The sequence below is a fragment of the Pinus tabuliformis genome, chromosome 1_1 (assembly GCF_031772625.1).
Source record: "Pinus tabuliformis cultivar Carrire ecotype Pingquan chromosome 1_1, CPIR1, whole genome shotgun sequence".
Classification (NCBI taxonomy): domain Eukaryota; kingdom Viridiplantae; phylum Streptophyta; class Pinopsida; order Pinales; family Pinaceae; genus Pinus; species Pinus tabuliformis.
In genome coordinates, this window is record NC_142297.1 from 269599269 (window position 1) to 269671357 (window position 72089).

At 36.6% G+C, this 72089-nt stretch overlaps 1 protein-coding gene across 1 annotated transcript; it reads left to right on the forward strand.

Annotated features, from left to right (window-relative positions):
• Positions 1–11628: 11628 nt before the first annotated feature.
• Positions 11629–21719, forward strand: LOC149212581 (disease resistance protein Roq1-like). Its single transcript, XM_089388731.1, is given in 6 exon segments — positions 11629–12218; positions 12326–13409; positions 13549–13824; positions 13965–14207; positions 15279–15284; positions 20901–21719. Coding segments are annotated over 6 exon segments (3018 nt in total).
• The last annotated feature ends 50370 nt before the right edge of the window (positions 21720–72089 follow it).

Below are 72089 nucleotides of genomic sequence, written 5' to 3' on the forward strand. Positions count from 1 at the left end.
TAAAAATATGAAAGAACTTGAGAAGACTATTGACCTGGACTATGTGCTCCAGGTACCTTTCAGATTGCCTCAATCAGTGGGAGGAGGGACCTCAGTTACCAGGACAGCGCCGCAGACACTCTCTACACCAGCACCAGGCTTAGATAAAGGAAAAGGAAAAATGGATGCAGAGGATGAAGCAAAAAAGGAACAGTCAGAACAACAATCACAGCAAAAAGATCAACAAACAGAGCAGCAACAAGGACAAACTGTTATGCCACAAACTGGGCTGCCAGAAACCCCCCTAATGCAAACACCGCCACCTCAAATTGAGCCACTAACTACCTCAGTTTTGCAGACCCCAGCACATGAAGAGAGGGGTACTAAAAGGCAAAGAGAAGAGTCCACTCCCCTCAGTGGATCCTCCCACCAGCCAGAGGCCAAAAGGCAAAGGGCAGATTCCCCAGAGGTGGAAGACATCACTGAAGATGTCTTGAACGATACAGCAAAGGACAGGGAAGGCAGCCAACATACAGGGACAAGCTCCTTTCAGCAGGAGCAGAATTTACAGCTTGGTTTGGAGGTGTCATCCTCTTCTCAGCAAAGCCAGAAGCTTAAAAGTGCTAAGGCTACCTTCAAAGAAATCAAGGCAGCAAATGAGTTATTGAGGGCTGAGGTTTACAAACAGTTTATAGATGCCACTCCAGCCCAGCAGGAAAGGTTGATGTCAGTCTACGACTTCAAAGAGGAAAAAATGATATTCAGCCATTTCAAACCCAAGGGGCCGCACCCAATGACAACTGCAGATTTCATCAAAACAAGGGTGGAGGTCCTGGCCAAAGACATACATCCTATGGACCAAATTGAGCTCCACAAGCAGACCGGGGAGATGGTCTATGCCACCTTGGTAGAGAAGGCCACATTAGCTCATGAGCTGAAAGAATCTTTGAAGAACACAAACACTCAACTAGACTTTGAGAGGTTGTCCTCTAAGGCCAAGGACAATAGGATAAAATCTCTTGAGGAGATTATTGTTGATCTAGGACATGACCCTAGTGATCCAACCGGGGTAAAAGCCCTCATAAAGAAAAAGGATGATGATCTAAATGCCATGAAGAAGAGGTTGAAGCTGTTACCTACAGAACACCCTCAGACAGCTGAATTGCAAAAGGAAAAGCAAGTTAATGAACAACTTGACCTCTTATTACAGCAAGATCAAAGGATCCAAGAACTAGAGAAAGAGCTGGAAGGAGCATTGCAAGACAAACAGGGAAGATCTACACTCCAAGTTCCTCCAACAGATTCCACAACAGCAACAACTTCTGGGGCAGCAGTGGCCCCCACAACAGAAGCAGCAGGTACAACAGCAGCTACAGATGCCCACCCCAGTGTAGAAGAATTAACCAAAGCTGTCAAGGCAATGGAGCTACAGGCGGATGAAATAAGGAAAGCAAAAGAAAAACTGGCAGAGATAGATGCCAAATATGACCAATCAAAGATAACGGTAGCAGAACAGGGCAGACAGATTAAGGCTCAAAAAGATAAAATAAAGGCCCTGGAGAAGGAGCTCAATCTGGAAAATACTATGGCAGAAATTAAAAGAATCCTGTGGAATAAAATTACCCAAGCTATTATCAAACAGTGGAAATCCATTAAAACAATGCATGAGCATATGGATTTAATTGTACAAGCCCAGACAGATGTCCAGAGAGCCAAGACAGTGTTAGGAAACAGACCTGAGCAAGCTAGCCAATTGATAGAATTTTTGAACAGGCAAGACAAAGAGGAGCTGGCAGCCGTTGGAATCACCAACAGAACAGAGGCCATCCTCATGGCTAAAAAGGTGCTAACTCTCAGAGGTTATGTACAGACGGCAGAAAGAAAAAGTTATGAGATACAGACTGAAGTTGAAGATTATAAACTCAGAATGGGAATGCTACAAGCAAGAGGACTGCCTAGCCTGTTGAGCAGCACAGGGAAATTGATCAGCAGAGATCAATTTACAAACAGGGTGGCCGCTTACATTGAAAATCAAATCACTGCATCCAGCAGTACTTCTGAGGAAACAGTTCCTCCAACAGGACAGAGCTTGTACACTAAGCTCGAAGGCTCATTTTTTGTTGAAAATGAGGTAAATCATTTATTTGAAGCTCCTCCTAGTTTTTTCAGATATACAGAGCTTGATGAGACTCTAATTAAAATTCGGAGGCATCAAATGCCTAAGGAGGACTGGTGGCAGGCCATGCTCCAAATTTTGCCACGGTAGTTTCAAGACATTCGGCCACTGCCAGCTCAGGTCACCAGAAGACAAGTGTAAAAGGATTAATGTTTGAAAAGCATCCATAAAGTGATTCATCACTAACGATGACAGCTTGCCACATTTTGAACAGCACATCCCCAACCGACTCAGCAGCTCCCAAAGGCCAAAGTATCTTCTGACAAAACATCAAGATGCCTTTATTTTGTATTCAATGCTGTAATAAATTTCTGATAAAAATATCTCAAAAGTTGGTGAGAATATTAAGTCTGAGATAACTTAGAACTCAGATATTTTTGTAAAAATCAAAGTATATATTCACCCCGCACATAAGCTGAAGGGGTTGTTGTTATTTTCATTTCGGAGATCTCACTTGCTGTAAATTTCTCAGAGAAATAATACAAAGGGTGAATGGAACTTCCAAAGCTTGGCGTACCTTGATGCATTGTGATGAATGGTGAATGTTGCAGGATTCCAGAGTGTTTCATAAAACAATAAGTCTTTCTTAAATCTCTGTGTTACATGTTTTCGAGTCTTTTGTTCTCTTTTATTGTTTAAATGTTTTACACTTAATAGCAAAGTAGAAGAATAGTTCCAGGATTTAATCACTGATTACCCTGAACTCAATCTGAGCTATTATCCATGTTTTCTTCAGATACAGTGAATGAAGCGTAATTCTTAACCGCTGCACTTTAAAACTATATCTTTTACAGTGATAGACATTCCCAGGAATTCAAGTTTGCTCCTGAGACATCTATCTGTTTCTCATATCTAGTTTGGTGGAAATACTTAAATACTTTAGTGAAAATTCTTAATTGCTTTCACTGGTTTTTTCACCTGTTTGTGTTATAAATCAAAAATTTTGTTGTATGAAGTATCCAAATGGCCCTGTAAGTTTCACCAATTCACCTCAAGGTTTCTAGACACCTACAGCTATAGACTCCATTGCCCAATGATATCTGACTCTTTGAACATTATATCACAAGACCTGAAAGAAAATCTTCAACCAAAACATAAACAAAACCTGTGCATAATACCTAGCCTAAAAACTATCATAACAGATACAAATCATAAAGAGAGAGCCCTCTCTGATCACAATTTGGCTAGAAACGGTGATCAAAAGATTGGTTAGTGGTTACCCCGGCCGTATTCCCTTGGGAGTCATAGGGAACAACCTGGGTGTTAACATTACCCACCACATTTGCATCATCTTTCTGATTTAATTGTCTTGGATTTACGTGCATGATTTGTTAGAGTAGCTAATTCTAACAAAATCACTCCATTGAGTTAGCTAAGCTCAATGATTATAATTCCAAAACATTTATAAATACCACATTTTACTGTTGCAGTGGCAGCGTATTACCAAAGAAATTCGAACCCAACTGTTATGGCTTGTCCATCACCATGCTAACCGGCCCTCATTTCAAACTGATGGCCTCCATAGCACCTTGCCAAGTAAAAGAAATCCTCCGCCCAGGCTTTCTCTGCCTCCAGGGAAGTCTCCGGTTTTCTTTTCACTACTGTTCGAAACTACTAATCTACACACGTGATGATCTGATGATCTCACAATGATGGAAACTCTTCCACCTCAACCAGCTGTAAATACTCCTCAACCAATACTATGTATTTAATCTACTCCACTTTCCGGTGCTTCGATCTCGTGGATTGAAACTCACACAGGTCGGCCTCTGGCTCGACCTCCACACCACAGCTTGGCAGCGGCTACACCGATCTCAACGGCCACTGTGAGCACGTACCTTCGGCCCCTTCGTTCCAGATCCACGCTTCCTTTGCAGCAGATCGCGTCTCCACACTCACCGCACCAGATCCGAGCAGGATTCACACATCGACACGGGTGATCTAGCAGCAGAAGATTCGCCAACGATCTCCATGGTTCACGCAGCACACCAGCAGATCCGACCCCCATGCAGCACATCGAGCTGTCTTGCTAGAGATTCAGTCAAACTCCACGTGGACAACGCTGTCACACGTGCGATGCCTCTCTTCTGACTGAGTTTGAGCAGACAATCTCGCACCAATCACCGGGATCTATTCCCTCAAATATCTGAGGAAATTGAACATAGCAGATAAAATAACAGATACGATCCCCTCCACGATCCATCATAAAGCGGATTGCCTCCCTCGGCGCCCAGATTTAAACCAGAAAAATCATCGCCTGCGTGAATGGGACACACCCCCATCGGGTTCGCAGACCACCACAGTATTGGATCCCCGAAGGCCGAGAAGATTGTTGCCGCTGTTTGGTTGACCACCTGGCAGTTGAAGCAGAAGGGACACGTCGACAGCTTTGTCTGGTAATCGACGTGGGCGTAGGGGTTTAGGATGACGCGGCAGGACCGTCTGTCCATTACGGCGTTCATGTGAAGAGCTTCCTGATGAAAAGGAGAATTTTCTCCTACAAATATCAAAGTTCTACACCGTAGCTTCTTCAATCCCTCAGAAAGGTCATGTCTCTTGTCAATAGCTTGTAAAAACCGCATAACATTTTTGCTCTGCCTCTCATCCAGCAACCTTGTATAGAACCATTCAGTCCAGGAAGGCTCTCTACATAAGGGGGACACAAGAATAAGTCCAGCAACTCGCTCCCTTCAACTCGAACACAAAGTTTCTCTCCTCCTTGAACAAATAATGCAGTTGCCTTCCTCAGCAACACATACCCCTGCCTCTCCATCTTGCTCACCAGCATGATGCGCACATTAACCAGCACAACCGGCCACTCTCCAGTGCAAAGTCGGTGTATTTCTTTCTGGGTTGGTGAAGGAACTCGTCGTAGTCCCTTCTGCCTTCATCAGTCTTGTGAAGTTGAAGGACAAGTGGCCGTCTATTAGAAATACCTGATCCACACGGTAAAAAATCCCTTCCAACGATGCTCTCCAACACAGAGTATTTCTGGAAACTCTGTCCTCCCACGACGACTATGGAGGGAAGGGCATCCCAAAGAGTCGGCAAAGTGTTCTCTTCTCCATCGCCACTGGGCACGGTGCGGGCCCTCTGTATCCCAAGATGGCCTCCTCGCCAAAACCTTGAGTTGATCAAGTAAATCAAATGACCCAATCACACTTCAGATCGAGGGCACTCCATTAAAGAGGGACAGGTTTCAATGAGCCCGAAAGCAAGAGAAATCAGTCAACCTTTCTGCCAGAAGCAGCGGGCTTCCTCTCTCTTCTCAGGGGACTGCGGAGTCCCACTCCAAAGCCTGTGGATCCTTCGTATATTGTTTTTCAGGCTCTCTTCCAAGTCGATCTCAGAGAAAGTGTTAACCCGAGGAGGGAAGTCGTCACCACTGGTCTCAACGGGAATGTCTTTGTAGCATCAAAATTGATCCCCATATTCTCGTGATCAAAAGACCTCAGTAGTATTTGCATTCGCAAAACCAACCACCGGATCTGTTATTATTGATGCTGGCGTTATTTCCCATCGACTGCTGCCATGGGACTAGCCACCAGCACCGCCCCCTCCACCGACTAGTGCCCCTTGATTCCATACCGCTCAAGATAAAATTGCAGACTCGTGAGCCCGTGGAAGAAATCTGCCGGTATGGAATCAAACGCATTGCTGCGAAGAAACACCGATTGCAGATTCGACAATCCGCTGAAACTGGGCAACGACCCTGACAACAAATTCCTCTCCATGCTAATCGAATTCAGGGCGCTCAGCTTGTTGAGATCCGCAGGCAGTGTCCCTTTCAAATTCATCGCCTGAATGTTGATAAGCCCGTCGCCATTCTTGTCGAAGGTCGAGAAAACCCTCCTCAGTTCGTTTCTGCCCACGGCTTTCTCCGACACCCCCTCGGCTTGCTGTCTCGATATCCGCTGAAAATTTCACAAAGAATTCTTTGATTCCTTCGATTGAATCTGGATCCGCTGCTACTCACCCACAGGATTACGCGGGTTCTCACACAGCCACACATCCAGGGATGTGTATCCGAGATCTCCCGCAATCACATCAGATTCACCACAATAGTCTGACCATTGAAGTCTAGCATCAAGTTTTTTCCTTTTCTTTCCAGCGGAAAAAAAAAATGCTTATGTTTTCCTACGGACCTTAGGCCACTCCAAGCAGCTCCTTCTTCAGCGATCAAACTTTGGCAGTCTACCGCCCCATCATTCGACTCGAGTCATTTCAACCGGAAACAAATTCTCTCCTCCTGCAGCTCGTATCTATTCCACTATACTGCCACAGATCACCTCCGCTTCTCTGCACTTCCATGATCGGCTCCCGCAGAGATCAGACGAGGGCAACGGAGACTGCGGGATCCGTTCGTGGAGCTGCTGCATCCTCCTACGAGATGCATCACTCAACCTGTGTAGATGGCTCATCAAGGCAACCGAGATTTGACAACAACACGATGCTCCCAGCAGCCACACCAGGTGTTTTCTCCAACTCGGGGCATCTCTCCTTCTACATGGCAGGACTAAAAAATGGACAAACAAATCTTAAATCCTATGCCCAGGAAGGGCCAAGCCCAGGAGGGGCCAGGCCCTCACGGGCTCTGATACCAAGATAAAATTGCAGTCACTCAAAATATATTCTATTAATTGTTGAATGAGGAAATTACACACATATTTATACAATCAATAGTCTCAAGATAGGAATGCTATCTTAGACGTACAGTAGTGTGGTTGAGAGATTCTCTCAACCACACACTAAACTAGGAGAAACTATATTCTAGCTTATTCCTATTATGTAGGAACAAACTCCTCAATTAGAAAATTACAACCATAGACAAGTAGGAATTAATTATTTCCAACTGATGGAACATAGTTTTTGCACGAGATTTCAAACATTTACGTTATTTAACATATAAATATTTTTAATTTGAAATTATTATTATCCAAACTAATTTGATTCTTCAATCTTTATTTGCCCTGACCGTAGCTAAACGGATTTTGATTTTCATTTTATGATGTCAATGTTCAAGTCAAAAATCAAATGGAAAAGTTTACTCCCTATAATAGATAAGGTCAATTGAATATCTATTGACAATTATGAGATTAACATAGACAGTATTGGGTTTTCGAGAGATGAAGTATAATTGACCGAGATTTTATTGTCACTAAAATTCAACGAAAATTGGAATTGGAGTTGATTCTAAGGTTGGCATGTAGAGAGAAGCATCTTCATCTCAGGACATGTCAAATTTTTGGTATTCTTGTTTTAAGAGGATAGCATATTAGCAAAGCAACATTTTCTCTAAATAGCCCCTCAAAATATTAATGAGAAAAATTCTTTACACTGATTTTATAAAAATTAAAATGATAACCTTTTTCCCAAAGGAAATTGATTTTCCTCTAAATAAAAAAAAATCAAAGCAATTCACGTCAAAGCTCAACGATGAAATTAAATTATAGATTCCAATGCTTTGAATCATTTATTTCTGAAAATTTACTTCAAATACTGTAGAAATTTTCGCTCATAAATGTTGATGGCTTCCCAAAAGAAATCGATAAATCATTTAGATCGAATTTTTCTATATTAAAATGTCTATAGGCCCTAAGAGTTGAACCTAAGCTCTGATACCATATGTAATAGCGCTGAAATAACAACACATAATTAATTAGATTAATCAAGTGATTTATAATCAACAAGCACTTTATCAATTAGTTAACATTAAATTACAAAAATATGGGTGAAGAGAGACCACTTAACTGTGGAACGCTAGTTGAATGCTAGTTGAATTTTACTACCTACAACAAAGTCTTGGAGATGACTCTCCACCCAACCTTAAGCTCAGTTGCACAAAATCTTGCTACAACTGGCCACCCCCGAGCCCTCAATCAACGTACTACTGCCATGGAATCCTTTGTCTCACAACACTATTCTCCCAAGAGAATGGATGGTGGAATGATGGAATACCTCTCATCTTTCTCACCATCTATTAAATAGAGCAAATATTGGAAGGGGAACCACATGCACACACTCCATGTGTCCACATGCAACTTTAATGCTTTCTTGTTTTATTCTTTTTGTTTTTATTTTTTGATAGCTTCACTGATTTTTACTACTTTCTTGTTTTATTTTCTTTTTTTTACTATTTTTCTGTTTATTTATATTTATATTTATTTAAAGCTTTAGTATTGTTGTTTATTATTTTATTATTATTTATTATTTATTTACTATTACTATTTTTTTATTTATTGTTTATTATTTATTTTCTTGTATTTTAATATTATATTATTATTATTACTATTATTATTAATATTATTATTATTTATTAAGGGACATTATACCTTTATGGTGTAAATGGTTCTTCTTTTTATGATCGTGTTTGTATTGATAATGTGTATATGTGATGTACCTCCTTTTTTATTAATAGAAAGCTTCTCTTTGTAGTAAAAGAAAGAAATGAGATATTTTAAGTATGATGAAGAAACTTAAACATTAAAAATTTGAAACTAATATAATTTTTTTGAAAATATGGTTTTTAACTTAATTATTTAAGATGAATAATATTGATGAACGATGAACAAGTGTGTTTACTTTAATTTAGTCGTAAGAATCCATTTACATGTTAGTGATTTAATATTTAATTGAAATTTAATAATATAATTACAAGAGTAGAAACATTACTTTATCTTTCAAATATAATAGCTAAAATATAATGGATAGTAAAAATAATTATTAAGAAAAACTATACCACTTAAAATAATTTTTTTAGTGATTTATAAAAAATTCTTTTTTACTTTTATTAAATACGTTTACATATTTGCTTATAAACATATTTTTATACATCAAAAAATTATTTAAAAAAATAAATAATGAATTTAACATTAAAAAACAAAAAATTATTTATTAAAAAAATTATATTTTAAATTAAGTAAATACAAACAAACACTTACACATGCCAAAATAAATAAAATTAATATGTATATATTTTTTTTTCCAATTTCAGATTGAAGTTTTACCACTTAAAAATGCAAAAACATTAAGTCTCATCCTACAAATAAGTGTTCCATAAAAATACTTATTAAAATAGTTGTTTTCAACTTTATGTCAATCCATAGGAGTTGTTCTCCCTAATATGAGAAAAAAGTGTTTCGAAAACCAAAAGAATCCAAATTTTGAAATATGTGGTGTCTACTCAATCCAGGGGTCCACTAAACGTGGTCGGTGCACTAAAGACAAAGCCTAAGTGAGAATGCTTAATGCACTACGTCTTCATTGAAACGAAATTCCAACCACTTCCCTGGTCGTTTTCCTTTCCACTTTCTCAAAACAATCAAGATTAAGAAAATAAATATTTTGAGAGACAAAGATGGAAAAGAAAACGAGTTCAACCTGGGCCGAGTGAACTTGTTTTCCTTTCCATCTATGGTGCAAACAATTGTTCGATGGGAATGAATTTATTTGAATTCTTCAATTCTAGAGCATCCACAAAAATTGGAATAAAATAATAGAGTTTCCATGGTTTAAAATAATAGAGTTACCATGTTCTGAATTTTTATTAAATAAATATTTTATTTATTTTATTATTATTTTATTTTAAATAGATAATGTGGTGCATATTCTCTTTAATTTTCATTATTGTTTCTTATGCATCTTCAATTTCTATTTGTAATAAACAATTATAAAATTAACCTTTAAAGGATCTGTAAAATCAATGGTATTTTTTAACATCTACCCATGATCCTCGAATTGAATGTTTTCCTCACATTTTACAAAATTCTATTGGGTGTTTTTTATTTCCAATCTTTCTATAGAGGGGACTTCTTTTCTTTTCTTTTCCTTTTTAAATACAACTAGTTTTCCTCATATTTGACAAATTCGATTGGGCCTTTTTATTTCCAATCTTTCTTAAGAGTGTTTTTATTTTTTTCTAAATACAACTAATCATCATTAAAATAAACCTTACAAATAAAAAAAAATAATATACATTTTACTTCCCTGTAATTTGCAATATAGATAATCATTTTAGTAGAAACACTTTTATTCAAATTAACCTAAATACATATCACAATTTTAGTGAAAAGAATTTCACAATTCACCTTCTTTGCTTCTTGCAAAACAACTCACATTTTCTATGCATCTATTGTTATCACTTGACATCTATCCTTGGCCAAACAACCATACCATGACAATAAGGGATTCGCATAACATAAGTTGTAAAGTTAAATAAATATATTTATGCTCGTCTATCCATTCAATTTAAGCTTTGATTATTTTTTTCAAAACTCATTGAATTAATCTTGAAAAGCTTAACTATGCATAATATCTTGTATGACATATGCAATCACTCTTTTCTATTTTTAGTATTTGTATTGTTAACTATTTTGTTAATGTGATTAATATTTTGGAATTTTATTGTATTCTTTGTTTATGGTATTATAAGATGTTTTTTTATTAAACAAGTAAACATATCATTCTAACTAAACAAACTAAACCCTATATTCATAATATTCATTTATGCTAAAAACAGTAACATGCTATCCTTCGTTTAAAAAATAAAATATCTTAGATAAAATAATTAAACATTAAAAACTTGAAACTAATATGATTTTAACCTAATCATTAAAAAATGCATTATTCATAAGTAAGTTTACCTTAAAAAATGCATTATTCATAAGTAAGTTTACCTTAATTTAGTTGTAAATATCCGTGACGGATCCACTAAACGTGATTGGTGGTGAGATGTTTAAGTCTCATCCGACAAATAAGTGTCATCTTGGTGGTGAGATGTTTAAAATATGTCAATCGTCTCCACCGTAGGAGAAAAAAGAATCCACTTTTGAAATGTGTGATCTCCACTCAATCCGCGACGGATCCACTAAACGTGATTGGTGGTTGGTGGTGAGATGTTTAATGCATTAAGTTTTCATTAAAATAATACTTTCCTTTACATTTTCCTTCCACTTTCTGACAAAATAATACTTGAGAAAAGACCGTAATCGACTTATCACACTCGGAATAGAATTTCTCACGAAGAACGCTGTGTCAAAAGTTAAAGCCATGCCGGTTGTCATGGGTCCTCTTGACTACAAGAAGAAAAAAGTTGTCGTGGGTTCTCAACGCGGAAATTGCTGCGCCCATGTCACTTTCATCGTTCTATAATAAATTAAAAAAACTAAAAGAAAGAGGTCATAAGGTCATAAATTTCGTTCAATATAAACGGAGGTCCCTATTTGCTGAGCCTACCAGGTTTCAGAGCGCTTTTGTTCTCAACTTATTGCAAGCGCTTTTGTTCTCAACTTATTGCAAGTATTCAGAGACACAGAACGCAAGAAAAGCCGAGTAAACTAGTCGTAACTTGGGGTCATCCGCTGCGAGTTACAGCGCAAGAAAGACCGAGTCTACGAGTGGTCATCTTCTGGTAGACATTTTGCAGTTGTTCTGAGAGAAACCAGACAATCGTATAATTCTAATCTTGTGATAATATGGCATCCACCTCGTACGCCAACACCGACTCCTATGTGTATGACGTGTTTATCAACCACAGAGGTCCTGACTGCAAGAAAACATTGGCCACCTATCTCTACGATCGCCTCACCAAGCACGGATTGCGAGTGTTCCTGGACAATCAAGAATTGCAACAGGGAGATGGCTTAACTCCTCAAATCGAAGGTGCTATCCGAAGAGCCTCTGCGCACATAGCTATTTTCTCTCCTAAATATGCCGAATCCAGTTGGTGTTTGAAGGAGCTTGTCTTGATGTTCGAATCGAGGGCACCTATCATTCCGGTCTTCTACTGTGTCCGGCCATCAGAACTTCGGTGGACGCAGGAGGAAACTGGACTCTATCATAAAGTCCTGCGCCTGCTCCCGTGGCTTCCCTGCATGCTCTGCTGCACAAGAGGCGAAAATGGAGTGTATGCCCGATCCCTGCGCAAGCTCGAAGAGAAGAAAGAAATCGACCATCAAACTGGTCAAAAGAAGCCGCGATATGACTCCCTCATTATGAAAGAGTGGAAGGACGCTCTTTTTAAAGTTGCAGACATAAGCGGTTTTGACCTGGAAGCTTATAATGGGTGAGAACTGCACTCTAATTCTCTGTCCGTCTTAACTTTAATTTGCTGGTCTTTAGATTTAATTTATTGGATCACGTAGATGGCATTTCTGACTCGCGATTGTTTAGGGACGAGCAACAGCTCCTAGAAAAGGTCGTGGAAGGAGTGTTGAAAAAAGTTCCAAGAAAGCTCCATGTGTCCAAATATCCAATCGCTTTGGAACAGAAAATAGAAGATTTTGAAAGGGAAATGCGTTTGCAGGAGCAAAGCGACCAGACTAGAATTATAGGAATTGTGGGATTTGGTGGCGTTGGAAAAACAACCCTCGCAAAAGAAATCTTTAACAGTCAGATGTTACAATACAATAGATCTTGTTTTTTATTTGATGTTAGAGACAAACCTTTAATTTCTTTGCAGAGTCAGCTTCTTAAGGACTTGGCTCAATGGAATGGGCAGATAAACAGCATCGATGAAGGTATAGAGATGCTGAGTAGGTATCTCGCAGCTTCTAAAGCTATCATCATTTTAGATGATGTAGATGATATTAAGCAAATGAATGCATTACTTTCACCAGCTAAGGATGTCCTGCCATCCGGTAGCTTGATTTTAGTTACCTCTCGTAATATGGATGTTCTTATAAGAGGGGGAATTGTAGAGTCGTGCATATACAAGCTCACAGGACTGGATCCGCAACAGTCGAAAGAGCTCTTCTGTTCTCACGCCTTTGACAAATCTTATCCAGATGTGGATTTTGAAGAAGTAGTTAATCTGTTTTTGGAAGCCTGTAATGGATTGCCGCTATCTCTCACAGTGCTTGGGGCGCATCTGCATGGTGAAAAACATTTGAAGTATTGGCATGCCCAATACCGCAAAATCTCCAAAGCACTTCCCACGGATATCCAAAGCAGACTCAGAATTAGCTATGACGGTCTGGAGGAAGAGGAGAAGCACATATTCTTAGACATTGCTTGTTTCTTTCTACACAAAGACAGAAACACAGCGATAAGAATATGGGACGGATCTGGCTGGGAAGGAGAGCTGGGTTTTCGGAATCTACAAAACAGGTGTCTTGTGGAAGTAGACGAAGAAAATCGAATAAGAATGCACGACCACCTTAGGGATATGGGGAGAGACCTGGCGGAGAAAGAGCCTCCAGACTCTTGGCGTCGTTTTTGGCGTCCAACTGACAACCTTCTTTATCAGCACTCTCCTGTACGTATTTTGAAGCTTCAGAGTGACACTGAAAATAATGTTCTGATATCAAATTTTGAAATGCCGTTATGGTGTGAATTATCTATAAATTTTGAGTTTTTCATCTAATTTGCATAAATATCGATCAATCGTGTTTTAGGTGCGTGGAGTTAGCGTTGTTCCGAGTGATGGCCCGGAATGGTCTCCACAACATTTCAAAAGCCTTGTGGAACCAACGGGCAGGTTGCAGCTTCTTGCGGCAGAAGGTGATTGTGTGGAAAGCATATTGAATGTTGCTCAGCCACCAGAGCTAATATGGCTCCGCTGGATTAACTGTCCGTACTCCTCCCTGCCTTCATGGATTTTAATGAAAAATTTAAGAGTTTTACAAATAAAGGGGAAGGAGTTTGAAACAATCTGGGCAGATGAATGCCAGGTAATTATGTGATTTTGTTTTCTTGTCTACAGTTTTGCATTTTTCAATTGACCTTTATTATAAAAATTTACTTGCTCTAGCACAATTTACAGAAATTGTGCCATCCAGTGTCAAGCCCAATTTAAAATATGAAATTGCAGGCACCTGTGCAGATTAGGGAGTTGGAAATTGATGGTCGTGTTCTCAATATTCCAGAGTCCATTGGGAGGTTGAATTATCTCGAAAAATTTATCTTGCACAACAACAACAATGAACCGGTGGGTCTGACCATCTTGCCAGATGAATTTTGTCGTCTGCAGTCCTTGAATTACCTGAAGTTACGGTGTTGTTCAGATATTAAGTCGCTGCCAGCTTCCTTTGGCAATTTAAAGAACCTCCAAACTGTCGACTTGTCCGGCTGCTCCCAGCTGCAGAGCTTACCAGAATCACTTGGCGGGTTGACTAGCCTCGAAACTCTCTACTGTTGGGTATTTTTAATGCAAAATACCAAAAACAAACAATATGTTTACCACAGAGCCAATGCTCTGTTTACTCTGTCCAGGATCTTTTGACAGAAAACCTCTTAGAAACAAAATGACTCAGATCAAACCATTAAACTGACACAAAACATTTCTATTCACAAATATATTTCCTCATACATATTCATCCTCTGTTACTGAGAGGGATTCACCACAAGAAAAACATTCAACAACAAAAAACATTCACTGTGTTTTCACCTGAGAATTCACTGAGCTGGGTTTACTGCTGTAAATCCCATTTTACATTCACTGCTGTAACAAAACTTTACTGCTGTAATATAAAGACTTACATAAGATTACTGCTGTGAAAAACAAAATTACACAGGCTTACAAAAATTCACGCTCCACCATTTCCTTTATCCACTACTTGTCCAAAACCACACATGGTTTTCCTTCACCTCTGTTTTTCAATTCCCACAAAAAACATTACAACATATTTGTGCACTGCTGTGCATACACCCTCTGTTTTACAAAATCAACACCACCACCATTACAACCCACGAGCATATTTCTACTTGGCTGGTTCATCTGTGTTTTTTTTAACTCGTGTCTCTGATCTTTTTACATACCATTACCCAAATATGGTCAACGCATAAAAAATATAAAAAAAATTACGTACCCATATCCCTTACAATACTTAGTTAATGAGCACATGCGCCCATACCTCCGATTAAAAACATTTACGTGCAATATATGAAAACTTCAATATACTACCTACCACTATGACATTGCATTAATTAACCGTATGGTCAACAAAACTTTGATTTACTCCACGCTATGAATTTAATGTTTGCCGTATGCAGGTTTGGCAATCAACGGTTGAAAGGAGTGGAGCACATCCGACGGTGGAGGGCAATATCGGAAGACCAACAAGTGCTGAAAGTTAACCTCCGAGATTCTTACGTTGCGTTACGTCAGGGGTCAACCACGTGTCAGCTCCACATTTTCTCGGGCCCTTGTGTACGAAAACCATTCTCTGCAGGTAGGCGGTCCGAGAAATCTTTAAACCGGTTTGTGGTTTTTGCTGGCGGTTTTGGGGAGCGTACGACTGCGTTGAAATTAGATTTCAACACTCCCCTTTAATTTCAACAGCTGGGCATTCGGTCATACCGAGACACTTTCTCAAAAATTCAAAGCTCTTCTGATCAAGTGGCTTTGTCAAGATGTCTGCTACCTGTTCTTGAGTCCTGCAATGTTCTAGGACAATTTCTCCATTGTTCACCAATTCTCTGATGTAGTGAAACCTGGTATCAATGTGTTTCGTTCTCTTATGAAACACTGAATTCTTTGACAATGCAATAGCTGAGCTATTGTCACAAAAGATCACTGTCGGTTTTGCCTGCTCTTGACCTAAGCTTCTCAACATTCTTCTCATCCACACTGCTTGACATGCTGCTGCTGTAGCTGCCACATATTCAGCCTCTGCTGTAGACAATGCTACAATGGACTGCTTCTTAGAAGCCCATGAAATGGCTCCTGAACCCATATTAAAAACATAACCGGAAGTGCTCTTCCGATCATCTACACTTCCAGCCCAATCGCTGTCTGTGTATCCAACCAAATCTGAATGTTCTGAGGCATGATATAAAATTCCAAACATTTTGGTGCCTTTGACATACCTCAAAATTCTCTTTGCTGCCTGCCAATGTGCCTCCTTTGGCCTCTCCATGAACCTGGAAATTAGACTAACAGCATACATTAAATCAGGCCTAGTTGCTGTTAAATACATAAGGCTGCCCACAATACTTTTATACAAGCTAGGATCAAAATCCTTGCTGCTGTCCTCTCTGCTGAGCTTTAATCCCATTACTGTGGGAGTGATGGCTGCCTTGCATTCTTGCATGTTAAATCTGTCCAAAACTTGATTTACATATCTTGCTTGAGATATAAAAATTCCTTTTTCATTTTGATCTACTTCTATGCCTAAGAAGTATCTCAAGAAACCCATGTCAGTCATTTCAAATTCATCCTTCATGACTGATTTAAAATTTTTAATGAGCTGATCATCATTACCTGTGAAAATCACATCATCAACATATAAAACAACAATTAAAATCTTACCATCCTTTTCCTTGATGTAGACTGTGGGTTCTCCTTCACACTTGTCAAATTCATTATCCAATAGATATGAATCTATCCTGCTGTACCATGCTCTTGGCGCTTGCTTCAGCCCATAAAGAGCTTTCTTCAATTTGCACACTTTGTGCTCTTCACCTTTCTTCTCATATCCGAGAGGCTGTTCCACATAGACCTCTTCCATTAACACTCCATTTAGGAATGCTGATTTCACATCCATTTGGTAGACTTTCCATTTGTTTTGTGCTGCTATGGACAGCACTGCTCTCACGGTTTCCATTCTTGCAACCGGTGCAAAAGTCTCCTCATAATCTCTCCCATACTGCTGCTTGTAGCCCTTGACAACCAGCCTTGCCTTGTGCCTTTCAATCTTGCCTTCAGCATTGCTCTTGGTCTTGTAGACCCATTTCACACCAATGACTTCTTTGCCTTTTGGTAACTCAACCAAATCCCATGTTTTGTTTCTCTCTATGGCATTCATCTCCTCATCCATAGCTTCTATCCATTTCCTATCTTTGATTGCATCTTCGAAATGAATAGGATCATCAACATGACAAAATAAGGCAAATAAGGAATTCATTCCTTCTTCATAAATGTCACTTAGATTTCTAAATTTCTTACCTCTTTCACTTGGTGTGCAAGTGCTTGAAGATGCACTTGAATTTCCTCCTTGTGGTGTGCTTGGAGAAGCACTCTCATTGATCCTCAATGGTGTCCCTTGCTGTCCTTGTGTTGGTGCTGCTGTTTGGGGATTCATTTCAGCCACCTCCTCTTCATCTTCATCGTGAGACAAACAGTTTTTGACATTCACTGTTTTCTCTATGCTTCCATCCCAAGCTTCCTCTTCAATGAATTGAACATCCCTGCTGACAAAGAACTTCTTGGTAGATGGAATGTACAGCCTGTAGGCTTTGGATTCATCACTGTATCCAATGAAGATGCATTTCTCCCCTTTGCTGTCCAACTTCCTCCTTAGCTGATCCGGAATGTGTGCATAGGCCACACACCCAAAAACTCTCATGTGGGTGACTCCTTGCTTTCTCCCACTCCATGCCTCTTCTGGCACTTTGTTCATGACTGCTTTTGTAGGACACCTGTTCAATATATAAACTGCACAATGTACAGCTTCAGCCCAATACTCATTTGGCAAATGCTTTGCCTTCAACATGCTCCTTGCCATATCCATAATGGTCCTGTTTTTCCTTTCAGCAACTCCATTTTGCTGTGGGGTGTACCGAGTTGTAAACTGTTTGTGAATTCCATTTTCTCTACAGAATCTTAGGAATTCCTTGGAGATATACTCACCTCCTCTATCAGTTCTCAATACTTTTATGTGCAGCCCACTTTGGTTCTCCACAAGTGCTTTGAAGTTTTGGAATTTCTCAAAGACTTCACTTTTGTTTTTAAGGAAATATATCCAAGTCTTTCTTGTAAAATCATCAATGAATGTCAAGAAATATAGGCTGCCTGCTAATGATGGAGCTTGCATTGGTCCACACAAATCTGAGTGGATAATCTCTAAGGGTGTCTTTGCCCTTATGCTCTTCCCTGATGGAAAACTTTCTCTGTGTTGTTTTCCCAAAATGCAGCCTTCACATAGGCTGTCCGGTTTCTCTATCAATGGTAATCCTCTTACCATTCCTTTCCTACTCAACAAGTTTAGACCTCCAAAATTGAGATGACCAAATCTCAAGTGCCACAACCAATTTTCATCCTTTGGCACGCTTTGGAAGGCCTCTTGGGTAACTGCTGCAATTTCATTTTTGATTTTCAAATCTGCCCTGATCCTCAAGGGGAACATCCTGTTCCTTGTCATCTTCACTTCAGCAATGCATCTTTTGCTGGGTGGTATATCCATGATAGTGCATACATCATTTTTAAAGAAAACATTGTACCCCTTATGGACAAGCTGTCCAACACTCAAGAGGTTACATCTCATGCCAGGGACATAGTATACATCTGCTATGGTTTTCTTTTCTCCTTGCTTTGAAAGTATTTTTATTTCTCCTTTTCCCATAACAGACACTTTACTATCAGTTCCTAGTGTGACTTCTGATTTCACATTTTTATCTAGGGCAGAAAAGAAGGCTATGTTTCCGGTCATATGGTTGCTGCAACCTGAGTCTAAAAACCATATGTCCTCACTATGTGTTTCAGCCATGTTACAAGCTAACAGGACATTTTCTTGACTGTTGTTTTCTCTTGTAACATTTGCATTTTGTCTGCTGTTCATATCATGCTGTTTCTTTCTACAATCACTAGCATAATGTCCATACTTTTTGCAATAATAGCATTGAACATTAGATTTATCATACCTTTGTCCTTGAGCATGATGTTGTCCTCCTTGTTGGCTGCTGCCTTGGCCTTGGTTCTGATTTGGATTGTTGCCTCTTCCTTGTGCATTTGATGAGTTGTTCCTTCCACCTCTATTCTGGCTTCTGCCTCTTCCTCTTTTGTTTCCTCTGCCTTGACCTCTGCCTCTTCCAAAGGACATCTGGGTCTTGAAGGCTTGCTCAAGAGATGAGTTTTCATTCCTACTCAACCTCTGCTCATGTGTTATCAGTGATGCATGTAGCTCATCAACTGAATAGCTTGAGAGATCCTTTGTCTCTTCAATGGTGGTGACTATGGCATCAAACCTTGAGGGTAAGACCCTCAATATTTTCTCCACAATTCTTCTGTCTTCAATGGTTTCTCCATGAGTTCTCATTTGTGTGATTACACCAATCACATGAGTGAAGAATGAGTCAATGTTATCTGACTCCTTCATGTTCAAGTTCTCAAAATCCTTTCTCAGCAATTGTAGCTTTGCTGTCTTCACTCTCTCCATGCCTTGATAGGCTGTCTTGAGGGTTTGCCATGCTTCATTGGCTGTCTTAGCTGCTGCTAACCTTGGAAACATACTCTGGTCTACTGCTAGATACAACAACACACGGGCTTTTGAATCTTTCTTCCTATTGTTCTTCAGCAGATCCTTCTCTCCCTGAGTTAATGCATTGAACTCAGTTTCATCTGCTGGTTCTTCAAAACCTTCTTCAACTATTTCCCATAAATCTTGGGAAGCAAGCAGAGCTGTCATAGTTATTGACCAGTAGTCATAGTTCTTCCCATTAAACTGTGGGAGCTGGGTGTTAAACAAACCCATACCAGTGCTTGTGCTGGCCATTCCTTGACTGTGTATTTAAAACACTGACTGTCTCTTCAATAACAAACAAGATAGCTATGAAGAATACCTGAATCCTTTGTTGTCTGAGTCTTCTGTCTGCCTGAGAAGTTTTGCTGCAGCAACAACCTTCTCCCTTCAGCTTCTTTGTCTCCTTCAAAGAGCCTAAGCCTGCTCTGATACCACTGTTGGGTATTTTTAATGCAAAATACCAAAAACAAACAATATGTTTACCACAGAGCCAATGCTCTGTTTACTCTGTCCAGGATCTTTTGACAGAAAACCTCTTAGAAACAAAATGACTCAGATCAAACCATTAAACTGACACAAAACATTTCTATTCACAAATATATTTCCTCATACATATTCATCCTCTGTTACTGAGAGGGATTCACCACAAGAAAAACATTCAACAAAAAAAACATTCACTGTGTTTTCACCTGAGAATTCACTGAGCTGGGTTTACTGCTGTAAATCCCATTTTACATTCACTGCTGTAACAAAACTTTACTGCTGTAATATAAAGACTTACATAAGATTACTGCTGTGAAAAACAAAATTACACAGGCTTACAAAAATTCACGCTCCACCATTTCCTTTATCCACTACTTGTCCAAAACCACACATGGTTTTCCTTCACCTCTGTTTTTCAATTCCCACAAAAAACATTACAACATATTTGTGCACTGCTGTGCATACACCCTCTGTTTTACAAAATCAACACCACCACCATTACAACCCACGAGCATATTTCTACTTGGCTGGTTCATCTGTGTTTTTTTTAACTCGTGTCTCTGATCTTTTTACATACCATTACCCAAATATGGTCAACGCATAAAAAATATAAAAAAAATTACGTACCCATATCCCTTACAATACTTAGTTAATGAGCACATGCGCCCATACCTCCGATTAAAAACATTTACGTGCAATATATGAAAACTTCAATATACTACCTACCACTATGACATTGCATTAATTAACCGTATGGTCAACAAAACTTTGATTTACTCCACGCTATGAATTTAATGTTTGCCGTATGCAGGTTTGGCAATCAACGGTTGAAAGGAGTGGAGCACATCCGACGGTGGAGGGCAATATCGGAAGACCAACAAGTGCTGAAAGTTAACCTCCGAGATTCTTACGTTGCGTTACGTCAGGGGTCAACCACGTGTCAGCTCCACATTTTCTCGGGCCCTTGTGTACGAAAACCATTCTCTGCAGGTAGGCGGTCCGAGAAATCTTTAAACCGGTTTGTGGTTTTTGCTGGCGGTTTTGGGGAGCGTACGACTGCGTTGAAATTAGATTTCAACATCTACTTGGACGACTGCTCCCAGCTGCAGAGCCTACCAGAATCACTTGGCGGGTTGACGAGCCTCCAAACTCTCCGCATGATCAGCTGCTCCCAGCTGCAGAGCCTACCAGAATCACTTGGCGGGTTGACGAGCCTCGAAACTCTCTACTTGGACGACTGCTCCCAGCTGCAGAGCCTACCAGAATCGCTTGGCGGGTTGACGAGCCTCGAAACTCTCCGCATGCACCGCTGCTCCCAGCTGCAGAGCCTACCAGAATCCCTTGGCGGGTTGACGAGCCTCCAAACTCTCGGCATGAACCGCTGCTCCCAGCTGCAGAGCCTACCAGAATCACTTGGCGGGTTGACGAGCCTCCAAACTCTCCGCATGTACGGCTGCTCCCAGCTGCAGAGCCTACCAGAATCACTCGGCGGGTTGACGAGCCTCGAAACTCTCGACTTGGACAGCTGCTCCCAGCTGCAGAGCCTACCAGAATCACTTGGCGGGTTGACGAGCCTCCAAACTCTAGACTTGGACGGCTGCTTCGAGCTGCAGAGCCTACCAGAATCACTTGGCGGGTTGACGAGCCTCCAAACTCTCCGCATGTACCGCTGCTCCCAGCTGCAGAGCCTACCAGAATCACTTGGCGGGTTGACGAGCCTCCAAACTCTCCGCATGATCAGCTGCTCCCAGCTGCAGAGCCTACCAGAATCACTTGGCTTAGACGACTGATCACAACTGCAGAGCCTACCATAATCACTTGGCGGGTTGACGAGCCTCGAAACTCTCAGCATGGACGGCTGCTCTCAGCTAAATTTTGGCCGTTGTTCTGAGAGAGCTGTATGAGTTGGCAATTCTAAATTTTGGTTCAATTGTTTTAAATCCCGTTTGAATCCCAAAGAGTTTTCTGTGTATCATTTATTGAGTTCTAATGATATGAAGATTCACATTTATTCAGTTGTAACGGCTACCAGGTAGAATTGTAATTTTTGTGAATTTTATATACACGTCTAAAGTTCAAATTCAAAATAAAATTAAATAAACATGTTAAGAATTTAAATTATTAATTAAAAATATTTTAACGTAGATACCCAATACATTTTAACGCAAATACACGAAAGAGTTAAAGCAAATACCGAAGCTTTAAAATGACATTTTAATTTAATTTTTGAACAAATTAATCCAATTGCAAATACGAGAAAAATACCTCACAATCTGGTAGTCAAGATTTTAACGAGTGTATATACTTTCAGCTAATTGTTCAATCTTTTAGTTTGCTTCATTAACTATATTTAAATGGTTCGTGATATATATTTTATTTTAAAATAAATAAATTAATTAATTTTTTAATTAATATTTAGATATTTATTTTTAAATTTTATCATATTTTAAATTTATTTTTAAATGATTATAATTTTATATTACATGGTCTTTTAGAAATTAAATTTTATAAAATAATTGATTTTTTATATTTTTAAATAATTTAATATTAATATTTTTATTTTTATTTTTAAAAAATATATTATTATGATAATAGGTAATCAATATTTTATATCTTAAAATAGATTTATAATTGGATGTTTGAAAATACTTTTTGTTCTAGTATTATATATTATTTTACTTTTTAATACTTAAATAATATATAAATAAATTTAATAGATTTTTTTTATATTGATAATATTGTTTTTTGGTAAGTTAGATTTTTTTATGATTTGGGCTCCAAAATAGATGACTCTAAATATAGACAAAACTAAATTTATGATAATTAAAGCTCAAAATAATCACTTATGATACTTTTATTTATGAAAATAATTTTTTGGAGAATATTCTTTTATACAAATATTTGGGAATTGACATCCATCATAACCTCAATTAGAATTATGGCATTTAGAAAATGATAAATGGAGGTCGAGAAGCTTACTATGGGCTTCGAAATAACTGCAAGTGCCTAGGTCTTTAGATCTATGATAAAAAGAATCTCATCTTTGAGATGTCACTCACGTTATTTTATATGAATGTAGAATTTGGGGTTGCACTATATCCAAAGAGTTGTGAAGGAAGATTCAACAAATCAAAATGGAGAGTATAAGCTACAACCTCAAGATTAAAGGGAATGCTCCCTTCCCTATCCTCCTAATTGAAGCAAGCCTTTACCCCATTGGAAATATGGCTATGATTAGATATCATATGTATAAGAAGTTGTACAACATTGGATGTCAAGAGGCTTCTAAAAATTGCTTCTAACTCTAGAAAAAACCTCCACTTTCAACTCAAGGGAGGGTGGCTTAAGGATGCCCAGTCTTTGCCAGAACATTAGGGAATAAAGGAGGAGATCATCTTACAAAATTCAAATAATATTAAAAATATTATTACTTTCTAATTGGAGGACTTGTAGGAAAATAAAGAGCTATAGGGAAAAATGAAATTAGTGTATTATAAGGAGGCGATAAACCCAAATCTCCAAAACCAAATTTATCTCTATGTTAGTGTCAAGAAGAAAATGAACTACCAAGGTTAGAGCTAATTCTCATGAGTTTCATAGTGAAATTGGGTTTGGTCAATTCCCAAAACAACATGGGACGAAAGAGTTTGTCACCTATGTGTTCCTAGGAGGATTGAAGTTGGAAAATATTTTCTCTTAAATTGCATTGAAGATACAAAACACTTCCTCTTAAATTGTCCATCTTATACTCACATTAGATCTAATTTTCAAAATATTTGTTAAACTACCAACCTTCATGACCTTTTAACTCATTAAGTCTATGGTGATCTCGGAGGGCTTCTTTCACTTCTATTTTAGCATAGAAATAATATATTAAAGAATTTTAATTAATTTCTTACTTTCTTAAGGTCCTATATACCATAGAAATATTAGTTGAAGTTAATCATGCTCATCATCATTATATATCCTATTTTATATCTTATTGGGTTGGGGGCATTCTACAACCTAGTATGACCCCAATGTGTAAGTATGTATGTGCTCAAAGCTAAATTTTAGCTAATGTCGGCCAACATAAAAATAAAAAATTAGAAATCTAAATATGTTTATGTCCGTGCGTTGAATAAATAATAACAAAAATAGAAAAAATTAATGTCCGCCCTAAACAAAAATGAAATAATCATATCGGAAAAAAAACTAAATTACAATTATCTCATGCACTTAATAATTCGTTCTTTATCATATACATTGAATTTGAATCAATCATAAATTTACCTTCAACAATTTTTTTTTACCATATTAAAATTTCAAATTAAGTAAAATTTTAAACATCTTTATTGTTTACTAAAGTCACTACCATTTCTTAAATCAAAGTAAAAAAGGTTAATTCAACACAAATAATCCAAAATCTTTTAATATTTATTTTCATTAATTATTTATAAAATAAATATTTAAAAGGAAAATCATATCCTATGGATATATTAAAATCTCTATAAACATAAATATTTAGTAATATTAAAATATTCATTTGATGTAGTTTTATTATAAATTTTGTTATCATGCCATGTAAAAAACATCATTAAATCTAATATTAATATTGAAATATTAATATTCATATTAATATTATTATTAAATCTAATATTAATATTAATATATTATAATATAAATATTATTACACTTAATAGCTTTTAATTAATACAGTATTAAATTTGTTATATTATAATATATCATGATATATATTTCCTATAGATATATATGGGAGGGAAGAACAAAGACATAGAGTGATATAGGTGGAGAGATAGAGGGATTGAGAGAAAGGGAGAGAGAGGAAAGGCGAGAGAGAAGATTTGAGAGAGAGGAGGAGAAAGAGAGGGATAGAGAGATGGAGTTGGAAGGAGAGAGAAGTAGGGAAGGAGAAAGACAAAGAGAGAGAAAAGTGGGGAGAGAGAGAGGAAGTGACAAGGGAGAGATGGAGAGAGAGTGTATATGTTTTGGAGTGAGATAGAGAGACAAAGATGGAGAGAGAGAGAGAGAGAGAAAGAGAGAGAGAGATGAGGGGGAGAGACCGAGGGAGGTGAGAGAGAAAGGGAGAGAGAGGAAGGAAGAGAGTGGGGACGTGAGAGAGAGAAGGAGAGAGGAAGGGAGAGAGAGAGGGATAAATAAGGGAGATGGAGAGAGATGGAGAGAGGAGATTAGGAGGGAAGAGAGATAGAAAGGGTGAGAGAGGGAGAGAAGGGGAAGAGCGAGAGAGAGGGAGAGGAAGAGGGAGGAAGAGATAGATATATATGGAGAAATATGGTGTATGTTTTTGGGATGATATAGAAATACAAAAGAGATAGAGGAAGATAGAGATACAAATAGAAGGTGAAGAGAGGGAAGAAGAGAGAGATAAAGGGAGGGAGATATAGACTGATATGGAGAGAGAGAGAGAGAGAATGTGCATTTTGGAGGGGTGAGCTAGAGAGACAAAGAAGGAGCGATGGAGGGAGATATAGATATAGATGGAGGGGGGGAGGAAAGAATATTTCTTACATTAGATGCATTGATTCTGGTAATCCTATTTCGTTTCTTACATTGGAGGAGATAAACTAAATTAGAAGGGAGATGAGGAATGAATAGAGAGAGAAGGAGAGGAATGAGAGAGGGAGATAAGACTAAGAGAGAGAGAGACGGAGACACAAATATGGAGGAGGGAGAGAAAGAAGGAGAGAGGGAGGGAGAAAGTGATAGGGTTGGAGGGCAAAGAGAGAGAGAGAAAGAGAGAGATATGGGAGGGGAGAGAGGGAGGTGGGAGAGAAAGGGACAAAGAGGAAGGGAAAGAGAGAGGAGGAGAGAGGGTGAGATAAAGGGATGGAGTTGGAAGGGGAGAGATGGAGGGAAGAAGAAAGACATGGAGAAAGAAAAGTGGAGAGAGAGGGAGGGAGTGACAAGGGAGAGATGGAGAGAGAGTGTATGTTTAGGGGTGAGATAGAGAGACAGAGATGGAGGGAGATATAGATATAGATGGAGGGGGGAGAGAGAGAAGAATATTTTTTTCAATGCATTAATTTCAGTGTACATAGTGATTTCTAATCCTATTTGATTGCTTGCACTAGATGCATTGATTTCAGTGTAGATGTTGATTTCTTGCACTAGATGCATTGATTTCAGTGTAGATGTTGATTTATAATCCTATTTGATTTATTGCATTAGATGCATTGATTTCAGCGTAGATGTTTTTTAATTCTATTTGATTACTTGCACTAGATGCATTGATTTAAGAGTAGATGGTTATTTATAATCCTATTTGATTGCTTTCACTAGATGCATTGATTTCATTATAGATGGATATTTATAATCCTATTTGATTGCTTGCACTAGATGCAATGTAGATGTTGATTTTTAATGATATTTGATGGTTTTCACTAGATGCATTGATTTCAGTGTAGATGTTGATTTCTAATCCTATTTGATTGTTTGCACTAGATGCAATGATTTCAGTGTAGATGTATTCTAATTCTATTTGATTGCTTGCACTAGATGCATTGATTTCAATATAGATGTTGATTTCTAATTCTATTTGATTGCTTGCACTAGAGGTATTGATTTTAGAGTATATGTTGATTTCTAATTATATTTGACTGCCTGCACTAGATGGCTTAATTTCAGTTTATATGTTGATTTCTAATCTTATTTGATTGCTTTCATTAGATGCATTGATTTCAGTGTAGATGTTGTTTTCTAGTTCTATTTGATTGCTTGCATTAGATACATTGACTTTAGTGTAGATGTTTTTATCAAATCCTATTTGATTGCTTGAAATAGATGCATTGATTTTAGTGTAGATATTGATTTCTGATTTGATGTAACTCTATGTATGATGGTACATTAATTTTAAAATGATTGGATTAATAGTGTGATTGATTTTAATGTAAGCACAAAAAAATTATTTACAATGTGCATTCATTTTTTTGTAATAGTAATTCAACCTATTAATATTGGAGAAAAAGAGAGAGAAGGTAAGATATTTACTACAATAGTTTGGGTTAAAGATTTGAATGGTTTACAATTTCAACTGCCATTTTCATATAATCAGTATAAAATTATGGAAAAACTAACAAGGGTGACAAGAAGAATAGTAAAAGAAAATAGTTTGAGATTAATCACAATGAAGGCTATTTGTAATTGGCTACATTTTTATTATTGACATTTTTTTGTCATTCAACACTACTGCATTGTCACATTGGATTCAAAATTTTTATTTCATCAATTCTCATCATTAAAGTTATTAACAATATCTATCATCTCAATACACTGAGGTAACTGAAAAAATTTAAAATTAAAACTACTATTCAAGATATATTTAGTAATACTTGGAGGGACACTATTAAGAATTAATTAGTTGTCAAAAGTTGTGATACCTAAAATTAAATGAAATAATTGTGCAGTATCAATCCTCCAACAAACTATTGACACGATTGTCTCCTTTCTTCATCACCAACTAATTACTAATAGACAATTACATACACATACAGAAAATAACAAAACAAATGTAACATTCACAAACATTACCATACAAATCCAAACACTAAATGAAACAGGAGGTTGACGAAAATGAGGTGGTAGTCTTTAATTCGACTACTAGTTAACTTTGTCACCAATCAACTACGCACAACAAATTTTGTATGTGGATTTTCCCCCTGAGGGTCCCGCTTGTTTGACAAATCACTATCAGTCCCTTGTTGACTTCTCCTTTTATCAAGTGCTTCAATCCGCGCTATTGATCTCACTTCTCCAGATCCAATGGATATCGTGTCGTCCGCTCACCAACTAACCCAGACGATCTCCACCATTGATGTGACCTGTCCAATCGAACGGCTATCGCGCAATCTCGCGTGAAATCTTGCACGACCGATATCAGGTCGAGAGCGCGCGAGAAAAGTGGTTTTCCCATGCTACGTGTCACCTGCTAAGGTTAATCGCGTGAATTTTAGGAATACCATTTACAGCCTTTAGGGCGCGCGAGATACCGCTTCCCACTTATCAATACCACCCACGTGCTTAATTCATACTTTTAATAAAGGCACTTAAGGAAAGGTTTAGCGCTTAAACTCAGTATTAATGCTTAACACTAATTGACTGTGATTTATAAATAAAATGTATAAACAGAGAAAAATACCCTATTAGGGTCCAGAACGTTGATACACAGTCATAAGAGAATTTCTACACCAGAATAGTGCGTCCACACCACACTTCAATCAATTATTCAACAAAATGGAAATTACAAAGTCATGGCCCTATCGGCTCGATTACAACAGTTTGTTTGACATCTATTTCAATATCAAACCCTATCTTTGTCACACCTCTTGCTTACTCACTCTATTATCGATCATCTCATCTCTCTGTCATTACATTATTTTTCCTTTTATGAATCGAATCCTATCCTAACTGCATTGACAATTCAATATCTATTTTTATCAGTCTAAAAATTAAATCCCTATTCTCAAGCTCTGATACACGCCTATATTAACAACTTATCTCTTAGTCTAAAAATAATACAGTGATCTAAGTATTACAATAATTAAAGCAAAGATAAATTTGAGAGATCCAACCCTCTCTACTAAAACTGATTTTGACCACTCAGGTCAACGAAACTCATCTCTTGTCAGCCACAACATGTGAACAGAAAATCACGTTGTTGGCTAAGTCTGGATGCTCCTGCAATAGACTCCCAGAGAAGAAAATAATTCTTCATCGAACTTTCAGGATTTACTCCATACTTCTGTAATTTTGTTGTTGTTATCCACCTAGCATCCTCCACTGGTTGTCCCTTCCATTTGACTAGATACTGAAAATAAACTCGTCCTCTAGTTCTTTTGGATACTCTTTTCTCCAAAACAGCATCCACCTCTTTCTTGATTGTCTTTGGCATCTGTTCTTCCGAGTTTAAATTTTGAACTTCATCTTCTGTAGGTTCCTTCTATAGCTTTGTCTCTGTCTCTTTGTATGGATACAAATCTACCACATTGAAGATAGGTGATATTCCAATCCCTTCTGGAAATTCAATTTCATAAGCATTAGTTGAAAACTTCCTCACAATTCTGCATGGCCCTATCTTTCTTATCTTTAGTTTATTCTAAGTCCCAACAAGTAATCTTTCTTTTCTAAGGTATACCATCACTAGATCTCCCACTTCAAATTATTTTTCTCTCCTCCTCATATCATCTCTATGTTTGTATTTTCCACTGCTTTCCTACAATTTGTATTTGACATCTTCTTGTAGTCTCTGCATCTAATCTGCAAACTCTTCATCTTTTGCACTTCTTGTCTCCTGTTTACCCAAATTTCTAAGCTCATACACACCTCTTGGATTCATTCGAAAAACAATCTGAAATGGACTCATTTCAGTACTTCGGTTTGGAGTGTCATTATAAGAAAACTTAGCTTGAGCAAGTGCTAAATCCCATTGCTTAGGATTTTGATACACTAAACTTCTCAATATGTTTCCTAAGCTTTTGTTTACCACTTCGGTCTATCCATCTGTTTGAGGGTGATATGCTGAACTAAAACTAAGGTTAGCACCTAGTTTCTTCCAAAGAGTTCTCCAGAAATGCCCAAAAAACTTTGTATCCCTATCAGACACAATACTTATAGGCAATCCATGTAACCTTACAACCTCTGAAAAAACATATTAGCAATATGTGTTGCATCACTAGTCTTTTTACATGCAATGAAATGTGCCATTTTAGAAAATCTATCTACCACAACTTAAATGGAATCATTTCCTCTTTGATTTCTACATAACCTTCTTGTAGTATCCATTGTTATTTAAGTTTTATTTTCAGTTTTATCACAAAATGAAAGAAAAATAAAAAATATGAAAGAAGAACCAAATATGAAAGTGATAAACCCACAAGAAGATATGGATCGTCCGAACAACAGGCCACAGATCCAATGGAAATCACGTAGTTAACTAGAATGGGGTTTATTTCGGAGATCGGATACGATGGTGTATCAAATACAGTTTAATTCGCTGAAGTTCAGGCCAATCTTAGCCATCCATCGAAAGAGACGGGATCCGACGAATATCGGGTCGGATATCAAGTCGAAAAGTAATCAGGTTCTATCTTTGAAATCGAACACGATAAATCATTAAGTGGCAGTTTTATTTCCTATCAGGTCCGTATGATGCCGACGGATATCGAGTCGGCAAGTACTCAGGTTTTATCTTTAAGATCGGACCCGATAAATCATTAATTGGCAGTTTTTATTTCCTATTGGGTCTGTATGGGGGTCAAAGGGGCATTGAAAAGGCGGACATGATAGGTTTATGAACTAGATTTTTGATTCTTTGAGTTCCCCAGTAACCGAAGGTTTGCCATATGCTAAAGGTCATGCAGGTTCAATAGGCGCGATCAAGTGATATCTTGATAAGTACGTTGATGTATGCTGCGGGGAAACAATGAGCATAAAGATTAATTAAAGCTCAACCTCCGCAATTGACCATGACGTTAGCATGGTTGACTTCAATGTGTGGCCATAAATTACTGCGGGGGTTCAACCTCGTTGAAGCTCCCATACATTCTTTACCCCCGCGGTGAGCTCCCAAAGCTTTCTGCCCCACATCGCTCATTCCACATATTCCACTGCTTTCATATGTTAATTGCCCATGTCACCCACCAGATGCCATGACTAAGAAAGTAAGTTCTTCCTCAATCATTCATACCCCATTTAAGGACAATAGAGCAACATGGAGATACATCAGCATAATCGCAGGTTCAAGCTACGAATTCGAACAACGAATAGCCATCACCTTCTAATTTTTATTACTTCCTGTTATTTTATTTTCTTGAGAATGAGGTGTCTTTTACCCTCTATGTAATATTCTGTAATAATTTTTACTTCAAAGCAGTTAGAGGATAGTTAGGTAGTTTGACAGTTTTGGGTGGTTATTAACTATCCTATGATGTATAAAGAGGCAAGATTATAGAAAAAAGGGGTTTGAACTTTGGAGAACCTAGAGACTAGACCACTGTATTCCTGATACAACAGTTGATTAATGAAGAATCAGAAGTTTTCCATACATTGTTGGGTATGATTTTGTGACTTCTCTGTTATATGTCATCGAATGTTTCTTCCTTTAAGTATGGTAATGAAGTTTCAAGTCTTTATTTGCTTATGTAAATGAAGTTAAAATACCTTAAAATATTTCTCCTATACTTGAAGTTCCCATCTTTGTAATTCTCCTAAAGTTACATATAGTAGTTTCTATGTAAGACATCATATTATATTTAACTTCTCAAAGTGTCATAGATAGTAGATTCTGTGTAAAACAACATATTCTTTATGAATTCTTCAAGCTTTCTTCATTCATCATTTATATTCAGCAATCAAGTGGCTTTCTGAGATTTTCATGTCACCTAAGTATTGAGGGTTTGAAAGCAAGTCTTTCAGGTCTTTCATTTGAGAATACAACATACAATTAAGTGAGAAACAAGTGAAAATAATTATAAACATTAATGTCTTAAGCATAATTTCTACACAACCATGAAATTGGTTTCTTAAGGTGCAACATTAATTGGCGATGTTGCCGGGGAGAGAAGACACGAACACTTTTCCCTGGGTTTTCAATATTTTCCTCTTGTTGTTCAGTGAGGAGGAAATATTTGGTTGTTTTGAACAAAATAAATAACTTTGGCTCCAAAGAGACCCCATACAAGGTCAAATACCTCACAGTAGAAAGTTCAAGCCCATTCAGATCCTGAGAGGATAGTTTCCAAGAGGGTTAGAAGGCCTAAAACTCCACTTACACCAAGTCCTACACTATCTACACCAGGCAACAGTTCATCACATCTTTTACATTCATCTTTTATTGACCAAGAGTCACCTTCTACATCCAATTTATTCCAAGAACCCAACTGTCAGGAATAGTCTTTAGAGTCTGTTTCTTTTTCAGTATCTACTATAGTTATTCAGTCCAAACCTATAACTACATTACCATCTTTGCACACTCCATTTACTCCTCAGTCAGGTTCCACATTTTCTAGTAATCAAGGTTCAGTAAATTTAGGAGAAAATATGGTAGCACCTGCATTTTTTATGAATAGGTATGCACCTATTCAATTTCCACAATAGTTGAATCAAATGCCATAAGAATACTTGAATATTCTTCCTCGTTTCACAGGGGAGGATGAACAAACAACAGAGAATCATATATCAGTGTTTTGTAATTTTGTAGAAAACCTAAATGTTGAACATCTAGATGTTGTTCTAAGACTTTTTGTTCAATCCTTGGATGGAGAAGCAAGAAAATGGTTTAAAGGGATTCCTAATAATTCTATTCTTTCTTGGGAAGAGATGGAATGCCTATTCACCCAGAGATGGGGAGAAAAAAGAGACCATGGATATTCACTCACAAAGTTTAATGCTATAAAGAAGAAATCTGATGAAACTATAGTTGAATTCATCAGAAGGTTCAATAAATTGTATAATAGTCTTCCAATGGAGATTAATCCCCCTCTTGTTGGTGCAAAAATAAATTTTGCAAGGGCTTTTGAGTCAAATTTTGGATTCACATTGAGGGAGAGGAAATCCCCAACCCTTAATCAGATCCAAACAGATGCATTAGAGATAGAAGAAAATCTAGTGGCTGCAGGAAAAAAACCAGATGCACAACCTATCTAAGATAAGGGAAAGACTAAAGTAGAATCCTCTCAAGATCAAACATTAGAGGATATGAATAATGTAATTAGAAATTTGTCTAATAAATTGATTAAATTGGAATTAGAGAGTAAGAATTCTCAGAGACAAGTACAGCAAAATAGAAATTTTAATCCTCAATATAGAAGACAACCTCTGAAAATTTTACAGGGGAAGAGAAAAGATCAAGATCAGATCCAAGCACCACTGTATATAGAGGTAGATCCTGATGGAGTACCAGAGCATTCCAAGGATCATGATGACCATATTTTCACATTGTATGTAGTAGATGAAGATGAACTAGATGTTGAGGGAGGAGAATATAGTGAAACAGATGTCATCTATGATGATAATGAAATTGATGAATGTTGGAAGTGGTTTTCTGATTTTATGCAGGTAGAACTACATAAGAAATATGACTTGAGATCAAGGAAAAGATCTAGAAGTCAAGAAGATGAAGGTGAGCAGCAAGTTCTAGCTCCCTTACAAAAGGCGACTCCATAAGAACAAGAACCACAGCCTGAAAAACAATTGAATAAAGGAAAGCAGCAGCAGAATACAAGTAGCAAGACTCAAATGCTTCAAGTTGAGCCTTCTTAAGACAAAAGTGAAGAAATTCCTTTAGAAAAACTTGTTTCAATACCACAAGAGATTTCAGTCATGAAGAGAAGTGAAGATGAAGATGAAAAGAACACTAAATAGGGTCATGTGTTCAGTTTAACTAAAGAATTAGAAAAAATCAGAATTCAAGTGCCCCTAACAGAGTTAGTCAAAACACCAGCTTATCAAAGAGAAATTACATAGTTTATCAATCCATCTCAGAATGTGAATATAAATGACATTGTGAATTTGCAAGAAGATAAACCAATAGTGGTTTTTGGTTCACATGTGGAGGAGGTATATTATTCAACACCTCCTTTCTACATTTCTTTATTGGTTCATGATTTACTCTTTCACAATTGTATGTTTGATTCAGGAGCCTCACATAACCTTATGCCATTATCAGTGATGAAACAACTAAACCTAAAAGTTACTAAACCTTACAGAGATTTGTATTCTTTTGGTTCACATAAAGTCAAGTGTCCCGGGGGCATTAAATATATGGTGGTGCCACTAGCCTAGATTCCAGCCAAAAGTTTGGTAATGGATGTAGTGGTAGCAGATATCCCTGCTAGGTTTGGAATGTTACTATCTAGGTCACGGGGGGCTAAATTGGGTGTTGTTTTGAAACTAGATTTTTCTTTTGTTGTCATACCAATTTTTGGTGGGGAAGAAAGGAGGTTGTACAGAGAAACAAGATTTATTAGAACAATCACAAATAATGAAGCAAGTAATTCACCTGTATATAGCCAGGAAAAAGATGACTTTTCTTTCTTCATGCTGCATGACAATGCAGAATTGGTTGAAGATAACCAGAGGAAGCTTACTTCAGCCTGTGTAAATACAGAGCTGTAAACAGAAGGGGTGTGGAAGTTCTTCTTTAATGGAGCCTATTCGAAAGAAGGAACATGTGATGGTTTCCTTTCACAGGATGAACAGATTCAAGATCACAATATTGGAACCCAGAAGGAGCCCAAGCTGGTTAAATTGTTCAAGGAAGTTTCACTTAATTATAAGGAGAGATATATTAATTTTTTCATACAATACACTGATGGTTTGGCTTGGTCCTATGAGTATCTCAAGACATATGAGGAAAGCATGTTCAATAGACTTGGATGCCCTTTCAAAGTCATAACAGACAATGCTCAAGTGTTCAGTTCAAGTAAGTTTGTTGCCTTTCGTTAGAAGTATAATGTTATTTTATCTCATTTAATTGCTTATCATCCACAGGGAAATGGATTGGTTGAATCCACTAACAAAACTTTGATGAGAATCCTTAAGAAAACTACTACAGAGAATCTTAATGGTGAAACTCTACAGTTGCCTGTCAATGGGCAGTAACTCAAGCATTACTTCCCATTCTGAAGCATAAGCATCCTATCATTGTAGATACCAAAGTGAATTCAATGTACAAATGCCATAGAATTTGAATTGGTTAAGCAATATATGACTCCATGCCCGAGGTGAAGGAACTGATTTGCGGTTCTTAGTACTTTTGTGGCAAAAGCACTATCCCCAGGTGGAGCCAGATGTTGTAGCATCCATTTTTATTTAAGTTTTATTTTTAGTTTTATCACAAAATGAAAGAAAAATGAAAAATATGAAAGAAAAACCAAATATGAAAGTGATAAACCCGCGAGAAGATCTGGGTCATCCAATCAACAAGCCACAGATCCGACAACAATCGTGTAGTTAACTAGAATGGGGTTTATTTCGGAGATGAGACACGATGATGTATCAAATACAATTAAATTCACTAAAGTCCAGACCAATCTCAGTCGTCCATCGAAAGAGACGGGATCTGGTGGATATCGGGTCAGATATCGAGTCGAAAAGTAATCAGGTTCTATATTTGAAATCGAACCCGATAAATCATTAAGTGGCAATTTTATTTCCTATCGGGTCCGTATGAAACCAACGGATATCGGGTCGGTAAGTACTCAAGTTTTATCTTTAGGAACAAACCTGATAAATCATTAACTGGCAGTTTTTATTTCCTATCGATTACGTATGGGAGTCAAAGGGGCGCTGAAAAGGTGAACGCGACAAGTTTATGAACCAGTGTTTTGATTCTTTGAGTTCTGTGGTAACTGAAGGTTTTCCATATGCTAAAGGTAATCTAGGTTCAAGAGGCACGATCAAGCGATAGCTTGATAAGTATGTTGAGGTGTGCTGCAGGGCAATAATGAGCACGGAGATTAATTAAATCTCAACCCCCGCAATTCACTGTGACATTAGCATGGTTGACCGCATTGTGTGGCCAAAACTTATTGTGGTAGTTCAACCTCGTTGAAGCTCCCGTACATTCTTTACCCCCACGGTGAGCTCCCAAAGCTTTCCGCCCCACGTCGCTCATTCCACATCTTCCACTACTTTCATATGTTAATTGCCCACGTCACCCACCAGATTCCATGACTAAGCAAGTAAGTTGTTCCTCAATCATTCGTACCCCATTAATGGATGGTAGAGAAACACAGAGATACATCAACATAACTGCATGCTCAAGCTACAGATTCGAACAGAGAACAACCATCACCTTCTAATTTCCGTCACTTCCTGTTATTTTATTTTCTTGAGAATGAGGTGTCTTTTACCCTCTACGTAATATTCTGTAATAATTTTTACTTCAAAGCAATTAGAGGATAGTTAGGTAGTTTGACAGTTTTGGGTGGTTATTAACTATCCTATGATGTATAAAGAGGCAAGATTATAGAAAAAAGGGGTTCAAACTTTGGATAACCTGGAGATTAGGCCACTATATTCCTGATACAACTGTTGATTAATGAAGAATCAGAAGTTATCCATACATTGTTGGGTATGATTTTGTGACTTCTTTATTATGTGTCATCAAATGTTTTCTTCCTTTAAGTATGATAATGAAGTTGCTAGCCTTTATTTTCTTATGTAAATGAAGTTAAAATCCCTTACAAGAGTGCTCCTATACTTGAAGTTCCCATCTCTGCAATTCTCCTAAAGTTACAAATACTAGTAGTTTCTGTGTAAGATAGCATATTATCTTTAACTTCTCAAAGTGTCACAGGTAGTAGATTCTGTGTAAAACAACATATTGTTTATGACTTCTTCAAGCTTTCTTCATTCATCATTTATATTCAGCAATCAAATGGCATTCTGAGATTTTCATGTCACCTAAGTATTAAGGGTTTAAATCCAAGTTTTTTAGGTCCTTCATTTGAGAATACAACATACAATTAAGTGACAAACAAGTGACAATAATTATAAACATTAATGTCTTAAGCACAATTTCTACACAGCTAGGAAATTGGTTTCTTAAGGTACAACAAACCCAAAACAAAATCCATACTAATTTCATCCCATGGTCGATTTGGTATTGGCAATGGTTAGTACAATCCTGTATTTTGGCTTCTCCCTTTAGCATGCTGATAGATTCTACGCTTTTCAACAAATTTCTTAACATTAGTTTGCATCTTTGGTCAATAGTAAAAAGCATTTACCTGAGCAAAGGTTTTGCCTTGTCCAAAGTGTGCAAATAATCCTCCATTGTGTTTTTCCTTAATTATGTTTTCCCCATAGAACATTTGGGAATGCACAGTTTGTTACCTTTAAACAGTAAACCTCCTTGGATAAGATAATCCAACAACTAGCTTCTATTATGAACTATTGGATTTTGTACAACTGCATAAATATCTTTGAATTCAGCATCATCTTTATACATATCAATCATTTTTTCAAATCCTACAACACCAACTCTTAATTCTTTCACAACAAAATTTACCCTGCTTAGAGCATCAACAACTTTGTTCAACTTACCACTTGTATGTTTTGTCACAAAAGTAAAGCTCTGTAAATACTCTACCCACTCCGCATGTTTCTGGTTCAATTTTGGCTGGTTGTTTATGACTTCCAATGCATGATTGTCAGAATATAATACAAACTCCTTTGGTAGCAAAAAATGTCTCCATTTTTTTAAAGCTTGCACAATAGCATAAAACTCTTTATCATAAGAAGAATATTTCTTCTTAGCTAAATTTAGTTTCTCACTAAAGTATGCTATTGGTCTATTTTCACGACTCAAAAAATCTCCAATTGCAACTCCACTAGCATCAGTTTCAACTTGAAAAAGTTTTCCAAAATCAGGTAAAACTAAAATTGGTTTCTCTGTAATTTTCTTCTTCAGCAACTTAAAATTTCGGTTTGCTGCTTCTGTCCACTTGAATGGCTTATTAGTCTCTTTGATTGTTTCAATAATTGGTGCACAAATCTGACTAAAATTCCTGACAAATTTTCTATAAAAAATTACAAGACCATGAAAGCTTCTTACCTAAAATATGTTTCTTGGAATAGGCCAGTTTCAAATTGCTTGGACTTTCTCTAGATCCATTTTAAAACCTTCTTTAGAAACTACAAATCCCAAATAGACTAATTCTTCTTTCATGAAACTACATTTCTTTAGATTTATCAGTAGTTTCTCTTTCTGCAGAGTTCTTAAAACCAACTTAAGATGCTCCAGATGTTCTTCTTTGCTTCTACTGAAAACTAGAATATCATCAAGATAAACAATGACAAACTTGCCTGCATATTCCTTCAAGAATTCATTCATCAATCTCATGAATGTGTTAGGTGCATTAGTGAGTCCTAAAGGCATCAATAACCACTCATACAACCCACTGTTTGTTTTAAATGTAGTCTTCCATTCATCTCCTTATCTAATCCTTATTTGATGGTATCCACTCTTCAGATCTATTTTAGTAAAATACTTTGACCCACTTAAACAATCCATCAAATCATCCATGCATGGTAAAGGAAATATATACCTGATAGTAATCTTGTTTATGGCTCTGGAATCAGTGCACGTACGTCATTCACCTCCTTTCTTTGGGCTGAGTACTATTGGTACAACACATGGACTAAGAATCTCTCTGATTAATCCCTTATCCATCAGTTCTTGCACTTGTCTTCCAACTTCTGCATTCCCTTGAGGAGTTAATTTGTATGTTGCTTTGTTTGGAAAACTTGATCCAAGTATCAGGTCAATGTGATGAATGATACTCTTGATTGGTGGTAATGCATTTTGGCAGCTCATCCACAATAATATCAGCAAAACCATTCAACATAATTTTGATTTCTTCAGGTAAAACATATAAGTTTGTAGAAGTCAAAATTACCTTAGGTCTCCTTATGACAACAAAATGTATCTATTCATCCTTCTGGACTTCTTGCAACAATTCTTTCCCACTCATTAACATAACATTATTTCCAAGCGCTTCTTTGCCTGCTTCCTCCTTCAATGGTAGCAGTTTGTGTTTATTTCCATCCTTCCCCAGAGTGTAAGTATTTTTTCTCCCATCATGAATAGCTTTTCGATAAAACTGCCAAGGTCTTCCCAGCCACACATGACATACATCCATTGGCACTACATCACACAATATCACATCCTTATAAGTACCAATCTGGATTTCTACTTTGCATTGTTCTGTCACAATAAGTTGATGTCTTTTTTGCATCCAGGACACTTTGTAAGGAGTAGGGTGTACCATTTTCACTAATACTAGCTTGTCCATCATTTTTGTAGAAACAAGGTTATCAGTGCTTCCACTGTCAATTATCACTTTACAACATTTTCCTTTGGATTTGCGTGTAGTTCTAAATAAACTCTTTCTCTGAGATGGTTCTCCTATCTCTTTCTCTGCCTTAAGTAATACCCTTTTCAACAACAGGGATTCTCCTACTTCAGGTGGTTCTTCCTTGTTTGCAATTTGAGGTTTTTTTTTTCCTTTGCCTCAACCACATTCAGATTTCTCTGATTTGTTACTTTATTATGAGGATAGTCCCATGATCCATGTCCCCATTCTCCACATGTATAACACTGAATTTCTCTTCCTCGTCCTCTTCCTATGGGTGAAAATCTTCCTCTACTAAAGTCTCCTCTCTGTGGTGGTTTACTACTTGAACTTCCTGCTTCACTCTGATGGTGCTGAAATCTTGGTCTGGTAGTTCCTCTACCTCTTGCTGAACGTTTCCCTTTGTATCTTTATTTTACTTCCTCAACATCTTCTCTTCTGCCTTCAAAGCTTCTTGATAGGCATCGTCAATTGTCTTCAGACTCAACAAGCTGATTTCATCTTGTATGTCATACCTCAACCCATTGATGTATCTGGCTACCTTCTCTACATGATCCTCTACATGTCTTGCTCTAATACTCATCTTATAAAACTCTTATGTATATTCTTTGACAGTCATTCCTTTTTGCCTCAAATTTTGGAACTGTCTGAAAAGATTTAACTGATCATCTTTTGGCATAAATTTAGCTTTCAATCTACTCACCATTTTGTCCCATTGTTTAATCTTAGACTTTCCTTTTCTTGCTCTCGATGTTTGAAGTTCATCCCACCAGATAGTTGCATGACCCTTCAATCTGGTAACTGCAAATTTCACATTATTTTTATCATCAACCTCCTCATAGTCAAAATACTTATCCAATGAACTGATCCAGTACATCAACTCTTCTACATTAAGATTCCCATCATACAAAGGTATTTCCACCTTTGGTCTTCCACTTGCTTTGGCCAATATCTTGAGAAGTTTGGCAGCTTCACTTTCACCCTCTTCTTCTTCCTCAGAAGATTCTTCTGTAGCACTGGCATCTCCTTCATCAGGTGCTCTCCTTTGAGCAGTCTCAATCGTCTCCATCCATGTACGCAGATTCTAGATCTCATCCAACAGAACTACATTTGCTACAGGTCTCCCTTGAACTATGCCTCCTTCTCTCCTAGGCAGCATGTTTACTGTAGCAAAAATTAATCTATGTGATCTGATACCAAAAATGACGTAGGAGGTTGACGAAAATGAGGTGGTACTTTGTAATTCGACTACTGGTTAACTTTGTAACCAATCAACTATGCACAAACAAATTCTATACATGGATTTTCCCCCTGAGGGTCCCGGTTGTTTTACCAATCACTGTCGGTACCTTGTTGACTTCTCCTTTTATCAAGTGCTTCAATCCGCGTCGTTGATTTCACTTCTCCAAATCCAACAGATATCGCATCGTCCGCTCACCAACTGACCCAGACGATCTCCACCATCGATGTGACTCGTCCAATCAAACACCGGTCGCATAATCTTGCGTGAAATCTTGCAAGACCAATATCAAGTCGAGAGCGCACGAGAAAAGTGGTTTTCTCGTGCTACGTGTCACCCACTAAGGTTAATCGTGTGAATTTTAGGAATATCATTTACAACCTTTAGGGTGCGTGAGATACCGCTTCCCACTTATCAATACCACCCACGTGCTTAATTCATAATTTTAATAAAGGTGCTTAAGGAAAGGTTTAGCACTTAAAATCAATATTAATGCTTGACACTAATTGACTGTGATTTATAAATAAAATGTATGAACAGAGAAAAATGCCCGATTAGGGTCCAGAACACCTATACACATTCATAAGAGAATTTCTGCACCAAAACAGTGCGTCCACACCACACTTCAATCAATTATTGAACAAAATGGAAAGTACAGAGTCTTGGCCCTCTCGGCTCGATTACAACAGTTTTTCTGACCTTTGTTTCAATCTCAAACCCTATCTCTGTCACACCTCTCGCTTACTCACTCTATTCTCGATCATCTCATCTCTCTGTCATTACATTCTTTTTCCTTTTATGAATCAAATCCTATCCTAACTGCATTGACAACTCAATCTCTATTTTTATTAGTCTAACAATTAAATCCCTATTCTCAAGCTCTGATACACACCTATACTAACAACTTATCTCTTAGTATAAAAATAATACAGTGATCTAATTATTACAATAACTAGCATTTGCACCAAATGTTGCAAAGGAAACGCTGTAAGTTGCCCTCATAGGGTAATGGTTCCAGATCAATTTTTTGTGCAAGTATTCTCCAACGATGTTTCCATTTATACGCATCTCTATTAGCATAATCAAAGGCCTAATTATTTTGATAAGGATCTGTGGCAGTCCAAATTTCTTGTTGTGCAATCAATTCTGATCAAGATGCATCCATAAATTATTCCCATGAAATATTGTTCCCTGGGTATTCTTTTGTAGGAAGCTTGCTTCATTCCATGAAAGGGAGTTCACCAGATAGGAATATGAGAACACTGAATAGAGTCCCAAAAACAAATAATAGGGCTTTAAAAACTAGAGGTTTACATAGAAGCAAACTATCTATGGGTTCCATACTAGACACCCATGGCCTCTTCTTTCTATCGCAGGCTATGCATGGAAACCTTTCTATTTACAAGGGGCTTGTAAAAACAGAAGTATTAGAGCTAAATCTAGGATACCATTAATTAGCCATGAGAAAGAGAACCAGTCACATTTGAAAGCAAAGAACCTACATTCTTTGCCTCCAGTCCGAAAAGGAAAGATTGGATCTCAGAAGCAGGCCTCACAGATTCGTACAAATATAAGCCCCAAAACTAACAAAAACATTATTCTGCCACTTTTTCAAAAAATACCAGCAACTCCAATATAGATTCAATTATCAAAGTTTAAAATCGCCTCCACAGAATTTTCTGACATGGAAATAAGAAAAATTCAATTGCTCTTTAGAAATATTAATATGTCTGAGGAACACCATGAAAGTTTTATCATAAAAGTTGTGGATAGTGTTATACCTTGATGATACAAGAGGGTTTGAAATCTTTTCAAGATTTGATAATCGACCAATCATTTCACATACGCACAACAAACACTAACCTTTGTCACAAACCTTATTTGTGTTTGGTTTATTTACAAAACCATGGAGAGAAAAAAATTAAAATCGGCCATCAACCTGATTTGGGTATGGTTCACACGTACATATAAAAATATAATCTCTCTCACCAAACTTATTTGGGTTTTATTCAGGGAGAGTCAAAGTGATATGTCACCAAATTTATTTGTGTTTGCTTTATTTACAAAAACATAGAGACCAAAAACTTAATCTCGGCCATCAACCTCATTTGGGTATGGTTCACACATACATATAAAAATCTAATATCTCTCACCAAATTGATTTGGGTTTTTTTCACAAAGTGTAAAGGTATATGTCACTAACCTATCTTGGGTCCGATTCATTCATCTTGGATACTTATTTAGAACTTGTTGGCCAAAAAACTCTTGAATAAAGCAAAGGGATCCAGCGTTTCACGAAATGATTTTGGAGGTGCTCCTGTGAGTGTCGAAATGAAAGGGATCGATTGCCACATCGTTTATTTGTGCGCAATCAATGCTTGTCAACCAAGTGCCATTGTGAAGATTGCTTCTTTGGAGGTAATTACATATGTCAAGCGGACGACGATGATTAATTATATGGATAGGTGAGATTAAATGAAGAAGAGATATTCTTCATCCAGTTTTTATATAAATAGAAAAGTTAATAAATATTTGGCACTGTCTTGTTGTAGTGATTCTAAAAAGTCTATGCTAAACCTACTAGACTTACACACATTTATTTTTGTTTCTCATAACTGACATGATCAAACAGACTTCTTAATTTTTTTTTCAATTTAAAACTATTTGCAATGTACAATGACATTTATATTTAGAAAATATAATTGACCAATTTTAATTATATGGATAGGTGAGATTAAATGAAGAAGAGATATTCTTCATCGAGTTTTTATATAAATATAAAGTTAATAAATGAGATATGGTTGTGTTTCTACATAAAAGAATCAAATTAAACTCTAATTTTAATTATATAATTAATCAATTTTTATTTTTATTATTTTATTTTAAATAATTTAAAAATACTATTAATACACTTTATAATTATTGTTATAAAAAAAAAAAAAAAAAAAATTAAAAAAAAAAACTAATGTGAAAAAAAAAATCCATTATAAAGGATACAATGAAAAACAGTTAAAATAAAAGGTTTAATTGATTATAAAAGATCCCATTTAAGTTCCATAATACTATTGGGGGTATCCATAATATTACTGAGCATAGATTCATGGTGTAGTTATATCACTGCCACAGTGACATAATCTTTGTTCACTAGCTGTGAAATTTTATAGGATATCATTAAGTCGATTTCAAATTGTAAAGAAGTCTTATAGTACATTCTTATGTTTGTATATTCTTATGTTTTGAGATTTTCATTCTCAATATTACTTCACTTTCTGAGTATATGTAGCATGCATGAGATAATATCATTGCCAAATAACCTTTGTTCACTAGCAGTGAAAATGTATAGGATAATACTAATTCAATTTCAAAATGTAAAAAAGTCTTATTGTACATTCTTATGTTTGTACATTCTTATGTTTTGAGATTTTCATTCTCAATATTACTTCAGTTTCTGGGTATATGTAGCGTGCATGAGATAATAAAGAAAGAAGATTGTTTACATTATGAGAGAATGATGTCTTTTGATAAATTTGGAAGTTAGAAGTTGGACCATGGGAACTTCTAATGACAACTGAAGAATGGCAATGATAATTGAGGAATCACTATGTCTACAAGGCTGCTGCATCTAACACCTGGTGCTGTAATCTGGGACTAGAGACCTTACCTTGAAGCAATATTGACTTTTATTCACCATCTGTCCATCATGGAAACTGAATAGAAAAATTTCAAGTCAATATGAACGTCTTAATCCATTATCATCTTTGGGAGTATTTGTAATTGTAATTAACACTTGTTTCTGCCTAAAAGGGTTAAAGACTGAAAAATACATTTGCTTTCTCGGTGGGGAGTTAACCAGGAATAACAGTGAAACACACAGTGGAATAACAGTGAAATAAGTTGACATGTTTCGAAAAACAACATTTTCAACAACAAAACATCTAAATTTAACATGAAAATTGTTTTATCCAATTTCAACTAAAAATTCCAAAATATAAAATAATCAAACTGATGCTCAATTCTTCCACTGCCATATTCTTCAAACTATGACTCCTAGTGATAGTTTTCTAAAATAAGAAACATGGGCAATATTCCATATCTGCACAAGAGCAACTGTAAGTACCCTTATTATGTTTTCCAAAATTTGAGTATAAGGATTCCATAGACTACGAATATTCTATCCATCTGCGATCAAACAGAGTTAGAGCTTCTTCATATGAACAACCACATCAATGTTTCCTGCGATCAAACAGAGTTGGAGCTTCTTCATATGAAAAACCACAACAATGCTTCTCTGCTATCAACCATGCAAATACCCTGCCATTTTCAAGTACATACGCGAATTCGAATTAAAAGGATCTGGTAGATTAACTTCTTGGTATGAAGAACTACAGGAATTATTCTTTGCAATCAACCTTGCAAGTGAAACCCCCTCTCTGCTTTTATGGATAATGTCTTATGAGTGCGAGCTTACCATTATTTAGCCCATTGTATACAACCCAATGGATCTTGAGGATAGACTTCAGATCTAATACTTATATCTCAGAGATTAAGTGCCTGCCCAGTTTGGATCTGTGCCTTGGATGATTACTTGAATTTCCATCGATACACTTTTCAAAGGACAGAAAGGTTTTTGAACAACAAAAACATAGATTATGCAAATTTTTGAACCTCTAGAAGTTGGAAGTTGTAACCTTCTTCCCCGAGGTTTATCAAAACGATTTCTTAAGTCTCATTACAAAATAAACCTAGTTAAGAAACATTGAGGATGCTTTGCTTTGCTAGTTTTTAAAGATTTAGCTTACATAACTAATTATAATATAACAAAAATATTTGTCCACAAACAGATGGAAAGGCCAACTGGATGAAGCCGGAGACGAGAAAAGCTCGAAGAAGGCACTGAGACCGAGGCAAAATCTGCTAAGTATTGGAGGTCATGAAAAGCATGATGGGAATCGCCAAGGAATTCTTTGAAATGCCTCTGGAAGAATCATATGTAAGTTCTTTGTTCTATGCATTTGGCAGCTAAAGGGAACCAATCCTACCCTGCCCTGGCACACAAGATTTTGAGCAGGGACATCTTTCCCACTCCCAATCTACCATATACGCTGATTTTGCGACCTTTGCGAGGAATTTCCTCCAACCATTTCTGCAGCTGTCCCCAGGCAAATTGAAAGGTCAACTCGATGAATTCGGAGATAGGCATAGCTTGAAGAAGGCACTGAGACCAAGGCACAAGATGCTCAATATTGGAGGTCATGAAAAGCATTATGGGAATCGCCAAGGAATTCTTCGAAATGCCTCTGGAAGACTTGTCTATAAATTCTTTGTTCTATGCATTTGGTAGCTAAAGGGAACCGGTCCTGGCTTGCCGTGCAATAAAGGCTACCTCTCGATCAACCACAAATAGATCAATTACTAGATTCGTTACTAGGCTGATGTTCCAGAGGTTGTATGTATTTTTCCCTAACTGTTTTCCTTCCTTAACTAACTATTAATCCAAGGGTATAAAAAATTTTCCCCAACTATTTTCCTTTCTTAACTAACTATTAATCCAAGGGCGTAAACAATTTTAATCGTCTAACATCTGATCTAACGCTCCATACTGAGACACATGGTAATTTGGGAAATTGTTTTCAGAGGGGAACACCTTACAACATAATTAAAGAAAAGATAAATTCGAGAGATCCAACCCTCCCTACTAAAACTGATTTTGACCACTTAGGTCAATGAAACTCATCTCTTGTTAGCCACAACATGTGAACAGACAATCACATTGCTGGATAATTCCGGATGCTCCTGCATCACTAAAACACACAAACCACTCAAAGAATCCACACACAAACGTATAAACCATTCAAGGCAAGCAACATAAACTAAATTAAAGAAAAGAATGATATGATCATGTGAAGCAAAGAAAACATAATGTAAATTTCAAAGTATGAAGTTATCTCAAACATATACATAATAATGATAATCTAAAAATGTGGCATTGTTTCCCTCAGCTGGGATCAACCTAGATCCATCTAACTATGCGTCAAGATAGGTCAAATCCCTCGAGGTGCAAACCTTCCTTTTGGAGTGTAGAATTTGAGGAAAGGTTTGCACCTCGAGAGATTTGATCCCTCTCGGTGCATGATAGATCCAGAGTTAGATAGATCTAGGCCAGTGATTATTTAATTTTTAAAAGTTTTAATATTTATTATAAACAATTATAAAAGATAAAATAAACTTGATAATAAAACTAAATCATTTATATAATGAATTTATTTTAGTTTAGTATTTAAAGAAATATTTAAATTTGAATATCTTAATATTGAGGCGAATACTGACTGCAGTTGTATTTAGATCTTAGATCTTGCTCAAAACATTCTTGGGAAACTAAAAATTCACTAATTACCATTAAAAAAAATCAATATACATTTATTTAAAAAAAAATAGAAAAAATTTCAATATCTAATTTGTACTTTTATTGAATAAGATTTCCACAATGTTATGCCCACTAAATTTTTTATATCTATCTTTGTAATTTAATTATAGAATTAGAATTTCTTAAATAATGTCTTCTTCTTCTTCTTCTTCTTCTTTCTTCTTCTTCTTTTTTTTTTTTTTTTCGGAGAAAAAATCGAACTTTTTATTAAACAGAAATAAAAAGTTACATAGTATATGCAATTAAGCATTCATTATGCTGTATGATTACAGATCATAGAGCCACCAGGATGTATGAAATACAATCCTGTCAAAAGAAGAAACGCAAAATGTGTTGTTCCTGAAATAGGAAAGCAAGAAGAAAAGAACCAAATAATCCAGCTAGCCTAAGCTTTCCTGCCCTTCTTCTTCTCCACTCTTTGCCAACCACCAGTGTTGGGAGTGGAATCAATAGTGGCAAGCTGGTTTTCCATTGTGTTCGTTGGTTGTTCCTTGTCTGATTCCGATCCTTCGGAGCCGTGAGTTAGTTTGATGCCACTTACTTCCAGTTGAAGTTCTTGTTTCTGTTCCAAATTGTTCTCTTTTTGTTCATCTTCTTCTGCATTGTGTTCTACCTTCTCTACTGTGTCTACCTTTGTCACCAAAGGTTCTATATTTTTCCATCCTTTCGGCTTCCTCTGTTGCTGCTTGCTCCTATTGGGGCTGGCGTGTGGGCATGCACTAAGCAGGTGACCTGTTTGTTGACATCCACGGCATTGGAATGTTGTGTTTTCATAGTCCAAGGGTTGTGTCCACTGTGTATTATTGAAATTCAGGATTATACTTTCTGGTAGGCCTTCGCCGAGATCTACTTCGACGCATATTATAGTGAAAGTAAATATTCCTTTTGTGTGTCTCTCTGGATCAGTGTTTATGTGTTTGCCCAAGGTATTCCCAATAGCGATTAAAGCCTTTTGATGCCAGAAATGTAAAGGGAGGTTATGTAGCCTTACCGAGATTAGCATCTTTGATACCACCATTGTGTTGGCATCGAAATCTGGAAACCATTCGGGTAATAAGTAGATTTCGCATTTTCTTGCCGAGGCCGTATGGATCCATTGATGCAATAAGTCAGATGTGGGCCAAAAACCATTAAATCTGCAAATAACTGCAGATGTGTGTAGATTTGAGTATATAGCTTTTACCTCTGGTATATCAATGGTGAGAGATGGGCTCTCAGGTTTTTGTTCTACAATGTAGGGCCCTGGGGACTCAGTGGCAGCTGTGGGAATGGTTTTCCCTTTGCCCTTGACTGCATCCTTGAAAGACCCTGTATTCTTCGAGCTAGTTCCAGAACATCTGCCCCGCAGACGAAGGTTGATGGTGATGGTTGAATCTGATATTATGTTGTAGTCCTGAAGAGTATGATTGTCTTGTAAACTGTGTCCCATATAAATCAGATTTTGTGCATGAGCTGGTATGCCAAAGCAGGTCTGTATTTCAAATCGCATATCCCGGATCCTACAACCTTGCCATAGCATTAAGCAATGGTGCTTGTCGTCAGGTGTTTTGATAAAGATCTATGTAAGGTCCATGATTATAAGATCTGTTACCTCTTTCTGTTGCCCGAGGTGTTTTGATAAAGATGTGTGTAAGGTCCATGATTATAAGATCTATCTCCATCTGTGGCTGACCTCTTTCTGTTGCCCGAGACAAACTACTGTAGAACCCTAATTCATCCCTATTTCGTCGACATTTTTCCATCCTGGGAATCAGGCCTGCTGAATCTTGGCAGATCCGTCTATTGAGAGCCAGATCTGTTAGATGAATGGTAGATCTGGGATTTTTATGCCTTCCCATAGGGGAAATGAGCAACCGGGTTCCTTGCAGCAATCTCCCAGGGCCTATAGTAGGAATATTGGACTGCGAATCCACCGCTGACGGCGTCGATAACCCCGATTTCACCTGGCTTGTAGCTCAGCATTTCTGCGCAGCGCTGTAGGAGACTTGCCTTAGCCCCTTCTGCAATGGCTATGGGCGCTGCGGCATCTTTTAACCCATGATTTAAACCCTCCCGTCCTCCGTCGAGGGTTTTCGCAGATATGGGCACGAGGGGGATCCTGGCAAATTCATAAGCAGTGAGCGCTGCTCCTACCCAGCTTGTGCACCCAGAGGGATTGAGCAAACCGAGATCTGTTGGCTTGACCCGGATCCGCGAGGGAGGATAGCTGGGAGAGCACACGCCTGAAAACGCCACCTTCCGCTTCCCAAAATCCTCCTCTTCCTCCATTTTTCGGAGCTCTGGAAGGAATCCTCTTCTCGGCTGGAACTTTACACCCTTCGTTGGCTTCAGATTCACGCCATTTACACTGCCAATACCGCGGGGAGGATTCAGAAGCGCCACGGCAGCTTGGATGATCGCTCAGGTCTTCGGGACAATTTCTTAAATAATGTTTAAATAAAATATTATTTTCTATTTTAAATTTTATTTTTATAAATAATATGGTAAAGATTTACATATTATTATAACTTATTTTTTCTCTATCTTTTAAAAACTTTAAATTTTCCATTTATATAGTTAAATTTTTTAATAAATTTTAATTTAAAATAATTAAACCTATGAAATTTTAAAAAATCACAATAAAATTAAAATTAATTAAACAATAAACTCAATAAAAATTTATATAATTAAATTTTTTAATAAATTTTAATTTAAAATAATTAAACCTATGAAATTTTAAAAAATCACAATAAAATTAAAATTAATTAAACATAAAAGTAAAATATTATTTTACTGCTATATTTATTTAGAATTATAAAATTAATAAATTTAAATTTCTTAAATTTCTTACATCATTAATTTTATTTTTATTTTTATTTTTAAAATTTTATTTCTATTTTTCATTATTTTATAAATTAATCTGGTTCTATAAAATAATAATATCAAATTCTAAGATGACAGGCCTAACATATTTATTATACCCGCCCATGGATAGATTTATCTTGTAATCATTTTTGCTCAAAGGTTTTTGACTTTTTATTTTTCAAAATTTTAATAAGATTGATAAAAAATTATTATATTAAAATAAATTTTTCTAAAAATTAAAATTATTTTTATAATTTTTATAATTTAAAAAAATTATTTTTTTGATTAGTTGAAATTAATGTTTAAATTATTTTTGTAAAATTTATTTCTGAATTATTATGAATACAAAATATAAATTTGAAAAAATATATATAATATGAACACTTATAGTATAATATAACAATTTATATCTAACTGTTTTATTACAATGTACTATTAAATCTTACAAAAATTAGTTTATGTATTACAAATATAATAAATTTTTTAATCATAATATGATAAATATATTATTTTTAAATGTTACAATGTAACTATGAGATATATAAATAGGTTACCATATTTAATAAAGATTATGTTAAACATTAAAACATATATTTCATAATATATTATAAGGTTGATACTCGATTTGAATTATATTAATAATTTTGTAATATAAGTTATGTAACATTTAAAGTTTACATGTTTTTTTTTAATTATATTTTTTAAAGATATAAAAAAAATAGAAATTAAATAATATCATCCACATAATAAATTATATGACATATTCTAATTAATTTTTCCTGATTCTTTGTTAACGTTACATGTATGGCCTTTGCATTTACACTGGGATAAGAGATTTAAAACGAAAATTATTTAAATAGAAAATTTGTAATAAATTTCATTTCATGTTTAGTATTGATTTCAATATTAATAATTTTTTCCCAAATGTTACTTTTTATAATTTTAAAAAGATTTGGAAGGATTTTTTTTATAAATTAATAAAAGATGGATAAATTATAAAATATTTATATGATGAAAGATATTAGTAAATGAGAACTTTAATATTTAGGTTTATATTTGATATTTTAGAACACTACATTTTTCTCTATGTTTTAGTTCAAAACATTTGAAATTTCAAGTTTATGTGACGTTTTCTTTTGGATTCTTAGGTGCTTAGGTCCAATTGAAGATAGAGAAATGAGATGCTTGTTTTATATTCTCTCTGTCTAAACCTTTATGGTTGGACATGTTAAAATCACATGTTTTTTTTCTTTGTGACTCTATTTCTATCAACTTATGATTTATAACTCGTGTGTTAACCACTAGTAAGAAATTATACATTGTAACTACCCCTCCCACATTTACCCAATTTCATTTCCCCCTTGGGGGTAAACATGAGCTTAGGGCTATTATGACATGACTCAACCTCCTAAGTATAGTTAAGGAAGTGGAATCAACAAAATGGAACCTTACTGACCTTCCTCGGGAGCTACACGACACCAATGAGCTAATCAACCACTCCTAGTGCCTAAATCCTAAGCTGAAATTACTTTATTCTCACCTAGGCTCCCAACCACATGCATAGCAAGGCCTCCATACAGTTGAGGGCCTCCAACAACATGCATAAGCCTAATAGGTTGTGGTTATTTCCCAAATTCTTCAGTTCATATGGTGTGGTCCCAGATTTTGAGCCTAAATTCCAAGTTAGCCTCCATACCACAGTCCAGAACTCAGTGAAACTTTCCAGAATGATAAACAACATCAAGACAAAGACATCCATACCAAACTTGATCAAAAACTTGACCTAAACAGTCCTAACCATGACAGTTATTTCGTCAAACATATTGAGAACATGTAATATACTGGTCATGAAAGCATATCTAAACATAGGGGTCTGATACTTATCTAAGAATCATAATGAAGGTCTAATGCCCTCTCATAATAGTTGCAATAACACTTATTAGATCATGCATTCAATAACCATTCATCAACTAATCAAAACATGTCAAGAGCCATAGCTAGAACCTGTTATGAAACCATGCTTATAACCAACATATAACCAGAATAATATCCATGATATAACAACCATCAAGCCACAAAATATCAAGTAAAAATACTCATGAAAAACAATGGGAAAAGAGATATTATTAACATATGCAAAAGCCAACCAAGTCAGGGACTTCCACATACCACCCAACCATAGATTTCATTGAACCAAATATTTCTTTCAGCCAATAACCCCCTGTGCCATGTTCCAAGCATGAATGTGGGACTCAAAACAAAACAAACAGGGCTTCCTGGAGGTTAAACCACCTCCACCCTCAGGCTTTATCGCAATCCCACCAAAAACGGTCAAGGGATCACTAGGCCCAAAACAAGCACATAAACAATTAGGGCTTCCCGAAGATTAGGCCACCTCCACCCTCAGGCTTTACCACAATCTCGCCAAAACTGGTCAAGGGATTACTAGGTCCAAAACAAGCTTGGATGCCTTAAAATTTCTTCACCAATACCTTGAGGAATTTGATTATCTCCACCCTCAGGATTTACTGCAATCCCGCAAAGACCGCTCAAGGGATTCCTAGGCCTTATGGGAATTTTCTTGAGACCACCTCACCCTGTTCCAAAACATATATAAATTCAAATCTCAACTGAATGAAAGAACCCTATCACACCATGGTTATTCAAAAATGGAAAGACAAGCCTAAAACCATTATCACACCTGGAAAACCCCATGCCACAGATAATAAGAGATCCAAATACATACATGCATATACCATGCATTCACAAACAAGCTAGGAAATCACACATACAACCTGTTCCTTGCAATTATTCCTGCTAAAGCTACTTAATCCAACTTTTCCTTACTTGTCAGTTGCTTTCCTTGTCCTTCCTTTGCCTTCCTTTGCTTTCTTGTTTGCTTTCTCCTCTTGGTGCTCTTCTCTATTTGAGAATAATTCTAAATCCAAACTAACAAAAGACTATGAACTAATCCTCATATTCCATTTTATTATTGAGGCCTCAATTTTCTTCATTTTCATTTATTTTTCCTTCAATTTTTATCTCATGCAAAGTTGTGACCTTTCATCTCCCTTTTCTCCTATTTTCCTATATTTTCATAAATAAATTCCAATTAATGCCTCTTTTCCTTTGTCAATTCCTTTGTCAATTTCCTTAGCCATAATAAACCAAAATGAACACCCACTAGGATGTTTTTCCCAACATTCAGCTTGGAATATGTGCCTCATGACCTTGGTCTTATTTTTCCTTTATTAACTTTATTACATGAAATCTAACCCGAGGTTATTACAAACCCCTCCCCCTTGGGGTGATCCGAATTAGATCATTATATTATTTTCATCCATCCCGATGCATTTGGAGAGGGAAAAGTGGAGGAATCAGCACACGGGACCGTTTTAGATTGGCAAAACAGGGTCTAAAACCTTCCAGGAGCGTTTTGAGGCATAAAATGACATTTTTTGGGGGTAAAAATTTGTCTCAAAAGTGCCACACATTTTCATGCTATTTTTCACACAAAAATCTTTCCAACGACACAAGAATCACGTCAATCGGAGTCCGTATGCGAAAGTTATGCCACTCAAAAGTTGACCTTCCTGTTTTCACACCTATAGTTCATGAGGATACTATGTCGTCCCCCATTATTCATGGAAAAGGGGCTATCCACGTGTTTTTATGTAAAAGACTCTAGAAGAGTCTATTTTGTAACTCTAGTTAAGAGTTGATGTAGTCAGACTTAACCACTAGTAGGTTATCGGGCTATGTTATAATCGGGCCACTAGGAGGAAGAGGCACACTAGGAGGAAGAGGCATTCCATTCTTTCGAGAGCATTTGTTCCATAGATGAGAAAAGATAGTCAGGAGAGATAGGAGGCAGAGCACACATAGAGGATTTGTCCACTGTAGCATCCCACGGTCCACAGACATTACTTCTTTGTATTTGCATCCATATTTCTGGACATAGAAAGAGAGTGAAGTAGCCTCACCTTCCAGTTGGGTTTTCTCCCGAAAGGGTCTCCCAGAGAGAATATCTCGTGTGTTATATGTGTGTGAGATTATTTTTTCATTCTATTCTTTTCTACATAATTTAATTTTACATGCATGCACTAATTATAGCGAGATCTACAAATCTAGAAATTAAATAAAACTGTATTAGTGTAGAATCTCATATTTTTAATATCATATTATTAGATTTGTTGTGACGAACTATCTAGTGGAATATCCATGACAGTTTACGGATCATGGGGGAACATAGACCTGAGTGTTCTATGACACCTATGACTCGCAAGATCGTTGAAAATAAAAACATACTGCCCATGGAGCTTTATAACTTAGCTCATTCCAGTATTTACAATGACATCTTGCTAAAAACATAGCAATCATATCGTTTACTGGAGATTTATAATACAACTCATTACGATATTTACAATAAAAGCCACATATACTTATGCACATTTGCTTCAACCAGCAAATAACTATATTGTTTATGGAGCTTTATAAACCAACTCAATACAGTATTTACAATAATATACACATATACATATGCACATTTTCTCTAACCAACAAATAAAAGGATATTGTGCTCGCATTAGTCGACAAGGGAATCCAGAGGCTCACACCTCCACCCTCAAATTAGTACTAGGATTCACCTCCTTCCCAGGAAGTCCAAAATCCACTGTCAAAGTCAACCTGCATCCAATGTCCAACGCTAAGATAATTACGCTACTTGTTCTCTAAGTGAACAATTACCGACTCATTGTTCCAGAGCACACTCCTAATTTGCTTTTGATTCCATATGTAATGCTAATGACCAAAAAAAATCCATTCCCCAACCTTCCCTTCTCTACTACACAATCTCTTGGGCATTCTGGTCACTCCCTTTCATGTAGTCACTCACCTTCCAAGTTCTCGAATATTCCCTTCCGTAGACGATCCATCCCTTTGCAAGGTTTCCTCGCATCGAAAGGTCCAAAAGTCAAGGCATATCCCTTCCTAAAAACCATCATATTGATCATAGCATGCTCATGGAAATCAATGGACACTATTGGATACCAGTGTCCCACAATGGCCCTACTCTTGAATGCTTACTAGCATACTGTTGCCTGTTCCAATTCCTTTGTTGTTGTTGCTAATCCTTGCTGTCAGTTTCAAACACCCAAACCGTGTATTTACCTGCCTTCCTGTACCAAGCACATAATTTCCATTAGACTAAAAAGGAATTGACATAAATTCAAATCATACATGATTAGTGACCTGTCAATAAGGTACAATTGCAATTATTTTTAGTTCCTGCCACAGCAAGTCAATCTATCTCTTCAATCAAATCATCATGTATAAACATATCACATCTGGTTAGCTCAAAATGCAACCATCATAAATCAGAATCATAGATCACATGTAAAAATCATAAATCAGAATCATGGATCACATGTAACCATCATAAATCAGAATCATATGCATAAGAAAAAATTGAAATAAAATACCAACACTTATCTTTCAAATGATTATTTTCTTTTGCCTTTGTTCTTTGTCCTTTTCTTACACGTTGAATCAGTTTCCAAACTTGCCAACCACCTAGTGACTTCTCCTCTCTTTGACCACATGTACACACTAGTTTGGTTTGCCAAACCTAACAAGCACCTAGTGCCTTCTCTTCTCTTTAGCCACGTATACACACTAGTTTGGTTTTCCAAACCCAGCTAGCACCCATTATCTTATCTTCTCTTCAAGAAACAAGGGAATCCGGAGAATAAAATTCCTCCTCCCTCAATATTAGCAACAAGGGAATCCAAAGACTAAAATTCCTCAACCCTCAACAGAAACAACAAGGGAATCCAGAGACTAAACTACCTTAACCCTCAATATCAACAACAAGGGAATCCAGAGATTAAACCTCCTCAACCCTCAGTATCAACAACAAGGGCATCTAGAGACTAAACTACCTCAACCCTCAATATCAACAACAAGGGCATCTAGAGACTAAACCGCCTCAACCCTCAATATCAACAACAAGGGTCGAAACAATCTGATACCTGCCTGTCCTATCACATTGTACAACACATACACATACACATACACATTGTACAACACATCACATATGCCAACACCGAGTGTAGATAAAATACATGTATGTACACATCATACAATATAATGAACACACATTTTGCGAAACAACGACTACACAATACACATAACAAAGTACCACATATACACAACACAACATGTACGACAAGTACACAATACCACATGTACATAGCACTTCCTTCACAACATGTACACAACACCACATGTACATAGCACTACCCGCATAACGTGTACATAACACCACATGTACACCACACCACCTGCACAATGGGTACACAACCCCACATGTACACAACGCCACCTACACAACTGTACACATCACCACATGTACACAATTCCACATGCATGAAGTGTACACAACACCACCTACATAAAACACCACATGTACAACATGTACACAACACCACATGCACACAAAACCACATGTACAATTATGCAGACAACACCACATGTACACAGCACCACATGTAAAACATGCACACAACACATGTACATAGCACCACATATACAGCATGTACACAACACCATATGTACACAGCACCGCATGTATAACATGCACACAACACCACATATGCAACATGTACACGATACCAGTACTGCACATCCAGAGACCACATCATGTCTACCAAGCATCCTTTCTTCTAGTGTCTTTCCACTATCCATTCCTATCCGAGCATGTCGTAGATTGCACTGCTTTCATTCTGATGATGTATCCATTAGTATAACTTGTCCATAGCATAAATATAGGCATAGTATAAGCACATAATATAAATTCATATCCACACAATACTAACCTCATAGACCTGTCAAGGATACTCTTCTCACTTGATTCCTCATAAACCAAGAACCTATTCATGTCATTCACCTGCATAAGAAATCATCCCTCCACAAGCATGATCCCTGATGATCTTGTCAGATGATGACATAGATACATACATATATACATATAAACAGTAGCATAAACCAATCATGATCCCTAACTACCTTGTAAGATAATGGCATACATACAATATATATATATATATATATATATATATATATATATATATATATATATATATATATATATATAAACATTAGCATAAAACAATCATGATCCTTGACGACCCTGCCAGGCAATGGCATACATACATACATGTATAATTACCAGATATCATAAGTTCAATGTTAAGATAACTCCCTTTATCCGTACACAACATGCACAACATTGAGAACAATAGTTCCCAACATAGCCAAGGCCTCTGGCACCTCAATCCATTTACTTTACTTCTTCCTGTTATCTTTCTCGTGGCTATCTTGCCACTGTCCATTTACCCCAATGGGCCCAACCAATGTAGCCCACTGTCATATCCTTTCCTTCAAGTGCCCTTATACATGCATTAGGCTTCATCTAGGTCTTACATTACCTGTTGAGTTTCATTCATCTCTCCCTGATCTCCATTAACTTTCCTCTTCCCTAATCAATTGCCAAGACCCTCAAAACATAAAAGGAAAGAAAAAGAAACAAACAAGAAGAAAACCATGAAAAACCAATAGCAATAGGGCACCACAAACAAACTGACATGACCATGCACCAAAATTGAACAAAATTACAAATCAAGCGCAAACAAATCACTAGACACTGAAAGCACAAGACTAGCAACAAACACCATGACTCAACCCCTTGGGTTCCCAATGCTTCCAAGGGAAATCTCAACCAAAGCCTTCTTCAATATTTCATGGCAGTCTCTTTTGCCATGCAATTTTCTACATCATACTGTCATAAATACATAATTGTTAATGAATAAACAAATATAACATACCAGTTAGTTTACCTTCTTGTGCCAGGCACACTTCCTTGTAACTGAACACGTACATATATCATCTCTTAAGGGACTCCAATTCCTTGACGAATCCAACCATAACTTGAAACCAATCATTATAGCTATCAAATACATGTTCATGAATATAACACACATCCACGTAATGTGAGACGAAATCAAGGTTAAGAAGACTTCTTGTATTCATGCAAAGCACTCATTCATTTGGAATTATGGTTTCCAAACTAAATGCTCATATTAAGGACATAGGAGCAGCTCCTAGGAGGAAAAATTTTCTTTTACTAATATTGACTCTTGTACAAGCTTTAATGTTGATAAATTAGGGAGTTGGTGCTGACAAAACTAGGGAGTTAGTGTTGATAAATTAGGGAGTTTGTGCTAATAAATCAAAGAGATGGTGTTTCCTTTTAGTTGGTGCTAATAAACCAAGTAGTTGTTGCTTCCTTTCAATTGGCGTTGATAAATTTTATTGTACTCTTTATATATATTAAGAAAATAATTTTGTGATTTTCTCTCGCTTTGTGCTTCCACATAAAACTCCTCATGCTTCACAAATTTATGTGCTTTGCTGTATATTTGTCATGTATTTACAAGTTTTTGAAGTTAAAAATTATTAATATTGATTCGCACCGCCCACTATGGTTGAATATTCCAACATTGGCTCCTTCCTTTTAAGACCACCGGTCCTACCATTAATAACTTGTCAATTGATTTTGCGTTATGATGCATTTTTACAACTAGTTGAGGATTAAATCTAAATTGGAAAGCTTGGATTAGATATGAATTTCAACTTATCTAATACTCTTCCTCATCAAAAGACAAATTGTGATATATGACAAAGCAAGAATCGATAACACTAAGATGAAGTATGTATGGTATTCATATGATATCAAAGTACGATGATGGTAAGTAATCACATACAAAATGGCTATGAAGTATTATCCTTTGGGCATCAAGTTATTTATCATATTAAAAATATTTTGAAGTTTAATCAAATGTCAAAATGCATGTATAAATTTAAGTTAATTTTTTTAACATAGGATAATGTTAAATCTAGTTTATTCGAGTTCTAAGTAGTGTGGAATTTATGTGCATGTCAAAATTTATGCATCCTTGTATGATTATGCTTAGCAAATGACAAGCACATAGGCACACCATAAGATATGTTTAATTGCAGGTTATGGTTTGCATCATGTATGAGACCTATAGTTTATGGTATATATTCTACATGAGACATGACCATATATTGTGATGTCTATTGTACGTGAGACAAGAATGCATGCCCTGATATGTGTTATACATGATGTGAGATAACATGTTATGATGTGTATTGCATATGATACAAAATTTTGTTCATGCATATGACATTTAGGTATCAAATAGACATTGGTATCTTGAGCCCCTCAATGAACAAGTTTTACACACATTATGGCCAAAAACATCCTATGACCAACATTTTGATAATCGAATCTTAACACTGCACGAGAGTATCTCTTTCTTCAATATGACATGTAATGCAAGCCATAATTATGAACTTGCCACTTAGAATTTCTACATGTATCTTCTTAAAGTCCATTGTGATTTTACAACATGCACAACCTATAATAAGGCCATTGATTCTAGAACTAGATAGAAGTATCTCTATCATTTAAATATGAAATGGAATACAAACACTAATCATTGATATACATCTTACAAATCTTCTATACTTTTATGTTTGTAGAGTGTATTGTGATTTTAGAACACATGCAAGTAACAATAAAATTTAAAGAGAAAAAATTAATTTTATGTTGAAAGATATATTTTTATACAACTTTTCAATGATGAAAAATTGCAAAAAATAATTGTATTTCAATTAAAATGGTAAACTAAGTATACCCTTCATTAAAAGTGTTAAGTGAAATCTTGATTTTTTAATTTTTACCATGTTCAACTTCCAAGATATGTTTGAATTCCTTGGAAGTCTTATATGGGGTTTAAGTTTTATCAATTCATGTATACATTATGGTTTAGTGGTAGGGATGAGGCTTAGCCATAGATACAACTTAGGTTTAAACCTCAACAAGAATAGAGCCATGTGTGTGATTTCCTCACATAAATGGAAATTCACAAATCTCTAGCAATCCAAATAGGTAAGCCGACATTAATGACATGTTTTATTATCATTTTATCAAAAAAATCCAATCCAAAAATTTATAATAAATTCTCAACAAATAAAGTATGCTTGGAAATGTGTGAAAGAAGATGTTTGACCTCCTTAAATTGGTTTTCTTAGAAAAAAAGAAGAAGAAGAAAGAAAGAAAGAAAGGAAATGGGCACACATCTTTAACAATCGAAATCGATAAAAGCTTAACCCAAACACTCATAATCAATCCTACGTAAATAAAATATACTTAGAAAAATATGGCCTTTAAAAATGGTTTTTTTCACACAAAATAAATGAAAATGTTATCTTTATTATTTACAGGACAAAACTTCTGATAAGAATTTGAAGGCCCGCAATCCTCCTTTCCCATCCTTTCAAATAATTTTGTATTATTATTTGTTTATATCATACCATTCCAATAATTAAATATCTTAGATTTAATGAGTAAAAAACTTGAATATAAAATTCAGAAATAATATTGAATTTTTTGAAGTTTCGGTTTTAACTTAATCATATTCAGGGAGCAATATTTATGAGTGTGTTCATCGTTGTTTTTATGTGATTATCTATTTACATGTTAATGGTTTAATATTTAGTTGAATTTATTCGATAATTTAATTATTGGACACTAAACATTATTTTATTTATAACCTATAACCTTAAGATTAAAGGAAATACTCTCTACCTTATCCTCTTGATTGAAGCTAGCATTTCCCCATTGAAAAAATGTCTATGTTTAAGTATCTAATGTATAAGAAGAAGCTTTACAACATGGAAGGCAAGAAGTTCCCCAAAATTTCTTCTAACTCTAGCCAAAACCCCCACCTTTGGTTCAAGAGAGGTTGGCGTAAGGATGTCGAGTCTTGGTTCCACATTGGGGGATAAAGGAGGAGATCATCTTAGAGAATAAAGTTAATATGAAAAGTACTATTACGTTCACATTGAGGGATAAGTTGTGGGATGATAAGGAGTTTGAGGTAAAAATGAAGCTATGGTATTATAAGGTTGTGATTAACCCCATTATTGCTAATCATAATTATATTTATGTCTTGACCAGAAGAAAATGAAAATTATGAAGATAAAAACTATTTTTTATGAACTTCGAAGCGAAACCGGGTGTTAATCTATTCCCAAAACACTTTGGGACAAAAGAGTTGTCACCTTATGATACTAAGAGGCTTGAAGATGAAAAATAGTCTCTCTTGGATTACCCGACTCTTACTCACACCTGCTCTCATTTCCAAAACATTTGCTACACTACCAACCTTCTTGAATTGTTAAGTCAACAAAACTATAGTGATCTAAAAACGTTTCTCTCTTCATTTTTATCATATGAATAAACTATTAAGATGTCTCAATTAATTTTTTTCTTAAAATCTAATAAATAATATTAGTCTTTGTTATCACCCCAAGAAAATCTCCTAGGTTGTATCTCAGAGATGCTCGGGAACATTATAAACTCAACAAAATGTTGGAAATGGATGAATGGAAGGAATGATGCATATTCAAGCCAGTTAACCACTCCTACTATGCTTAACTCTAGACATGGGTGAACACCCCTAGACTACAAGGCTTTAGACCACCAATTACTCACAGTTTGAAGATTAAGTGAATATGGGGAATACTGATCACACCACTAGATGCACAAGACCATGTGATGGCCAACTGCAACCAGTAAAGAGGTCTACAAATCTATTTCCTAATGCATAGATAGGATGACAACTCTCTAGCACTAAGTAAAAATAAACCTGCATAACACATTCAATAATACATACAAGAATCTAACACAGAGGTGGGATGACAGCCCCTCAAATGCTAAACATCAAGAGCACATGAACAAATGCATAACAGGCATAGCCTAGAACAAAGAAGAAGTGGAAAGTGAGCAATTAACAACAAAAGAAGCTTGTATTAGCTGAAAATGAAGACCAGACGCTGCAAGTGTCAAAGTAGTCACAGTCTCCAGAAGTTGAATCTTACATCAAAACCAAAACCATCAACCCTGATTACATCTGTGTTTTGGGTATATATAGAGTTTATTTAGAAAAATGATTTGCTATCCTATGCGTGGAGGGGTCATAATGGACCACCAACCACATTAACTATCTGATATGGATCTCCGCTACAATCTGATTGCTTCAATGGATGAGTTTGACATTCTGTGGTGCTCTGTTGTACTCCTCAGATAAGTGGAGTGGCGTATGAGATGAGCTCCCATAACTGATAAATACATTCTTCTGATCGAGCTCTATACCTTCACTTCACAACCATCCTTCCTTGTTAAATGCAGTAGTTGTGGATTAACTGCACCAGGTACTGGTAGTTGATCGCCATTGTCCTTCGGGAGTACAGAATAGTTAAAGGAGCGTGGACGTCATGGCGGGTGGCCAAACTAAACAGAGGAAGGAAGCCAGCCGTCGGATTGCGCAGATCAACGGCGGAGATCTTCTGGCGGGACACAACAAGAGGAAACGGGTGGAAATGGATCAATTAAACATGAGCCTTCGGATCTTGGGTGGACAGATCTGATGGCTATTGGATGGCAAAGGTGCACAGCGAGTTAATACACGGGGAGATCGGGCTTAAGCGGTAAGCGGTATGTTTCGCACCGCTTTAGGGAGGCAGGTGGTAATCGTACGTGGGGTAGCAATTCCACTCAAGCAACGACGCGTGGCAGATGGGACAGGCAGAAAACAACTTTCCTCGTGAGTTAACGCGCGGGCGGTTCATGGGGTGGAGAGGAGCGAATGACATTGGATCACGCGACGAACGATCGAACGGTGGGGAAAACAAATAGAGTTTAGTGCACGGGGAAAAAGGCGGAGACCGTTCGATTAAGCGGTAGATGATCGGATGGCGGAAACTCGATCGCACGGACCTTGACTGATGTGACGGGAAAGGGCTCGCGAACAGCGCGCAGTCATATGATCGTGGTTACGTGACCATTTAGACTCGGCGCCCGGGGGCTAAGGAAATATGGGTTTATGTAGGGTTTAGAGGAACCAAACAGAGGCAGCGAGGTGAAAGGAAATAAGCGAGGCAATAGAGAAGGGCGAGGATAACTAGTGTAGACCATCTTTGAGCCAGAGACCAAGGATCGAGCTTATTCCTCCTTTTCGAAAATCAGCAACATGTAGCAGAGCTAACACTGGCTCCTTCTTGGGATGAGATCCTCCCTGTGAGGTCTCAAGAACCTGCAGATCAATGCCTTTCTGATGAAAACAAATTAGCAAAATTCCTAGTGTTCCATTGGGCATGGAGTCTGACTGATCCTACACTAAAACTGATAAAACAAAATATTTACAATCTTTAAGGCCAAAAGACCTTAAACAACATAAATTTTCAGAAAACGCCCATTGATTGGGCCATCAAAAACTGCTTCTCCCCCCATACTTTGCAGTATGAAGGTATTGTTCCCTTGGATCTGAGAAATAATAAAAGGCCCTGTCCAGAAAGCATCAAACTTCCCATGGTTGCCTTTCTTTTCTTTCAGTGCATCCCACTTCAGAACCAAGTCTCCAACCTGAAAATTATCTGTTTTTGTCCTTTTGTCAAAAGCTTCCTTGATCTTTTTCTGATGTGCTGCAGCCTTTTCAACCAGTTGTTCTCTGATTTGATGTACCTCTGCTAAATCAGTGATCCTTTTTTCCATGTCTTCCTCCATCTTTTTTATTTCTTTTTCAATCAGAGGAAGGAGCAAAGGATGTATTGGTCTTAGCTTCTGCTTGAAAGGTATGGTGTCTTTCTCTAAAGGGATTTTATGCGGAATGATCTTTTTGTCATATGCTTTCAGGTCACTACATTCCCAAGTAGAAACATCAGTAAATTGCTTCATTAAATTGCAGTATTCAACATTTTGGTCAGCAGACAGATGAGTGGACAAATTTATGTATCTAGGCTAACCTGGACTCCCTATATCATGCTTACAAACTGCAGATTGATCTTCTTTTTGGGTAGCCTTGTAAGGTACATCATTTTGGTCAAAAAGTATTTCTAGAGGAATTAGACCCTTAGGAATATGATTTCTGGGGAGTTGGACAATGCTATCTTTGCCAAATTTGTTTCTAAGCTGGAATTGGGGGTTTTCTTGCAAGGCTTCATTTTCTTGGTCAACTTGCATTTCAGAAAATTCATCATTGACTTGCAAGAATCTATTGACTTCATCATCATCATCATCAAAAACTTTCCAATGGTGGACGCTATCAGGTAAGGACTTGAGCTGCAACGAGGCCTTCTAAGATTCTTCAATTTGGAGGATACATGCTCAAAAATCGGTGTCCACAACATAAATAGGATGGTTAGAAGGATTCTTCTCATCACTGACGACATATGCCAGCTGTGCTTCTCTATACAATCTCCTGCTTTCTCCTCCAAAAACTGGGACAGTGGCATAAGATAAATAATTTTGCAATGTTACACCTAGTCTCTTGATCCACCTTCTGGAAAACAGCATGCCAAATTTGGGAGGGACATCTGCTACCACAATATCCATCATCATACTTTTCATGGGCAGATGAGTTAGGGTAATAGCTAAATCTTTGATCAGTCCCAGGCAATTCACTTTCCTTGAATCAAAAGAGAATAAATCATGATGTGGTCTGGTGATGTCAAAGCCTAACTCTTCCGTGACAGCTTTTGGCATTAAATTGTGGCTGGCCCCTATATCTAGCAGGCAGTTGTGGAAGATTTTATCATGAATAGTCAAGGAGACATAAAAAGATGGAGAATTATTATCAGCAGGTTCAGTCATTGGGCTAAGCACAACAGCAGGCCTATCATCTTGCAAATTGATAGAGTCAGTGGAGGTTTGTATGGCTTTCAACTCAAGAGCCTCGAGGATAGGCTTTCTAAACACTTCACTCTTTACCAACTCTATCAAAGGCACAGATACTTTCAACTTCTGAACTTATGATTCAAAGCTAAAAGGGGAAGAGGACTTGTCAAAACCTCTTACCTCTTGAACTAGTGCTTTGAGGATGACTGGATCAGCTGTTGGTCTCTTCTGTCTGGTATATCATAATTCTGTTTGGACAACAGCTCTTTGGGCAGGATTTTCCTTGACATTGTTTGCTTGTGACCTTAGATTATATCTTTTTCGTTCACCAGTCTGCAGGAAAACCTCTCTGTCCCATTTTTGGCCAGTTTGGTCTTGCAGCAATGCTTCTTCATATTCATCCAATGTCAAAAAGGCAGCACTGCCTTTATCTTCCATGCAGTGAATATCATCCTCATCTTCATTCTGCTCCTCCTCCATGACTACATTTTGAAAAGGAGCTTTAACCCTTTGATCTTCCTTAGCTTCTTTACCCGTTTGAATTATTTGCAACTGTTCATTTGCTCTTCTGAATGGATTTAGGTTTCTTGGAGTAAATGTGTTTGGGAGCCTTGTCTTTCCTAAGTTCTGCTCAACCTTCAGCTTAGATATTTCAGCAGCTAATGAATCTATCATTTTAGTCATTTTATCTAATTTAGGCTCTGAAGATGAAGCAGAGGAAGAAGAAGCGTCACCTCTCTGCCTCCTTCTGTCAGCATGACTTTTGAGTTTATCTGCAGCAATAATGTTAGATTCTACCTCTAGTGCCGCATCTTGCATTTCAGTTAGGGTAGCACATCTTCTTTCTCTCAACAGCAAACAAAAATCAGCATCAAAGGCGTTGGTATAGGCAAGTTTGGCAGAGGTGGGGGTAGGCTTTACTTCAGCTGGTATCTTATTATACATACGATTGAATCTTTTATTAAAATCAGGCAATGATTCCCCATTCTCCTCCTTCAGATTGAAAAACTCAGTATGGTAATACATCAAGTCCTTTTCATCTCCCCAGTGCTTCAAAAATGCCTCATCTAAGGCTTCAATATCAGCAATAGATCCATGGGGCAATTCTCTGAACCATTTTCTAGCCTCTCCATCAAGGCTCTGGACAAAAACTCTCATCCACACATCATTTTCACTTATATCCAAGTTATCAGCATAAATATAGAAAGACTAAAGGTGTTCCTCAGTTGTTACTCCCTCTGTACCAGTAAACTTAGGCATATACTTCTAATACTCTCCTGCAGGCATGGCGTTCAAAGGGACAGGCAAGACCAGGGGTCCATACCTAGCAGCTATTATTCTTTCCATCTTTGTAGGAGCTTGCTGACCTGCCATGACTAGGGTATGTGGAAGGATACTGGTAGATTGAGTAGTATGAAACAATGAAATGGATGACAGAGATAAGGGGATGTTATGGATTGTATGGGATGCTATCTTTGGACTAAGATCCAAAGGGGAACTAAATGGACAAGGAGCTTTATAAATCTCTGCAGCTGATTCTTCCCTATCAGTAGTAGGTTCTAAATCCTCAAACTGTGTATCTTCAACTAAGAAATTCTCATGCGGATAAAAATATGATTTCTTGGGCTTACCTGATCCTGATGCTCCTTTCTGTGAAGTTTTCTGGTGCTTAACAATCCTTTCAGGGTCAGGTACTGGGACAACTAGTGATTTATGAGGATTTCTTCGAGTGTGTCTCATAAACTGAGCCAGAACTGCAATGTGGAGTCACCAAAAGTTGGTCTTGCTCCAATGAAGTCCCTAGATAGATGATTACAACCAAAAGTGCGTCCAAACCTTGTCTATCATCAAAGTTTAGAACTGTGTCGTCTCCCAAGGAAGCTGAGCTTCAATCTCCTCTCCCCGACAATGGCGCCAATTAATGTTATCACTCCAAGAAACTCTCCTAGGTTGTATCTCAGAGATCCTTGGGAATATTAAAAACTCAACAAAATGTTGGAAATGGACGAATGGAAGGAATGATGCATATTCAAGCTAGATAACCACTCCTACTATGCTTAACTCCAGACATGGGTGAACACCCCCAGACTACAAGGCTTTAGACCACTAATTACTCACAGTTTGAAGTTTAAGTGAATATGGGGAATACTGATCACACCAACAGATGCACAAGACCATGTGATGGCCAGCTGCAACTAGTAAATAGGTCTGCAAATCTATTTCCTAATGCACAGATAGGATGACAACTCTCTGGCACTAACTAAAAAGAAACTTGCATAACACATTCAATAATACATGCAAGAATCTAACACAGAGACGGGATGACAGCCTCTCAAATGCTAAACATCAAGAGCACATGAACAAATGCATAACAGGCACATACTAGAATAGAGAAGAAGTGGAAAGTGAGCAATTAACAACAAAAGAAGCTTGTATTAGCTGAAAATGAAGACCAGACACTGCAAGTGTCAAAGTAGTGACAGTCTCTAGAAATTGAATCTTACATCAAAACGAAAACCATCAACCCTGATTACATCTGTGTTTTTGGGTATATATAGAGTTTGTTTACAAAAATGATCTGCTATCCTATGCGTTGAGTGGTCATAATGGACCACCAACCACATTAACTATCTGATATGGATCTCTACGACAATCTGATTGCTTCAGTGGATGAGTTTGACATTCTGTGGTGCTCTATTGTACTCCTCAGATAACTTGAGTGTCGTATGAGATGAGCTCCCATAACTGATAAATACATTCTTCTGATCGAGCTCTGTACCTTCACTTCACAGCCATCCTTCCTTGTTAAATGCAATACTTGTGGATTAACTGCACTAGGTACTGGTAGTTGATCGCCATTGTCCTTCGGGAGTACATAACAGTCAAAGGAGCATGGACGTCATGGCGGGTGGCCAAACTGAACAAAGGAAGGAAGCTAGCCGTCGGATTGCGCAGATCAACGACGGAGATCTTCTGGTGGGAGACAACGAGAGGAAATGGGCGGAAATGGATCAATTAAACATGAGCCATTGAATCTTGGGCGAACAGATCCGACGGTTATCGGACGGCAAAGGTGCATGGTGAGTTAATGCGCGGGGAGATCGAGCTTAAGCGGTAAGCAGTATGTTTCGCACCGCTTTAGGGAGGGAGGCGATAATCGTACGTGGGGTAGCGATTCCACTCAAGCGACGACGCGTAGCGGATGGGACAGGTGGAAAACAGCTTTCCCCGCAAGTTAACGCGCGGGCGATTTACGGGGTGGAGAGGAGCAAACGACATTGGATCACGCGATGGACGATCGGACGACGGGGGAAACAAAGAGAGTTTAGTGTGCGGGGAAAAAGGCGGAGACTGTTTGATCAAGCGGTAGATGATCGAACGGTGGAAACTCGATCGCATGGACCTTGATTGATGTGACGAGAAAGGGCTCGCGAATAGCGGGCGATCATATGATTGCGGTTACGTGACCGTTTAGACTCGGCACCCGAGGGCTAAGGAAATATGGGTTTATGCACGGTTTAGAGAAACAAAACAAAGGCAGCGATTTGAAGGGAAATAAATGGGGAATAGAGAAGGGCGAGGATAACCAGTGTAGACCATCTCTGAGCCAGAGACCAAGGACTGAGCTTATTCCTCCTCTTCGAAAATCAACAACATGTAGCAGAGCTAATAGTCTTAATAAATGTTAATCATAATCATTATCAATTTTTTCAAAAACTTAAAAACAAATTATTATAATTTAATTATTAAATTAATACTGAAATAATTATTAGAAATTATTAAATTATTATTTAGAAAAAATACCTACATGATAAAGAAATGATTAGTTAATCTCCCACAGGAGAACTGCCAATTACCTTTCAGAAGGAAAAAAACTTTTAACTGAATAAAAATGATTGTAACATCATACCCTAAAACCTAATCATATTAACATATCAACCCTCCAATATAAAAAAACATGATATCAATTACTTATATTTTCATATATAAAACATTAAGACAAAAAAACCCAAATTAATAAATTTCTTTTAAAAAAACATTATATTGGCTAAAAACTAACTATAAAACACTAAAAATAGAACAAGACAACATATTACATTTTTTTCAAAATGTACAGTTGCAGGTAAATACAAAAGTATTTGGAGACCTCCTCGTGCATCCCCTGCTGCCAGAACTGAAAACGGACGACCATCTGGAAGATATTTCGTCTCCGGAGGACTTTGTCCTGCCGAAGCTAAATTTGGAGGATGTTCGAGAGTTGTCGATGGCTGTTCAACACCTGAGATTGAGCGCGTTCAGGTCCTGGAAGCCAAAGTTGGAGGCCATTACCAAAGTTGGGATCTCTTGCATTCAAATATTGAACAATTTTGCTAGCATCAATATTCAATGCAGACCAGTTGAAACAGATTCATGGGCTACCTATATTACAATACTAAAGCTAGTTGTAGTCTGTAATCTGTATAGATCTATTGTGTTTCTGGGAAAGAATGATCTTCTTTTCCCTAAAACTCAATCAATTATATTTTGTTGGTTTATAAATAATATTGCTCTGAGAAACCACACATGCTCTGCAACCATCTAACTACGTTTCTAGTTGAATGGTGTGCATGAACGGATTTGATTTACCATAACCGTTTCTAATAAACAATGTCACAATTCAAAGGGTTGGCTTAATACTCATTGTTATTGAATATTTAGCGAATTCTTTAACCGCACAGAGTTGGTTTCAGAAATTCCTAAACCCCACTTTGTTATGATCCATGCATAATCTCATAGATGGCTATAGACACTAAACACCTTTTTGTTACGATCTTGCTCTCACTCCCACTCCCACTCCAAATGCTTTATTGTGGAATAAGATATAAACAAAATTCTGGAGCCTCTTTTGTTACAATCTTACTCCTACCCCTTTGTTATGATCTCTCACTTCCACTGCAAAAACAAAATTATGGAACCTCTTTTGTTACAATCTCACTCCCACCCCTTTGTTATGATCTCTCACTTCCACTGCAAATGTTTTGTTGTGGAACAAGATACAAATGAAATTATGGAAGCCAAACCCCACTTTGTTATGGTCCCTCACTTCCACTCCCAATGCTTTATTGTGCAACAAGATACAATCAGAATGAACATAACTCTTTTCTACCTGGTTATAACACGACCCTCTAGTCAACTAGAGGTTTGACTCTAACTCTCAATTAGAGTTACTACTTCAACCCTTTTAGAGTCTTCTTCATAACGTCCATGTGGCTAGCCATTTTTCCATGAGTAACTAGTATTGAAATCACTATAGGTTAACTTTCAAGAAGCATAAACTTTGCTTTGGAACCCCCTTCATGTCACAATTAGAAAGATATCTCACTTTGCATAAAAACCCCCTTCATGTCACAATTGGAAAAAATCTCATTGTTAAATGAGATCATGAACTTTCCTAAAAAACCATCATTTATAGCATCAAAATACTTTTAAAAAGTTTGAGACAATGATTCTTCAAACTAAAGCACTACCTATAAATTCATTCCAATTTTCTACTCATAAAACATCAAAATAAATAAAATATAATATAATAATTCTATCCGCATCATATATAACATTTTTATAAAATTTTATTTATTTTATCAAAATTAAATTTATTTAGCTTTATTATTATTATTATATATATATATATATATATATATATATATAATTATATATATAATTAGAATATTTATTTTTTTTTTATATTTTTATTAAAATGTAATAGTAAAATTTCTTAAATAATTGTTTTCATTATTTAAAATTAATTTTAAATACATAAACAAAATTAAAAGTGTCCAAACACTTAATTTTAATTTAGATTTAATAATTTTCCAAATGAACTTCACATTATTAAAATTAAAATTGATTACAAATTTATAGTTTCTATTTCAAACAATCATGATATTTGTCTATGCTTGGGTTTTGACTCTGCCCAGACAAAATGATGAGAGTGATTTTATGTTTATTGTGAGGATATTTGGGACCCTGAAAAAATTATACATTTACGGTCTAATATTTCAATACCAAAATATTACATCATCTTATATTATTTTGATAGTGAAAGAAATCGAATCCCTCATTTTATATTATTTTGATCGTGAAAGAAATCGAATACCTCATTTTATACTATTTTGATGGGAAAGAAATCGAATAAATGTGGTTTTTATTTTTATTGGGAGGAAATTTTAATTTTATTTATATTCTAAATAATTTGAAAAATAATTTATAATATTAATGATAAATTATAGTTATATAAAATTTTATAATATTGATGATAAACTATAATTATATAATTTATTAATATTAAGAAGATAAGGAATTAAGGAATTAATTAGAAGGATTAATTATATTTATATAAATAAGTAATAGTTATTTATATAATAAAAAAATTATTATAATCTTAGTTGTGTTAGAAAATTGGAAAGAAAAACATGAATTGAATTAACTAGCAGTTTATAGGTGAGCAAGTTGCACTTGGAGACTACACAATTTGGAGCGTATACTCTCCCATTCAATTAACCTAAGAGAATACAATAAATACAACTCAAAAGAATAGGGAGGTGAGAACCAACTCCTATAACCTAGAAACTAATCCTAATTTAAGGAGTTACATTACAACCATGTAACCATTTCTCCATTAATACAATATAATCTTAAGTATTTTCAACTCCCCCCTTAATGGTGAAAGGATTATCCTGAAGTCCTAAGATCCCCCTAAACAATTCAAACTTCACTTTCCGAAGATGCTTAGTAAAAGTATCAACCACATTGTCACATGCTTTACAATATTCAGCAAAATTTTCTTTTGACTAAACCCTTTCTCTAACAAAGTGAAAATCAGTATCTATGTGTTTCGTGTTCTTATGAAACACTGCGTTGTTCGCCAGATTTATGGAACTCTGGTTGTCACAATTAATGATAGCCGCTTCTTTCTACTCTTCTCTTGCATCATGGAGAAGCCTCCTCAACCAGATAGCTTCAGATGTTATTGCACATAATGCTTGGTACTCAGCTTCAGCTGAAGATAAGTACACATTGCTCTGATTTTTATTGCCCCATGCTATGACCCCATATCCAATACTAAATGTATAACTCATGATAGATCATCGATCATCCAGGTTACCTGCCCAATTAGAGTCTAAAACACCTGCTAAAGTAACATCAGATGTATTAGTGTATAAAATACCATAATCACTAGTACCATGTAGATACCTCAGTACACTCTTTGTTGCGACCCAATGAATTTCAAGAGGTTTAGACATAAACTGGCTCAGCACACTAACAACGTATGCTAATTCTGATCTAGTTGTAGTCAGATATATCAGACTACCAACTAGATGCCTGTACAAAGTAGCATTTGTCTCCTTAGAACCGTCGGCAATGCACAATTTCACATTCTGTTGCAAAGGTACTAATGTTATCTTACACTGTTCCATTCTGAACTTTTTGTGCAGCCCTCTGACATACTTCCCTTGAGTAAGGAAAGTCTGCCTAGAGTCTCTCCACACTTCCAAACCTAGACAATAATGTAAAATTTCGATATCTTTCATCTCAAAAACCTATGACATCTGCAATTTGATTTATTTGATTAATGGATCTGCATTACCTGTTATAATCATGTCATCCACATACAGGGAAAATTTTAAGAACCCCCCTAAATTTATAAATATAATAAATGGGCGAATCTCCATGGTATATAGGAAAAATGGAAGGCGATTTTATCAATAATATAATATGTATATATAATTTTTTGGCGAATCTCTCACCAGGCATGGCGAATATTTTACTCAATTATAAAATCTTGTAAGATCTTAGCGAGTCTTCCACTAAATAATAAAACTTTGTAAAGTCCTAGTGAATCTTAGCATAGGCTACACGCTGGTTTAATTCCCCCATTTAAATAGGCTACATTCCAGGTGAATACCATGGGTCAATACCATGTGCCATTTTGTTGAATACCATGGGTCAATACCATGTGCCATTTTTATTTTTATTAATTCTAATATTATGGTTAATAATGGTTTTTTGCATGGTATTAATAACAATCTAGTC